Source organism: Pelobates fuscus, chromosome 3 (assembly GCF_036172605.1).
Source record: "Pelobates fuscus isolate aPelFus1 chromosome 3, aPelFus1.pri, whole genome shotgun sequence".
NCBI classification, from domain to species: domain Eukaryota; kingdom Metazoa; phylum Chordata; class Amphibia; order Anura; family Pelobatidae; genus Pelobates; species Pelobates fuscus.
Genome location: NC_086319.1, coordinates 386,765,852 through 386,837,940, shown reverse-complemented (window position 1 = coordinate 386,837,940; position 72,089 = coordinate 386,765,852).

The window sequence follows — 72,089 nt, the reverse complement described above, 5'->3', positions numbered from 1 at the left end:
GTCTACTTTGCCACTCATATCTGGTGTGACAATAGCGTGCCTTTAAAAAGAAAAAAGTTTTTCACTGTAAGCTAATAGCAGTCAGTGTACTTCAAGTGGGTGTCAGGCCTTCAGCATGTACTCTGCCAACCTCTGCCAGTCGACTTTGCCCCTCATATCTGGTGTGACAATAGCGTGCCTTTAAAAAGAAAAAACTTTTTTCCACTGTTATAGAGTGAATAGCAGTTAGTTGTCTTCATGCCAGTGTCAGACCTTCAGCGTGTACTCTGCCAACCTCTGCCAGTCCACTTTGCCACTCATATCTGGTGTGACAATAGCGTGTCTTTAAAAAGAAAAAAGTTTTTCACTGTCAGCTAATAGCAGTCAGTGTCCTTCAAGCATGTGTCAGGCCTTCAGCATGTACTCTGCCAACCTCTGCCAGTCCACTTTGCCACTCATATCAGGTGTTACAATAGCGTGCCTTTCAAAAGAAAAAAGTTTTTTCCACTGTTATAGATTGAATAGCAGTTAGTTGTCTTCAAGCGGGTGTCAGGCCTTCAGCGTGTACTCTGCCAACCTCTGCCAGTCCACTTTGCCACTCATATCTGGTGTGACAATAGCGTGCCTTTAAAAAGAAAAAAACTTTTTCACTGTAAGCTAATAGCAGTCAGTGTACTTCAAGTGGGTGTAAGGCCTTCAGCGTGTACTCTGCCAACCTCTGCCAGTCCACTTTGCCACTCAAATCTGGTGTGACAATAGCGTGCCTTTAAAAATAAAAAATGTTTTCACTGTAAGCTAATAGCAGTCAGTGTACTTCAAGTGGGTGTAAGGCCTTCAGCGTGTACTCTGCCAACCTCTGCCAGTCCACTTTGCCACTCATATCTGGTGTGACAATAGCGTGCCTTTAAAAAGAAAAAAAAGTTTTTCACTGTAAGCTAATAGCAGTCAGTGTCCTTCAAGCGAGTGTCAGACCTTCAGCGTGTACTCTGCCAACCTCTGCCAGTCGACTTTGCCCCTCATATCTGGTGTGACAATAGCGTGCCTTTAAAAAGAAAAACCTTTTTTCCACTGTTATAGAGTGAATAGCAGTTAGTTGTCTTCAAGCTAGTGTCAGACCTTCAGCGTGTACTCTGCCAATCTCTGCCAGTCCACTTTGCCACTCATATCTGGTGTGACAATAGCGTGCCTTTAAAAAGAAAAAAGGTTTTTCACTGTCAGCTAATAGCAGTCAGTGTCCTTCAAGCGAGTGTCAGGCCTTCAGCGTGAACTCTGCCAACCTCTGCCAGTCCACTTTGCCACTCAAATCTGGTGTGACAATAGCGTGCCTTTAAAAAGAAAAAAGTTTTTCCACTGTTATAGATTGAATAGCAGTTAGTTGTCTTCAAGCGGGTGTCAGGCCTGCAGCGTGTACTCTGCCAACCTCTGCCAGTCCACTTTGCCACTCATATCTGGTGTGACAATAGCGTGCCTTTAAAAAGAAAAAAAGTTTTTCACTGTCAGCTAATAGCAGTTAGTGTCCTTCAAGCGAGTGTCAGGCCTTCAGCATGTACTCTGCCAACCTCTGCCAGTCCACTTTGCCACTCATATCAGGTGTGACAATAGCGTGCCTTTAAAAAGAAAAAAGGTTTTTCCACTGTTATAGATTGAATAGCAGTTAGTTGTCTTCAAGCGGGTTTCAGGCCTTCAGCGTGTACTCTGCCAACCTCTGCCAGTCCACTTTGCCACTCATATCTGGTGTGACAATAGCGTGCCTTTAAAAAGAAAAAAAGTTTTTCCACTGTTATAGATTGAATAGCAGTTAGTTGTCTTCAAGCGGGTGTCAGGCCTTCAGCGTGTAGTCTGCCAACCTCTGCCAGTCTACTTTGCCACTCATATCTGGTGTGACAATAGCGTGCCTTTAAAAAGAAAAAAGTTTTTCACTGTAAGCTAATAGCAGTCAGTGTACTTCAAGTGGGTGTCAGGCCTTCAGCATGTACTCTGCCAACCTCTGCCAGTCGACTTTGCCCCTCATATCTGGTGTGACAATAGCGTGCCTTTAAAAAGAAAAAACTTTTTTCCACTGTTATAGAGTGAATAGCAGTTAGTTGTCTTCAAGCCAGTGTCAGACCTTCAGCGTGTACTCTGCCAACCTCTGCCAGTCCACTTTGCCACTCATATCAGGTGTTACAATAGCGTGCCTTTAAAAAGAAAAAAAAAATTCCACTGTTCTAGATTGAATAGCAGTTAGTTGTCTTCAAGCGGGTGTCAGGCCTGCAGCGTGTACTCTGCCAACCTCTGCCAGTCCACTTTGCCACTCATATCTGGTGTGACAATAGCGTGCCTTTAAAAAGAAAAAACGATTTTCACTGTCAGCTAATAGCAGTTAGTGTCCTTCAAGCGAGTGTCAGGCCTTCAGTATGTACTCTGCCAACCTCTGCCAGTCCACTTTGCCACTCATATCTGGTGTGACAATAGCGTGCCTTTAAAAAGAAAAAAACTTTTTCACTGTAAGCTAATAGCAGTCAGTGTACTTCAAGTGGGTGTAAGGCCTTCAGCGTGTACTCTGCCAACCTCTGCCAGTCCACTTTGCCACTCAAATCTGGTGTGACAATAGCGTGCCTTTAAAAAGAAAAAAACGTTTTCACTGTAAGCTAATAGCAGTCAGTGTACTTCAAGTGGGTGTCAGGCCTTCAGCGTGTACTCTGCCAACCTCTGCCAGTCCACTTTGCCACTCATATCTGGTGTGACAATAGCGTGCCTTTAAAAAGAAAAAAAGTTTTTCACTATCAGCTAATAGCAGTCAGTGTCCTTCAAGCGAGTGTCAGACCTTCAGCGTGTACTCTGCCAACCTCTGCCAGTCGACTTTGCCCCTCATATCTGGTGTGACAATAGCGTGCCTTTAAAAAGAAAAACCTTTTTTCCACTGTTATAGAGTGAATAGCAGTTAGTTGTCTTCAAGCGAGTGTCAGACCTTCAGCGTGTACTCTGCCAATCTCTGCCAGTCCACTTTGCCACTCATATCTGGTGTGACAATAGCGTGCCTTTAAAAAGAAAAAAGGTTTTTCACTGTCAGCTAATAGCAGTCAGTGTCCTTCAAGCGAGTGTCAGGCCTTCAGCGTGTACTCTGCCAACCTCTGCCAGTCCACTTTGCCACTCAAATCTGGTGTGACAATAGCGTGCCTTTAAAAAGAAAAAAGTTTTTCCACTGTTATAGATTGAATAGCAGTTAGTTGTCTTCAAGCAGGTGTCAGGCCTTCAGCGTGTACTCTGCCAACCTCTGCCAGTCCACTTTGCCACTCATATCTGGTGTGACAATAGCGTGCCTTTAAAAAGAAAAAAGAGCTTTTCACTGTAAGCTAATAGCAGCCAGTGTCCTTCAAGCGAGTGTCAGGCCTTCAGCGTGTACTCTGCCAACCTCTGCCAGTCCACTTTGCCACTCATATCTGGTGTGACAATAGCATGCCTTTAAAAAGAAAAAAGTTTTTCCACTGTTCTAGATTGAATAGCAGTTAGTTGTCTTCAAGCGGGTGTCAGGCCTGCAGCGTGTACTCTGCCAACCTCTGCCAGTACACTTTGCCACTCATATCTGGTGTGACAATAGCGTGCCTTTAAAAAGAAAAAACGATTTTCACTGTCAGCTAATAGCAGTTAGTGTCCTTCAAGCGAGTGTCAGGCCTTCAGTATGTACTCTGCCAACCTCTGCCAGTCCACTTTGCCACTCATATCAGGTGTGACAATAGAGTGCATTTAAAAAGAAAAAAGGTTCTTCCACTGTTATAGATTGAATAGCAGTTAGTTGTCTTCAAGCGGGTTTCAGGCCTTCAGCGTGTACTCTGCCAACCTCTGCCAGTCCACTTTGCCACTCATATCTGGTGTGACAATAGCGTGCCTTTAAAAAGAAAAAAAAGTTTTTCCACTGTTATAGATTGAATAGCAGTTAGTTGTCTTCAAGCGGGTGTCAGGCCTTCAGCGTGTACTCTGCCAACCTCTGCCAGTCCACTTTGCCACTCAAATCTGGTGTGACAATAGCGTGCCTTTAAAAAGAAAAAAGTTTTTCCACTGTTATAGATTGAATAGCAGTTAGTTGTCTTCAAGCGGGTGTCAGGCCTTCAGCGTGTACTCTGCCAACCTCTGCCAGTCCACTTTGCCACTCATATCTGGTGTGACAATAGCGTGCCTTTAAAAAGAAAAAAGAGTTTTTCACTGTAAGCTACTAGCAGCCAGTGTCCTTCAAGCGAGTGTCAGGCCTTCAGCGTGTACTCTGCCAACCTCTGCCAGTCCACTTTGCCACTCATATCTGGTGTGACAATAGCATGCCTTTAAAAAGAAAAAAGTTTTTCCACTGTTCTAGATTGAATAGCAGTTAGTTGTCTTCAAGCGGGTGTCAGGCCTGCAGCGTGTACTCTGCCAACCTCTGCCAGTCCACTTTGCCACTCATATCTGGTGTGACAATAGCGTGCCTTTAAAAAGAAAAAACGATTTTCACTGTCAGCTTATAGCAGTTAGTGTCCTTCAAGCGAGTGTCAGGCCTTTAGTATGTACTCTGCCAACCTCTGCCAGTCCACTTTGCCACTCATATCAGGTGTGACAATAGCGTGCCTTTAAAAAGAAAAAAGGTTCTTCCACTGTTATAGATTGAATAGCAGTTAGTTGTCTTCAAGCGGGTTTCAGGCCTTCAGCGTGTACTCTGCCAACCTCTGCCAGTCCACTTTGCCACTCATATCTGGTGTGACAATAGCGTGCCTTTAAAAAGAAAAAAGTTTTTCCACTGTTATAGATTGAATAGCAGTTAGTTGTCTTCAAGCGGGTGTCAAGCCTTCAGCGTGAACTCTGCCAACCTCTGCCAGTCCACTTTGCCACTCATATCTGGTGTGACAATAGCCTGCCTTTAAAAAGAAAAAAAGTTTTTCACTGTCAGCTAATAGCAGTCAGTGTCCTTCAAGCGAGTGTCAGGCCTTCAGTGTGTACTCTGCCAACCTCTGCCAGTCCACTTTGCCACTCATATCTGGTGTGACAATAGCGTGCCTTTAAAAAGAAATAAAAGGTTTTTCCACTGTTCTAGATTGAATAGCAGTTAGTTGTCTTCAAGCGGGTGTCAGGCCTTCAGCGTGTACTCTGCCAACCTCTGCCAGTCCACTTTGCCACTCATATCTGGTGTGAAAATAGCGTGCCTTTAAAAAGAAAAAAGAGTTTTTCACTGTAAGCCAATAGCAGTCAGTGTACTTCAAGTGGGTGTCAGGCCTTCAGCGTGTACTCTGCCAACCTCTGCCAGTCCACTTTGCCACTCATATCTGGTGTGACAATAGCGTGCCTTTAAAAAGAAAAAAGTTTTTCACTGTCAGCTAATAGCAGTCAGTGTCCTTCAAGCGAGTGTCATACCTTCAGCGTGTACTCTGCCAACCTCTGCCAGTCGACTTTGCCCCTCATATCTGGTGTGACAATAGCGTGCCTTTAAAAAGAAAAAAGTGTTTCCACTGTTATAGATTGAATAGCAGTTAGTTGTCTTCAAGCGGGTGTCAGGCCTTCAGCGTGTACTCTGCCAACCTCTGCCAGTCCACTTTGCCACTCATATCTGGTGTGACAATAGTGTGCCTTTAAAAAGAAAAAAGTTTCCCACTGTCAGCTAATAGCAGTCAGTGTCCTTCAAGCGAGTGTCAGGCCTTCAGTGTGTACTCTGCCAACCTCTGCCAGTCCACTTTGCCACTCATATCTGGTGTGACAATAGCGTGCCTTTAAAAAGAAAAAAGTTTCTCACTGTAAGCTAATAGCAGTAAGTGTCCTAAAAGTGGGTGTCAGGCCTTTAGCGTTTACTCTGCCAACCTCTGCCAGTCCACTTTTCCACTCATATCTGGTATGACAATAGCGTGCCTCTAAAAAGAAAAAAAAGTTTTTCACTGTCAGCTAATAGCAGTCAGATTTATAGATAAATCATTTAAAAGTTGTTTTCTAACTAAATGTAATCTTTTCTGATTCTAAATGCAATAAATAACAATCAAGGCCATAATGCCAGGTTTCTATAAAGTACAGAGTTGCTTTCTAAATTATAAAAGTTACTTATGGTAATATTTTACATTTGTTTCTGCTAATACTGTCAATGATAAAAGGACAGTATTAGCAGAAGTATTGCATGGACTGTTCCTTGTAGAATAAGTAAAGAAAAATAAAATAATTTTCCATTTATTTTTCAGATACCCCTAATGATACAATCATTACTGGTACAGGTACATTTCATGTTTTTTTTTTGTTATCTCTTGCTACTTTACTTAGTAGGGTGAAAAATTAAAAAAACATTTATTGAAGTTTATTAATCATTTGAATACTTATAGAATGCACTTTGGTTGTTTCCACTAGCATGAGAAATTCTGTTTGTGATATTAGCTCTAGTAAGAAATTCACTTGTGATGTGGATATATTTGTCTGGTTTCTAAAATACAGTCAGTCTTCTTACAATTGCAGAGGTGTTTTTGTGAAATAAAAGCATAACTCAATTGGTTTTCTTTTCTGGTTTGTACTCTTAGTAATAGATTGAGAAAATGGTCCTTGGTTAATTGGTATCTACTTCTCCTCTATGTCAATGAGGTCACAATTTAGACACAAGTAACAATGAAAAACAAAACATAAATGACTTTGTTTCTGCAAGGAGTATGTGCACGTGTTTCATGAGAACTTCTCTCTAACAGTTAAGATTTTAGTAGCATTAGCAATAAAACACAACCAAGTTCCACTTCATATATAGAACCCCCTCCTCCCAAAACACGTAAAACTTAAATTGGTTAAAGAAGGATATCTTTTTTTTTCTCTCACTTCTTCACTTGATTGTTTGTGGGGAGTTGCTTTGTAATTCATAAAAATATCAGAGGGATAAAATGAAACATAGCTGATGAGATATCTTGCGTAAATGAACTATCTACAAAAATCCCCATTGACTTTATTGGTGACCTCTGTTGATAAATCACTTGGAAATATTTTTTTCTGAGAGAATAGACATGATTCTAAACCTTATACAAACGTATTATTTTTCTTATTCTGACTTCTTCTAATAAGTCAGTTACACATGCAAAGACTAGACATGCTTGCTTTTCTAACAGAAAGCCAGGATTCTGACAACTATAATGTGTTTTTCTAAAATAAAAACATCATAACTCAATAGTTAGTCAGATTTTTACTCTTCTTCTTTATTTACATCTGCACTCAAAATCGATCACAACGTCTGAGATATCCCTTGATCTTATTTGTTTGAATCACAATCAGAAATTATTCAAATTTTTTTGAAAATACACTTTTTTGATATAATATATCTTAAGAAATTCCCAAATTCTTTAACCCCTTAAGGACCAAACGTCTGGAATAGAAGGGAATCATGACATGTCACACATGTCATTTGTCCTTAATGGGTTAATGGTAAAGTTTATAGATAAATCATTTAAAAGTTGTTTTCCAACTAAATGTAATAATTTATGATTCTGAATGCAATAAATAAAAATCAATGCCATAATGCCAGGTTTCTATAAAGTACTGAGTTGCTTTCTAAATTATAAAAGTTACTTATGGTAATATTTTACATTTGTTTCTGCTAATACTGTCAATGATAAAAGGACAGTATTAGCAGAAGTATTGCATGGACTGTTCCTTGTAGAATAAGTAAAGTAAAATAAAATCATTTTCCATTTATTTTTCAGATACCCCTACAGATACAATCATTACTGGTACAGGTACATTTCATGTTCTATTGTTATCTCTTGCTACTTTACTTAGTAGGGTGAAAAATAAAAAAAATAAACATTTATTGAAGTTTACTACTCATTTGAATACTTAAAAAGAAAAACCTTTTTTCCACTGTTATAGAGTGAATAGCAGTTAGTTGTCTTCAAGCGTGTGTCAGACCTTCAGCGTGTACTCTGCCAATCTCTGCCAGTCCACTTTGCCACTCATATCTGGTGTGACAATAGCGTGCCTTTAAAAAGAAAAAAGGTTTTTCACTGTCAGCTAATAGCAGTCAGTGTCCTTCAAGCGAGTGTCAGGCCTTCAGCGTGTACTCTGCCAACCTCTGCCAGTCGTCTTTGCCCCTCATATCTGGTGTGACAATAGCGTGCCTTTAAAAAGAAAAAACTTTTTTCCACTGTTATAGAGTGAATAGCAGTTAGTTGTCTTCAAGCCAGTGTCAGACCTTCAGCGTGTACTCTGCCAACCTCTGCCAGTCCACTTTGCCACTCATATCAGGTGTTACAATAGCGTGCCTTTAAAAAGAAAAAAAAAATTCCACTGTTCTAGATTGAATAGCAGTTAGTTGTCTTCAAGCGGGTGTCAGGCCTGCAGCGTGTACTCTGCCAACCTCTGCCAGTCCACTTTGCCACTCATATCTGGTGTGACAATAGCGTGCCTTTAAAAAGAAAAAAACGTTTTTCACTGTCAGCTAATAGCAGTTAGTGTCCTTCAAGCGAGTGTCAGGCCTTCAGCATGTACTCTGCCAACCTCTGCCAATCCACTTTGCCACTCATATCAGGTGTGACAATAGCGTGCCTTTAAAAAGAAAAAAAGTTTTTCCACTGTTATAGATTGAATAGCAGTTAGTTGTCTTCAAGCGGGTTTCAGGCCTTCAGCGTGTACTCTGCCAACCTCTGCCAGTCCACTTTGCCACTCTTATCTGGTGTGACAATAGCGTGCCTTTAAAAAGAAAAATGAGTTTTTCACTGTAAGCTAATAGCAGTCAGTGTCCTTCAAGCGAGTGTCAGGCCTTCAGCATGTACTCTGCCAACCTCTGCCAGTCCACTTTGCCACTCATATCAGGTGTGACAATAGCGTGCCTTTAAAAAGAAAAAAGGTTTTTCCACTGTTATAGATTGAATAGCAGTTAGTTGTCTTCAAGCGGTTTTCAGGCCTTCAGCGTGTACTCTGCCAACCTCTGCCAGTCCACTTTGCCACTCATATCTGGTGTGACAATAGCGTGCCTTTAAAAAGAAAAAAAGTTTTTCCACTGTTATAGATTGAATAGCAGTTAGTTGTCTTCAAGCGGGTGTCAGGCCTTCAGCGTGTAGTCTGCCAACCTCTGCCAGTCTACTTTGCCACTCATATCTGGTGTGACAATAGCGTGCCTTTAAAAAGAAAAAAGTTTTTCACTGTAAGCTAATAGCAGTCAGTGTACTTCAAGTGGGTGTCAGGCCTTCAGCATGTACTCTGCCAACCTCTGCCAGTCGACTTTGCCCCTCATATCTGGTGTGACAATAGCGTGCCTTTAAAAAGAAAAAACTTTTTTCCACTGTTATAGAGTGAATAGCAGTTAGTTGTCTTCATGCCAGTGTCAGACCTTCAGCGTGTACTCTGCCAACCTCTGCCAGTCCACTTTGCCACTCATATCTGGTGTGACAATAGCGTGCCTTTAAAAAGAAAAAAGTTTTTCACTGTCAGCTAATAGCAGTCAGTGTCCTTCAAGCATGTGTCAGGCCTTCAGCATGTACTCTGCCAACCTCTGCCAGTCCACTTTGCCACTCATATCAGGTGTTACAATAGCGTGCCTTTCAAAAGAAAAAAGTTTTTTCCACTGTTATAGATTGAATAGCAGTTAGTTGTCTTCAAGCGGGTGTCAGGCCTTCAGCGTGTACTCTGCCAACCTCTGCCAGTCCACTTTGCCACTCATATCTGGTGTGACAATAGCGTGCCTTTAAAAAGAAAAAAACTTTTTCACTGTAAGCTAATAGCAGTCAGTGTACTTCAAGTGGGTGTAAGGCCTTCAGCGTGTACTCTGCCAACCTCTGCCAGTCCACTTTGCCACTCAAATCTGGTGTGACAATAGCGTGCCTTTAAAAATAAAAAATGTTTTCACTGTAAGCTAATAGCAGTCAGTGTACTTCAAGTGGGTGTAAGGCCTTCAGCGTGTACTCTGCCAACCTCTGCCAGTCCACTTTGCCACTCATATCTGGTGTGACAATAGCGTGCCTTTAAAAAGAAAAAAAAGTTTTTCACTGTAAGCTAATAGCAGTCAGTGTCCTTCAAGCGAGTGTCAGACCTTCAGCGTGTACTCTGCCAACCTCTGCCAGTCGACTTTGCCCCTCATATCTGGTGTGACAATAGCGTGCCTTTAAAAAGAAAAACCTTTTTTCCACTGTTATAGAGTGAATAGCAGTTAGTTGTCTTCAAGCTAGTGTCAGACCTTCAGCGTGTACTCTGCCAATCTCTGCCAGTCCACTTTGCCACTCATATCTGGTGTGACAATAGCGTGCCTTTAAAAAGAAAAAAGGTTTTTCACTGTCAGCTAATAGCAGTCAGTGTCCTTCAAGCGAGTGTCAGGCCTTCAGCGTGAACTCTGCCAACCTCTGCCAGTCCACTTTGCCACTCAAATCTGGTGTGACAATAGCGTGCCTTTAAAAAGAAAAAAGTTTTTCCACTGTTATAGATTGAATAGCAGTTAGTTGTCTTCAAGCGGGTGTCAGGCCTGCAGCGTGTACTCTGCCAACCTCTGCCAGTCCACTTTGCCACTCATATCTGGTGTGACAATAGCGTGCCTTTAAAAAGAAAAAAAGTTTTTCACTGTCAGCTAATAGCAGTTAGTGTCCTTCAAGCGAGTGTCAGGCCTTCAGCATGTACTCTGCCAACCTCTGCCAGTCTACTTTGCCACTCATATCAGGTGTGACAATAGCGTGCCTTTAAAAAGAAAAAAGGTTTTTCCACTGTTATAGATTGAATAGCAGTTAGTTGTCTTCAAGCGGGTTTCAGGCCTTCAGCGTGTACTCTGCCAACCTCTGCCAGTCCACTTTGCCACTCATATCTGGTGTGACAATAGCGTGCCTTTAAAAAGAAAAAAAGTTTTTCCACTGTTATAGATTGAATAGCAGTTAGTTGTCTTCAAGCGGGTGTCAGGCCTTCAGCGTGTAGTCTGCCAACCTCTGCCAGTCTACTTTGCCACTCATATCTGGTGTGACAATAGCGTGCCTTTAAAAAGAAAAAAGTTTTTCACTGTAAGCTAATAGCAGTCAGTGTACTTCAAGTGGGTGTCAGGCCTTCAGCATGTACTCTGCCAACCTCTGCCAGTCGACTTTGCCCCTCATATCTGGTGTGACAATAGCGTGCCTTTAAAAAGAAAAAACTTTTTTCCACTGTTATAGAGTGAATAGCAGTTAGTTGTCTTCAAGCCAGTGTCAGACCTTCAGCGTGTACTCTGCCAACCTCTGCCAGTCCACTTTGCCACTCATATCAGGTGTTACAATAGCGTGCCTTTAAAAAGAAAAAAAAATTCCACTGTTCTAGATTGAATAGCAGTTAGTTGTCTTCAAGCGGGTGTCAGGCCTGCAGCGTGTACTCTGCCAACCTCTGCCAGTCCACTTTGCCACTCATATCTGGTGTGACAATAGCGTGCCTTTAAAAAGAAAAAACGATTTTCACTGTCAGCTAATAGCAGTTAGTGTCCTTCAAGCGAGTGTCAGGCCTTCAGTATGTACTCTGCCAACCTCTGCCAGTCCACTTTGCCACTCATATCTGGTGTGACAATAGCGTGCCTTTAAAAAGAAAAAAACTTTTTCACTGTAAGCTAATAGCAGTCAGTGTACTTCAAGTGGGTGTAAGGCCTTCAGCGTGTACTCTGCCAACCTCTGCCAGTCCACTTTGCCACTCAAATCTGGTGTGACAATAGCGTGCCTTTAAAAAGAAAAAAACGTTTTCACTGTAAGCTAATAGCAGTCAGTGTACTTCAAGTGGGTGTCAGGCCTTCAGCGTGTACTCTGCCAACCTCTGCCAGTTCACTTTGCCACTCATATCTGGTGTGACAATAGCGTGCCTTTAAAAAGAAAAAAAGTTTTTCACTATCAGCTAATAGCAGTCAGTGTCCTTCAAGCGAGTGTCAGACCTTCAGCGTGTACTCTGCCAACCTCTGCCAGTCGACTTTGCCCCTCATATCTGGTGTGACAATAGCGTGCCTTTAAAAAGAAAAACCTTTTTTCCACTGTTATAGAGTGAATAGCAGTTAGTTGTCTTCAAGCGAGTGTCAGACCTTCAGCGTGTACTCTGCCAATCTCTGCCAGTCCACTTTGCCACTCATATCTGGTGTGACAATAGCGTGCCTTTAAAAAGAAAAAAGTTTTTCCACTGTTATAGATTGAATAGCAGTTAGTTGTCTTCAAGCAGGTGTCAGGCCTTCAGCGTGTACTCTGCCAACCTCTGCCAGTCCACTTTGCCACTCATATCTGGTGTGACAATAGCGTGCCTTTAAAAAGAAAAAAGAGCTTTTCACTGTAAGCTAATAGCAGCCAGTGTCCTTCAAGCGAGTGTCAGGCCTTCAGCGTGTACTCTGCCAACCTCTGCCAGTCCACTTTGCCACTCATATCTGGTGTGACAATAGCATGCCTTTAAAAAGAAAAAAGTTTTTCCACTGTTCTAGATTGAATAGCAGTTAGTTGTCTTCAAGCGGGTGTCAGGCCTGCAGCGTGTACTCTGCCAACCTCTGCCAGTACACTTTGCCACTCATATCTGGTGTGACAATAGCGTGCCTTTAAAAAGAAAAAACGATTTTCACTGTCAGCTAATAGCAGTTAGTGTCCTTCAAGCGAGTGTCAGGCCTTCAGTATGTACTCTGCCAACCTCTGCCAGTCCACTTTGCCACTCATATCAGGTGTGACAATAGAGTGCATTTAAAAAGAAAAAAGGTTCTTCCACTGTTATAGATTGAATAGCAGTTAGTTGTCTTCAAGCGGGTTTCAGGCCTTCAGCGTGTACTCTGCCAACCTCTGCCAGTCCACTTTGCCACTCATATCTGGTGTGACAATAGCGTGCCTTTAAAAAGAAAAAAAAGTTTTTCCACTGTTATAGATTGAATAGCAGTTAGTTGTCTTCAAGCGGGTGTCAGGCCTTCAGCGTGTACTCTGCCAACCTCTGCCAGTCCACTTTGCCACTCAAATCTGGTGTGACAATAGCGTGCCTTTAAAAAGAAAAAAGTTTTTCCACTGTTATAGATTGAATAGCAGTTAGTTGTCTTCAAGCGGGTGTCAGGCCTTCAGCGTGTACTCTGCCAACCTCTGCCAGTCCACTTTGCCACTCATATCTGGTGTGACAATAGCGTGCCTTTAAAAAGAAAAAAGAGTTTTTCACTGTAAGCTACTAGCAGCCAGTGTCCTTCAAGCGAGTGTCAGGCCTTCAGCGTGTACTCTGCCAACCTCTGCCAGTCCACTTTGCCACTCATATCTGGTGTGACAATAGCATGCCTTTAAAAAGAAAAAAGTTTTTCCACTGTTCTAGATTGAATAGCAGTTAGTTGTCTTCAAGCGGGTGTCAGGCCTGCAGCGTGTACTCTGCCAACCTCTGCCAGTCCACTTTGCCACTCATATCTGGTGTGACAATAGCGTGCCTTTAAAAAGAAAAAACGATTTTCACTGTCAGCTTATAGCAGTTAGTGTCCTTCAAGCGAGTGTCAGGCCTTTAGTATGTACTCTGCCAACCTCTGCCAGTCCACTTTGCCACTCATATCAGGTGTGACAATAGCGTGCCTTTAAAAAGAAAAAAGGTTCTTCCACTGTTATAGATTGAATAGCAGTTAGTTGTCTTCAAGCGGGTTTCAGGCCTTCAGCGTGTACTCTGCCAACCTCTGCCAGTCCACTTTGCCACTCATATCTGGTGTGACAATAGCGTGCCTTTAAAAAGAAAAAAGTTTTTCCACTGTTATAGATTGAATAGCAGTTAGTTGTCTTCAAGCGGGTGTCAAGCCTTCAGCGTGAACTCTGCCAACCTCTGCCAGTCCACTTTGCCACTCATATCTGGTGTGACAATAGCCTGCCTTTAAAAAGAAAAAAAGTTTTTCACTGTCAGCTAATAGCAGTCAGTGTCCTTCAAGCGAGTGTCAGGCCTTCAGTGTGTACTCTGCCAACCTCTGCCAGTCCACTTTGCCACTCATATCTGGTGTGACAATAGCGTGCCTTTAAAAAGAAATAAAAGGTTTTTCCACTGTTCTAGATTGAATAGCAGTTAGTTGTCTTCAAGCGGGTGTCAGGCCTTCAGCGTGTACTCTGCCAACCTCTGCCAGTCCACTTTGCCACTCATATCTGGTGTGAAAATAGCGTGCCTTTAAAAAGAAAAAAGAGTTTTTCACTGTAAGCCAATAGCAGTCAGTGTACTTCAAGTGGGTGTCAGGCCTTCAGCGTGTACTCTGCCAACCTCTGCCAGTCCACTTTGCCACTCATATCTGGTGTGACAATAGCGTGCCTTTAAAAAGAAAAAAGTTTTTCACTGTCAGCTAATAGCAGTCAGTGTCCTTCAAGCGAGTGTCATACCTTCAGCGTGTACTCTGCCAACCTCTGCCAGTCGACTTTGCCCCTCATATCTGGTGTGACAATAGCGTGCCTTTAAAAAGAAAAAAGTGTTTCCACTGTTATAGATTGAATAGCAGTTAGTTGTCTTCAAGCGGGTGTCAGGCCTTCAGCGTGTACTCTGCCAACCTCTGCCAGTCCACTTTGCCACTCATATCTGGTGTGACAATAGTGTGCCTTTAAAAAGAAAAAAGTTTCCCACTGTCAGCTAATAGCAGTCAGTGTCCTTCAAGCGAGTGTCAGGCCTTCAGTGTGTACTCTGCCAACCTCTGCCAGTCCACTTTGCCACTCATATCTGGTGTGACAATAGCGTGCCTTTAAAAAGAAAAAAGTTTCTCACTGTAAGCTAATAGCAGTAAGTGTCCTAAAAGTGGGTGTCAGGCCTTTAGCGTTTACTCTGCCAACCTCTGCCAGTCCACTTTTCCACTCATATCTGGTATGACAATAGCGTGCCTCTAAAAAGAAAAAAAAGTTTTTCACTGTCAGCTAATAGCAGTCAGATTTATAGATAAATCATTTAAAAGTTGTTTTCTAACTAAATGTAATCTTTTCTGATTCTAAATGCAATAAATAACAATCAAGGCCATAATGCCAGGTTTCTATAAAGTACAGAGTTGCTTTCTAAATTATAAAAGTTACTTATGGTAATATTTTACATTTGTTTCTGCTAATACTGTCAATGATAAAAGGACAGTATTAGCAGAAGTATTGCATGGACTGTTCCTTGTAGAATAAGTAAAGAAAAATAAAATAATTTTCCATTTATTTTTCAGATACCCCTAATGATACAATCATTACTGGTACAGGTACATTTCATGTTTTTTTTTTGTTATCTCTTGCTACTTTACTTAGTAGGGTGAAAAATTAAAAAAACATTTATTGAAGTTTATTAATCATTTGAATACTTATAGAATGCACTTTGGTTGTTTCCACTAGCATGAGAAATTCTGTTTGTGATATTAGCTCTAGTAAGAAATTCACTTGTGATGTGGATATATTTGTCTGGTTTCTAAAATACAGTCAGTCTTCTTACAATTGCAGAGGTGTTTTTGTGAAATAAAAGCATAACTCAATTGGTTTTCTTTTCTGGTTTGTACTCTTAGTAATAGATTGAGAAAATGGTCCTTGGTTAATTGGTATCTACTTCTCCTCTATGTCAATGAGGTCACAATTTAGACACAAGTAACAATGAAAAACAAAACATAAATGACTTTGTTTCTGCAAGGAGTATGTGCACGTGTTTCATGAGAACTTCTCTCTAACAGTTAAGATTTTAGTAGCATTAGCAATAAAACACAACCAAGTTCCACTTCATATATAGAACCCCCTCCTCCCAAAACACGTAAAACTTAAATTGGTTAAAGAAGGATATCTTTTTTTTTCTCTCACTTCTTCACTTGATTGTTTGTGGGGAGTTGCTTTGTAATTCATAAAAATATCAGAGGGATAAAATGAAACATAGCTGATGAGATATCTTGCGTAAATGAACTATCTACAAAAATCCCCATTGACTTTATTGGTGACCTCTGTTGATAAATCACTTGGAAATATTTTTTTCTGAGAGAATAGACATGATTCTAAACCTTATACAAACGTATTATTTTTCTTATTCTGACTTCTTCTAATAAGTCAGTTACACATGCAAAGACTAGACATGCTTGCTTTTCTAACAGAAAGCCAGGATTCTGACAACTATAATGTGTTTTTCTAAAATAAAAACATCATAACTCAATAGTTAGTCAGATTTTTACTCTTCTTCTTTATTTACATCTGCACTCAAAATCGATCACAACGTCTGAGATATCCCTTGATCTTATTTGTTTGAATCACAATCAGAAATTATTCATTTTTTTTTGAAAATACACTTTTTTGATATAATATATCTTAAGAAATTCCCAAATTCTTTAACCCCTTAAGGACCAAACGTCTGGAATAGAAGGGAATCATGACATGTCACACATGTCATTTGTCCTTAATGGGTTAATGGTAAAGTTTATAGATAAATCATTTAAAAGTTGTTTTCCAACTAAATGTAATAATTTATGATTCTGAATGCAATAAATAAAAATCAATGCCATAATGCCAGGTTTCTATAAAGTACTGAGTTGCTTTCTAAATTATAAAAGTTACTTATGGTAATATTTTACATTTGTTTCTGCTAATACTGTCAATGATAAAAGGACAGTATTAGCAGAAGTATTGCATGGACTGTTCCTTGTAGAATAAGTAAAGTAAAATAAAATCATTTTCCATTTATTTTTCAGATACCCCTACAGATACAATCATTACTGGTACAGGTACATTTCATGTTCTATTGTTATCTCTTGCTACTTTACTTAGTAGGGTGAAAAATAAAAAAAATAAACATTTATTGAAGTTTACTACTCATTTGAATACTTATAGAATGCACTTTGGTTGTTTCCACTAGCATGAGAAATTCTGTTTGTGATATTATCTCTAGTAAGAAATTCACTTGTGATGTGGATATATTTGTCTGATTTCTAAAATACAGTCAGTCTTCTTACAATTGCAGAGGTGTTTTTGTGAAATAAAAGCATAACTCAATTGGTTTTCTTTTCTGGTTTGTATTCTTAGTAATAGATTGAGAAAATGGTCCTTGGTTAATTGGTATCTACTTCTCCTCAATATGTCAATGAGGTCACAATTTAGACACAAGTAAAAATGAAAAAAAAACATAAATTACTTTGTTTCTGCAAGGAGCATGTGCACGTGTTTCATGAGAACTTCTCTCTAACAGTTAAGATTTTAGTAGCATTAGCAATAAAACACAACCAAGTTCCACTTAATGCCAGGTTTCTATAAAGTACTGAGTTGCTTTCTAAATTATAAAAGTTACTTATGGTAATATTTTACATTTGTTTCTGCTAATACTGTCAATGATAAAAGGACAGTATTAGCAGAAGTATTGCATGGACTGTTCCTTGTAGAATAAGTAAAGAAAAATAAAATAATTTCCATTTATTTTTCAGATACCCCTACAGATACAATCATTACTGGTACAGTTACATTATATGTTTTTTTGTTATCTCTTGTTACTTTACTTAGTAGGGTGAAAAATTAAAAAAACATTTATTGAAGTTTATTAATCATTTGAATGCTTATAGAATGCACTTTGGTTGTTTCCACTAGCATGAAAAATTCTGTTTGTGATATTATCTCTAGTAAGAAATTCACTTGTGATGTGGATATATTTGTCTGATTTCTAAAATACAGTCAGTCTTCTTACAACTGGAGAGGTGTTTTTGTGAAATAAAAGCATAACTCAATTGGTTTTCTTTTCTGGTTTGTACTCTTAGTAGTAGATTGAGAAAATTGTCCTTGGCTAATTGGTATCTACTTATCATCAATATGTCAATGAGGTCACAATTTAGACACAAGTAACAATGAAAAACAAAACATAAATGACTTTGTTTCTGCAAGGAGCATGTGCACGTGTTTCATGAGAACTTCTCTCTAACAGTTAAGATTTTAGTAGCATTAGCAATAAAACACAATCAAGTTCCACTTCATATATAGAACCCCCTCCTCCCAAAACACCTAAAACTTAAATTGGTTAAAGAAGGGTATGTATTTTTTTCTCTCACTTCTTCACTTGATTGTTTGTGGGGAGTTGCTTTGTAATTCATAAAAAGATCAGAGGGATAAAATGAAACATAGCTGATGAGATATCTTGAGTAAATGAACTATCTACAAAAATCCCCATTGACTTTATTGGTGACCTCTGTTGATAAATCACTTGGAAATATTTTTTTCTGAGAGAATAGACATGATTCTAAACCTTATACAAACTTATTATTTTTCTTATTCTAACTTCTTCTAATAAGTCAGTTACACATGCAAAGACTAGACATGCTTGTTTTTCTAACAGAAAGCCAGGATTCTTACAACTATAATGTGTTTTTCTAAAATAAAAACATCATAACACAATAGTTAGTCAGATTTTTACTCTTCTTTATTTACATCTGCACTCAAGATCCATCACAACTTCTGAGATATCCCTTGATCTTATTTGTTTGAATCACAATCAGAAATTATAAAAACATTTTTGAAAATACACTTTTTTGATATAATATATCTTAAGAAATTCCCAAATTCTTTAACCCCTTAAGGACCAAACGTCTGGAATAGAAGGGAATCATGACATGTCACTAGTTATGTACCGAACTGTTCGCCGGCGAATAGTTCACCGCGAACATAGCATGTTCGCGTCCGCCACCGCGGGCGAACACATGCGGTGTTCGGTCCGCCCCCTATTCGTCATCATTGAGTAAACTTTGACCCTGTACCTCACAGTCAGCAGACACATTACAGCCAATCAGCAGCACACCCTCCCTAGCAGACCCTCCCACCTACTGGACAGCATCCATTTTAGATTAATTCGGAAGCTGCAACCATTTTTTATTTTTTTTTCAATTTTTTTTTTTTTAGTGCATATAAATGTTACAAGTAGATACTACCCCCAGACACTCTGTGTTACTGCAGATACTCCCTCCAGACACCCTGTGTTACTGCAGATACTCCCCCCAGACACTCTGTGTTACTGCAGATACTCCCTCCAGACACTGACACAGAGCAGAATAGGGACTGTTCCCCCTACATAGGGTCACTTGGCAGATATGGATTGACACCTATCCTAAGGATCCCTGATAAACACTGACACGGAGCCCTCCATGGGTGAAGATGGATTAATTTTTTTTTGTGCTCGGGTTTTTTATTTTATTTTTAAGTTCGACGGGTATGATGGCTTTTTATTTGGCCTTTTTTGGGGCTAAAAAAATGAAGATTTTAGAAGAAGAAGACGTTGAATAGTAAGTTGAATTTTACTTTACAGGGTAGTAATTTTATTCCCCCTTCACTATTTTTTAGGGTGAGGGGGGTAGGTAGGGGCTTTTTTATTTGGTTGTGTGACTAGGGGCTTGGGGACACACACTGCATACACACTATACACACACTGCACACACGATACACACACTACACACAATATACACACACTATACACACAATATACACACACACTGTACACACTATACACACACTGTACACACTATGCACACACACACTACACACACTGCATACACACACTACACACACTGCATACACACTGCACACACTATACACACTGCACACACTATACACACACTGCACACTCTATACACACACTATACACACACTGAATACACTATACACACTCTACACACACTGCATACACACTGCACACACTGCATACACTATACACACACTGCACTAACTATACACACACTGCACACACTATACACACACTGCATACACTATACACACACTGCATACACACTATACACACACTGCATACACACTATACACACACTGCACACACTATACACACTATACACACACTACACACACTACACACACACACACACTGTACACACTATGCACACACTGCATACACTATGCACACACTATACACACACACTACATACACACTGCACACACTGCACACATTATACACACACTACACACACACACTACATACACACTGCACACACTGCACACATTATACACACACTACACACACTATACACACAATATACACACACACTGTACACACTATGCACACACTGCACACACTGCATACACTATGCACACACTATACACACACACTACACACACTGCATACACACACTATACACACACTGCACACACTATACACACTACACACACACACTATACACACTCACTATACACACAATACACACACTGTACACACTATACACACTCACTATACACACAATATACACACACTTTACACACTATACACACACTGCATAAACATACATTTAAAAAAAATTGCAGCTGTATTTTACATTTTAATGTTGGGGAGGGGGGTGCCAAATAAAGGATCCGCCCCGGGTGCCAAATGCTCCAGGTACGCCCCTGTATAGAGGGGAGCCATGTTACTCTGTATATAGAGAGGAGCCATGTTTACACTGTATATAGAGGGGAGCCATGTTACTCTGTATATAGAGGGGAGCCATGTTACACTATATACAGTAGAAACATGGCTCCCTCTATATACAGAGTAACATGGCTCCCTCTATATACAGAGGGGAGCCATGTTTACACGATATATAGAGGGAAGCCATGTTATTCTGTATATAGAGGGAGCCATGTTTACACGGTATATAGAGGGAAGCCATGTTACTCTGTATATAGAGAGGAGCCATGTTTACACTGTATATAGAGGGAACCATGTTTACACTGTATATAGAGGGGAGCCATGTTACTCTGTATATAGAGGGGAGCCATGTTACTCTGTATATAGAGAGGAGCCATGTTTACACTGTATATAGAGGGGAGCCATGTTACTCTGTATATAGAGGGGAGCCATGTTACTCTGTATATAGAGATGAGCCATGTTTACACTGTATATAGAGGGGAGCCATGTTACTCTGTATATAGAGGGGAGCCATGTTACTCTGTATATAGAGAGGAGCCATGTTTACACTGTATATAGAGGGGAGCCATGTTACTCTGTATATAGAGGGGAGCCATGTTACTCTGTATATAGAGAGGAGCCATGTTTACACTGTATATAGAGGGGAGCCATGTTACTCTGTATATAGAGGGGAGCCATGTTACACTGTATATAGAGGGAGCCATGTTACTCTGTATATAGAGGGAGCCATGTTTACACTGTATATAGAGGGGAGCCATGTTTACACAGTATACAGAGGGAGCCATGTTACTCTTTATATAGAGGGAGCCATGTTTACTCTGTATATAGAGGACTGTTTGCGGTGCGTTAAACGGGGAGTTTGGTCTGTCACTGTGAAGCGGGCGTAACCCTTACACTACCTGATCTATACAACATCATACCTGATGTTTTAAAGCACGTTATTCCAAACAATTTAGGAATGTTAGGTGATTTATGCCCTTTATGGATTAAAACCAGACTCTGCATCAACTATGTAATTTTCCATGGGAGTTTTGCCATGGATCCCCCTCCGGCATGCCACAGTCCAGGTGTTAGTCCCCTTGAAACAACTTTTCCATCACTATTGTGGCCAGAAAGAGTCCCTGTGTGTTTTAAAATTCGCCTGTCCATTGAAGTCTATGGCGGTTCGCACGGTTCGCCCGTTCGCGAACATTTCGGGTTCGCGACAACACTACATGTCACACATGTCTATTGTCCTTAATGGGTTAATGGTAATGTTTATAGATAAATCATTTAACCCCTTAAGGACACAGCTTCAGAAGCTTGTCTTACGCTTAATGACACAAGCAATTTTTGCATTTTCTTGCTGTTTGCGTTCAACTGCAATTTGCATCTCTCTCATTTATTGCACCGGCACATATTATATACTGTTTTTTAAAGGACAGAAAGGGCTTTAATTTGATATAACATGTATATATATAAATGCTTACTTATTATAAAAAAAATACAGAAAAATGCAAAAAAAATGAAAAATATTGTATTTTTTTTACAGTTTTTGCAATCATAATGTGTGCCTAATTAGTGCAGGTTAAGGAAAGTAATTACAAATAAATTCATTTATTTGTTCTGATTAACATAATATATAATGTGTCTGGGATTTTCAGGTTTTTTTGGTAGTTACAGGTCACAAAGCACAAGGAGTAAAATAAAATTTTAATGTGGAGCAATATCAGAATTTGGTATGTTTGTCTTGTAAGCCTAATGGCCATAAAAGAAAACAAAATTGCCACACAAAAGTATATATTTATATAAAGTAGACATCACAGGCTATTTACCTAAGGTTGTTTTGACACTTTCTACGTAGCCATTTTACCGCCAACCTCTGCTAAATATTGGAGTAAAATTGTGTTTTTTGGGGGTTTTCGCACACAAACGTATAACAAAGAACTTCTCATGTGTATTTTGTAAAGTTGGTGTGTGCTATTCCTGTACAAAGTTTTATTATGTGTTCAGTTACTTCTGCTGAGTACAACGGTACCCCCATTGTATGTCTTTGGCACTATTTTGTGAAGCTACAGTGCCATATAGGAGACCTGTCCTTTTCAGTATTCACAGTAGAATTTTGAGAGAGGGATTTAATGAGCCTATGCTTCCATTTGGGGTATTATAACAGTTTGACGGTTCAAAAAAAACCCACAAAGGCCTACCATTTGTAAAAGTAGACACTCCAGGGTATATCATAAGGTGCATATTGTGCCTTAGCATGCCCCCATTTTTTCACCAATATATGCCAAAGTATGTGGTAAAAAATAATTTTGTGCATTTTTTGACATACGGATTGCATTTTTGCTGGGCATTTTGTATATTTCATATGTGCCACTAAGTTCAAAACCTCCAAATTATGCTCAGCTAAGTCTTCTGAGTAAAAAGACATCCCCAATGAATGTCTTTGGCACTATTTTGTGAAGCTACAGTGGCATATTGGAGACCAAGCCATATCAGTTTTTACAGAACTTTGAATTTTGACGCTGGGCCTATGTGCAATTTCCAAGCATCTTCGCAGGTTTTAAATTCAAACTACCCCACAAAGGCCTACCATTTCTTAAAGTAGACACCCCAGGGTATTTCAAAAGGCATATTTTGAACCTTAGCGTGGGATCATTTTTCCGCTAGCTTGTACCAGGTGTAGTGGTCATAAGCGTTTTTTCTGCCTTTTTGACACACAAAGTGAGTTTGCACAGTATATTTTGCAAACCTTATGTGTACCACCACTGTATAATACTTCATATGTTGCTCAGCTATGTCGGCTGAGTACAAAAATACCCCCGTATGTACCTTTGCCAGGTATATGTGGACATCGGAGGGGCACATTTGGGACACAGCCATTCCATTTTTTTCAAACTTTAAATTTTTACGCTGTGCCCATGTCCCATTTTAGAGTATTTTACCAGGCTATATAATCCAAATACCCCAATAAAGCCATACCATTTCCTAAAGAAGACATCCCAGGGTATTTCAAAAGGCATATTTTGAACCTTAGCGTGGGATCATTTTTCCGCTAGCTTGTACCAGGTGTAGTGGTAATAAGCGTTTTTTCTGCCTTTTTGACACACAAAGTGAGTTTGCACAGTATATTTTGCAAACCTTATGTGTACCACCACTCTATAATACTTTATATGTTGCTCAGCTATGTCGGCTGAGTACAAAAATACCCCCGTATGTACCTTTACCAAGTATATGTGGACATCGGAGGGGCACATTTGGGACACAGCCATTCCATTTTTTTCCAACTTTACATTTTTACGCTGTGCCCATGTCCCATTTTAGAGTATTTTACCAGGCTATATAATCCAAATACCCCATAAAGCCATACCATTTCTTAAAGAAGACATCCCAGGGTATTTCAAAAGGCATATTTTGAACCTTAGCGTGGGATCATTTTTCCGCTAGCTTGTACCAGGTGTAGTGGTAATAAGCGTTTTTTTCTGCCTTTTTGACACACAAAGTGAGTTTGCACAGTATATTTTGCAAACCTTATGTGTACCACCACTCTATAATACTTTATATGTTGCTCAGCTATGTCGGCTGAGTACAAAAATACCCCCGTATGTACCTTTACCAAGTATATGTGGACATCGGAGGGGCACATTTGGGACACAGCCATTCCATTTTTTTCCAACTTTACATTTTTACGCTGTGCCCATGTCCCATTTTAGAGTATTTTACCAGGCTATATAATCCAAATACCCCATAAAGCCATACCATTTCTTAAAGAAGACATCCCAGGGTATTTCAAAAGGCATATTTTGAACCTTAGCGTGGGATCATTTTTCCGCTAGCTTGTACCAGGTGTAGTGGTAATAAGCGTTTTTTTCTGCCTTTTTGACACACAAAGTGAGTTTGCACAGTATATTTTGCAAACCTTATGTGTACCACCACTCTATAATACTTTATATGTTGCTCAGCTATGTCGGCTGAGTACAAAAATACCCCCGTATGTACCTTTACCAAGTATATGTGGACATCGGAGGGGCACATTTGGGACACAGCCATTCCATTTTTTTCCAACTTTACATTTTTACGCTGTGCCCATGTCCCATTTTAGAGTATTTTACCAGGCTATATAATCCAAATACCCCATAAAGCCATACCATTTCTTAAAGAAGACATCCCAGGGTATTTCAAAAGGCATATTTTGAACCTTAGCGTGGGATCATTTTTCCGCTAGCTTGTACCAGGTGTAGTGGTAATGAGAGTTATTAAATAAATTTTTTTACTTTTTAAAACTTTTTTACTTTTGAAAACTATTTTTTAAACTTTTGTTTTGCTTATTAATTTTTTTAAAGTTTCCTAAACTTTCGTAAAACTTTTTTTTACAGATTTAACATTTTTCTAAGCTTTTTCTTTTACCGTTAACCCCTAACTAGCAGTAAGCAGCACTAACAGTAAATTCCCCATTTTCCCATAACTCCCACCCACCCCAGCTAGCAAAATATTTAATTATGCAATATTTAAATTAGTTAATTAAATAAATTTAACCCCTGAGGGTTAACAAATAAATAAAAGTTAATCGTCAGGGGTTAAAAAAAATTAGATCACAGTATAATACTGTGATCTGTATTTTGATCACTGTAGGCAGTGATAGACTGGCAGGGAAGGGGTTAATTTTTATTTGGACTGGGTAAAGGGTTTATTTTTTTAAATTTTTTACTTAAACGTTATTAAAGCTTTTTTTTAACTTAATTTTTTTACTTTTTAAAGCTTATTTTAAAACTTTTTTTAACGTTAACCCCTAGTTAGCCTAACACTAATTCCCCCAATTCCCCACTAACTTCCACCCTCCCCAGCTAGCTAAATTTATAATTTTAAAATATTTAAATTAATTAATAAAATAAATTTAACCCCTGAGGGTTAAAAAAAAAGAATTAACCCTCAGGGGTTAAAAAAAATAAGATCATATTAAAATGTAATCCCTGCCAATTGATCACTGTAGCCAGTGATCAATTGGCAGGGAAGGGGTAAATTTTTTATTAATATGGGTAAAGGGGGGTAAAGGGGGGTGGGATTTTAATTGTACTTTATTTTTTTAACACCAGGGGGCAGGATCACTGAAGATCCGTCTCCCTGCACTTCACACTGAACCCGGAAGTGCAGAGAGGCGGAGGTGAGTATGCAGAGCACATGTGCCCGCTCAGACATGCTGTCAGAGCGGGCACATGTACTGGGGCAGCCCGATCCGGTTTTCCCGGTCTGCCTCTAATACAGAGGCAGACCGGAGCACCATTAACCCCACGATCGCCGCGATTGCGGCGATCTGGGGTTAATTTTACCGCGTGACGGACGAGGTCCGTCATCCGTCGGTAAGGGTATCCACTGGATGACGGACCTCGTCCATCACCCGTCCTGAAGGGGTTAAAAGTTGTTTTCTAACCAAATGTAATACTTTCTGATTCTGAATGCAATAAATAAAAATCAAGGCCATAATGCCAGGTTTCTATAAAGTACTGAGTTGCTTTCTAAATTATAAAAGTTACTTATGGTAATATTTTACATTTGTTTCTGCTAATACTGTCAATGATAAAATGACAGTATTAGTAGAAGTATTGCATGGACTGTTCCTTGTAGAATAAGTAAAGAAAAATAAAATAATTTTCCATTTATTTTTCAGATACCCCTTCAGATACAATCATTACTGGTACAGGTACATTTCATGTTTTTGTTATCTCTTGCTACTTTACTTAGTAGGGTGAAAAATTAAAAAAACATTTATTGAAGTTTATTAATCATTTGAATGCTTATAGAATGCACTTTGGTTGTTTCCACTAGCATGAGAAATTCTGTTTGTTATATTATCTCTAGTAAGAAATTCACTTGTGATGTGGATATATTTGTCTGATTTCTAAAATACAGTCAGTCTTCTTACAATTGGAGAGGTGTTTTTTGTGAAATAAAAGCATAACTCAATTGGTTTTCTTTTCTGGTTTGTACTCTTAGTAGTAGATTGAGAAAATTGTCCTTGGGTAATTGGTATCTACTTCTCCTCAATATGTCAATGAGGTCACAATTTAGACACAAGTAAAAATGAAAAACAAAACATAAATTACTTTGTTTCTGCAAGGAGCATGTGCACGGGTTTCATGAGAACTTCTCTCTAACAGTTAAGATTTTAGTAGCATTAGTTATAAAACACAATCAAGTTTCACTTCATATATAGAACCCCCTCCTCCCAAAACACCTACAATTTTAATTGGTTAACGAAGAGTATCTATTTTTTTCTATCACTTCTTCACTTGATTGTTTGTGGGGAGTTGCTTTGTAATTCATAAAAAGATCAGAGGGATAAAATTAAATATAGCTGATGAGATTTCTTGAGTAAATGAACTATCTACAAAAATCCCCATTGACTTTATTGGTGACCTCTGTTGATAAATCACTTGGAAATATTTTTTTCTGAGAGAATAGACATGATTCTAAACCTTATACAAACTTATTCTTTTTCTTATTCTGACTTCTTCTAAAAAGTCAGTTACACATGCAAAGACTAGACATGCTTGTTTTTCTAACATAAAGCCAGGATTCTTACAACTATAATGTGTTTTTCTAAAATAAAAACATCATAACTCAATAGTTAGTCAGATTTTTACTCTTCTTCTTTATTTACATCTGCACTCAAGAGCGATCACAACGTCTGAGATATCCCTTGATCTTATTTGTTTGAATCACAATCAGAAATTATTCCAATTTTTTTGAAAATACACCTTTTTGATATAATATATCTTAAGAAATTCCCAAATTCTTTAACCCCTTAAGGACCAAACGTCTGGAATAGAAGGGAATCATGACATGTCACACATGTCATTTTCCTTAATGGGTTAATGGTAAAGTTTATAGATAAATCATTTAAAAGTTTGTTTTCTAACCAAATGTAATAATTTCTGATTCTGAATGCAATAAATAAAAATCAAGGCCATAATGCCAGGTTTCTATATAGTACAGAGTTGCTTTCTAAATTATAAAAGTTACTTATGGTAATATTTTACATTTGTTTCTGCTAATACTGTCAATGATAAAAGGACAGTATAAGCAGAAGTATTGCATGGACTGTTCCTTGTAGAATAAGTAAAGAAAAATAAAATAACTTTCCATTTATTTTTCAGATACCCCTACAGATACAATCATTACTGGTAAAGGTACATTTCATGTTTTTTTTTTGTTATCTCTTGCTACTTTACTTAGTAGGGTGAAAAATTAAAAAAAACATTTATTGAAGTTTATTAATCATTTGAATACTTATAGAATGCACTTTGGTTGTTTCCACTAGCATGAGAAATTCTGTTTGTGATATTATCTCTAGTAAGAAATTCACTTGTGATGTGGATATATTTGTCTGATTTCTAAAATACAGTCAGTCTTCTTACAATTGCAGAGGTGTTTTTGTGAAATAAAAGCATAACTCAATTGGTTTTCTTTTCTGGTTTGTACTCTTAGTAATAGATTGAGAAAATGGTCCTTGGTTAATTGGTATCTACTTCTCCTCAATATGTCAACGAGGTCACAATTTAGACACAAGTAAAAATGAAAAAAAAACCCCATAAATTACTTTGTTTCTGCAAGGAGCATGTGCACGTGTTTCATGAGAACTTCTCTCTAACAGTTAAGATTTTAGTAGCATTAGCAATAAAACACAACCAAGTTCCACTTCATATATAGAACCCCCTCCTCCCAAAACACCTAAAACTTAAATTGGTTAAAGAAGGGTATGTATTTTTTTCTCTCACTTCTTCACTTGATTGTTTGTGGGGAGTTGCTTTGTAATTCATAAAAAGATCAGAGGGATAAAATGAAACATAGCTGATGATATATCTTGAGTAAATGAACTATCTACAAAAATCCCTATTGACTTTATTGGTGACCTCTGTTGATAAATCACTTGGAAATATTTTTTTCTGAGAGAATAGACATGATTCTAAACCTTATACAAACTTATTATTTTTCTTATTCTGACCTTCTAATAAGTCAGTTACACATGCAAAGAATAGACATGCTTGTTTTTCTAACAGAAAGCCAGGATTCTGACAACTATAATGTGTTTTTCTAAAATAAAAACATCATAACTCAATAGTTAGTCAGATTTTTACTCTTCTTCTTTATTTACATCTGCACTCAAGATCGATCACAACGTCTGAGATATCCCTTGATCTTATTTGTTTGAATCACAATCAGAAATTATTCCAATTTTTTTGAAAATACACTTTTTTGTTATAATATATCTTAAGAAATTCCCAAATTCTTTAACCCCTTGAGGACCAAACGTCTGGAATAGAAGGGAATCATGACATGTCACACATGTCATTTGTTCTTAATGGGTTAATGGTAAAGTTTATAGATCAATCATTTAAAAGTTGTTTTCTAACTAAATGTAATAATTTCTGATTCTGAATGCAATAAATAAAAATCAAGGCCATAATGCCAGGTTTCTATAAAGTACAGAGTTGCTTTCTAAATTATAAAAGTTACTTATGGTAATATTTTACATTTGTTTCTGCTAATACTGTCAATGATAAAAGGACAGTATTAGCAGAAGTATTGCATGGACTGTTCCTTGTAGAATAAGTAAAGAAAAATAAAATAATTTTCCATTTATTTTTCAGATACCCCTACAGATACAATCATTACTGGTACAGGTACATTTCATGTTTTTTTTTTTTGTTATCTCTTGCTACTTTACTTAGTAGGGTGAAAAATTAAAAAAACATTTATTTAAGTTTATTAATCATTTGAATGCTTATAGAATGCACTTTGGTTGTTTCCACTAGCATGAGAAATTCTGTTTGTGATATTATCTCTAGTAAGAAATTCACTTGTGATGTGGATATATTTGTCTGATTTCTAAAATACAGTCAGTCTTCTTACAATTGGAGAGGTGTTTTTGTGAAATAAAAGCATAACTCAATTGGTTTTCTTTTCTGGTTTGTACTCTTAGTAGTAGATTGCGAAAATTGTCCTTGGGTAATTGGTATCTACTTATCCTCAATATGTCAATGAGGTCACAATTTAGACACAAGTAACAATGGAAAAACAAAACATAAATGACTTTGTTTCTGCAAGGAGCATGTGCACGTGTTTCATGAGAACTTCTCTCTAACAGTTAAGATTTTAGTAGCATTAGCAATAAAACACAACCAAGTTCCACTTCATATATAGAACCCCCTCCTCCCAAAACACCTAAAACTTAAATTGGTTAAAGAAGGATATCTTTTTTTTTTCTCTCACTTTTTCACTTGATTGTTTGTGGGGAGTTGCTTTGTAATTCATAAAAATATCAGAGGGATAAAATTAAACATAGCTGATGAGATATCTTGAGTAAATGAACTATCTACAAAAATCCCCATTGACTTTATTGGTGACCTCTGTTGATAAATCACTTGGAAATATTTTTTTCTGAGAGAATAGACATGATTCTAAACCTTATACAAACTTATTCTTTTTCTTATTCTGACTTCTTCTAAAAAGTCAGTTACACATGCAAAGACTAGACATGCTTGTTTTTCTAACAGAAAGCCAGGATTCTTACAACTATAATGTGTTTTTCTAAAATAAAAACATCATAACTCAATAGTTAGTCAGATTTTTACTCTTCTTCTTTATTTACATCTGCACTCAAGATCGATCACAACATCTGAGATATCCCTTGATCTTATTTGTTTGAATCACAATCAGAAATTATTCCAATTTTTTTGAAAATACACTTGTTTGATATAATATATCTTAAGAAATTCCCAAATTCTTTAACCCCTTGAGGACCAAACGTCTGGAATAGAAGGGAATCATGACATGTCACACATGTCATTTGTTCTTAATGGGTTAATGGTAAAGTTTATAGATAAATCATTTAAAAGTTTGTTTTCTAACCAAATGTAATAATTTCTGATTCTGAATGCAATAAATAAAAATCAAGGCCATAATGCCAGGTTTCTATAAAGTACAGAGTCGCTTTCTAAATTATAAAAGTTACTTATGGTAATATTTTACATTTGTTTCTGCTAATACTGTCAATGATAAAAGGACAGTATAAGCAGAAGTATTGCATGGACTGTTCCTTGTAGAATAAGTAAAGAAAAATAAAATAATTTTCCATTTATTTTTCAGATACCCCTACAGATACAATCATTACTGGTACAGGTACATTTCATGTTTTTTTGTTATCTCTTGCTACTTTACTTAGTAGGGTGAAAAATTAAAAAAAAAACATTTATTGAAGTTTATTAATCATTTGAATACTTATAGAATGCACTTTGGTTGTTTCCACTAGCATGAGAAATTCTGTTTGTGATATTATCTCTAGTAAGAAATTCACTTGTGATGTGGATATATTTGTCTGATTTCTAAAATACAGTCAGTCTTCTTACAATTGCAGAGGTGTTTTTGTGAAATAAAAGCATAACTCAATTGGTTTTCTTTTGTGTTTTGTACTCTTAGTAATAGATTGAGAAAATGGTCCTTGGTTAATTGGTATCTACTTCTCCTGAATATGTCAATGAGGTCACAATTTAGACACAAGTAAAAATGAAAAAAAAACATAAATTACTTTGTTTCTGCAAGGAGCATGTGCACGTGTTTCGTGAGAACTTCTCTCTAACAGTTAAGATTTTAGTAGCATTAGCAATAAAACACAACCAAGTTCCACTTCATATATAGAACCCCCTCCTTCCAAAACACCTAAAACTTAAATTGGTTAAAGAAGGGTATGTATTTTTTTCTCTCACTTCTTCACTTGATTGTTTGTGGGGAGTTGCTTTGTAATTCATAAAAAGATCAGAGGGATAAAATGAAACATAGCTGATGAGATATCTTGAGTAAATGAACTATCTACAAAAATCCCCATTTACTTTATTGGTGACCTCTGTTGATAAATCACTTGGAAATATTTTTTTCTGAGAGAATAGACATGATTCTAAACCTTATACAAACTTATTCTTTTTCTTATTCTGACTTCTTCTAAAAAGTCAGTTACACATGCAAAGACTAGACATGCTTGTTTTTCTAACATAAAGCCAGGATTCTTACAACTATAATGTGTTTTTCTAAAATAAAAACATCATAACTCAATACTTAGTCAGATTTTTACTCTTCTTCTTTATTTACATCTGCACTCAAGATCGATCACAACGTTTGAGATATCCCTTGATCTTATTTGTTTGAATCACAATCAGAAATTATTCCAATTTTTTTGAAAATACACTTTTTTGATATAATATATCTTAAGAAATTCCCAAATTCTTTAACCCCTTAAGGACCAAACATCTGGAATAGAAGGGAATCATGACATGTCACACATGTCATTTGTCCTTATTGGGTTAAATGTAAAGTTTATAGATAAATCATTTAAAAGTTGTTTTCTAACTAAATGTAATAATTTCTGATTCTGAAGGCAATAAATAAAAATCAGTGCCATAATGCCAGGTTTCTATATAGTACAGAGTTGCTTTCTAAATTATAAAAGTTACTTATGGTAATATTTTACATTTGTTTCTGCTAATACTGTCAATGATAAAAGGACAGTATTAGCAGAAGTATTGCATGGACTGTTCCTTGTAGAATAAGTAAAGAAAAATAAAATAATTTTCATTTATTTTTCAGATACCCCTACAGATACAATCATTACTGGTAAAGGTACATTTCATGTTTTTTTTTGTTATCTCTTGCTACTTTACTTAGTAGGGTGAAAAATTAAAAAAACATTTATTGAAGTTTATTAATCATTTGAATGCTTATAGAATGCACTTTGGTTGTTTCGACTAGCATGAGAAATTCTGTTTGTGATATTATCTCTAGTAAGAAATTCACTTGTGATGTGGATATATTTGTCTGATTTCTGAAATACAGTCAGTCTTCTTACAATTGGAGAGGTGTTTTTGTGAAATAAAAGCATAACTCAATTGGTTTTCTTTTCTGGTTTGTCCTCTTAGTAGTAGATTGCGAAAATTGTCCTTGGGTAATTGGTATCTACTTATCCTCAATATGTCAATGAGGTCACAATTTAGACACAAGTAACAATGGAAAAACAAAACATAAATGACTTTGTTTCTGCAAGGAGCATGTGCACATGTTTCATGAGAACTTCTCTCTAACAGTTAAGATTTTAGTAGCATTAGCAATAAAACACAACCAAGTTCCACTTCATATATAGAACCCCCTCCTCCCAAAACACCTAAAACTTAAATTGGTTAAAGAAGGATATCTTTTTTTTTTCTCTCACTTCTTCACTTAATTGTTTGTGGGGAGTTGCTTTGTAATTCATAAAAATATCAGAGGGATAAAATTAAACATAGCTGATGAGATATCTTGAGTAAATGAACTATCTACAAAAATCCCCATTGACTTTATTGGTGACCTCTGTTGATAAATCACTTGGAAATATTTTTTTCTGAGAGAAAAGACATGATTCTAAACCTTATACAAACTTATTCTTTTTCTTATTCTGACTTCTTCTAAAAAGTCAGTTACACATGCAAAGACTAGACATGCTTGTTTTTCTAACATAAAGCCAGGATTCTTACAACTATAATGTGTTTTTCTAAAATAAAAACATCATAACTCAATACTTAGTCAGATTTTTACTCTTCTTCTTTATTTACATCTGCACTCAAGATCGATCACAACGTTTGAGATATCCCTTGATCTTATTTGTTTGAATCACAATCAGAAATTATTCCAATTTTTTTGAAAATACACTTTTTTGATATAATATATCTTAAGAAATTCCCAAATTCTTTAACCCCTTAAGGACCAAACATCTGGAATAGAAGGGAATCATGACATGTCACACATGTCATTTGTCCTTAATGGGTTAAATGTAAAGTTTATAGATAAATCATTTAAAAGTTGTTTTCTAACTAAATGTAATAATTTCTGATTCTGAATGCAATAAATAAAAATCAGTGCCATAATGCCAGGTTTCTATATAGTACAGAGTTGCTTTCTAAATTATAAAAGTTACTTATGGTAATATTTTACATTTGTTTCTGCTAATACTGTCAATGATAAAAGGACAGTATAAGCAGAAGTATTGCATGGACTGTTCCTTGTAGAATAAGTAAAGAAAAATAAAATAATTTTCCATGTATTTTTCAGATACCCCTTCAGATACAATCATTACTGGTACAGGTACATTTCATGTTTTTGTTATCTCTTGCTACTTTACTTAGTAGGGTGAAAAATTAAAAAAACATTTATTGAAGTTTATTAATCATTTGAATACTTATAGAATGCACTTTGGTTGTTTCCACTAGCATGAGAAATTCTGTTTGTGATATTATCTCTAGTAAGAAATTCACTTGTGATGTGGATATATTTGTCTGATTTCTAAAATACAGTCAGTCTTCTTACAATTGGAGAGGTGTTTTTGTGAAATAAAAGCATAACTCAATTGGTTTTCTTTTCTGGTTTGTACTCTTAGTAGTAGATTGCGAAAATTGTCCTTGGGTAATTGGTATCTACTTATCCTCAATATGTCAATGAGGTCACAATTTAGACACAAGTAACAATGGAAAAACAAAACATAAATTACTTTGTTTCTGCAAGGAGCATGTGCACGTGTTTCATGAGAACTTCTCTCTAACAGTTAAGATTTTAGTAGCATTAGCAATAAAACACAACCAAGTTCCACTTTATATATAGAACCCCCTCCTCCCAAAACACCTAAAACTTAAATTGGTTAAAGAAGGGTATGTATTTTTTTCTCTCACTTCTTCACTTGATTGTTTGTGGGGAGTTGCTTTGTAATTCATAAAAAGATCAGAGGGATAAAATGAAACATAGCTGATGATATATCTTGAGTAAATGAACTATCTACAAAAATCCCTATTGACTTTATTGGTGACCTCTGTTGATAAATCACTTGGAAATATTTTTTTCTGAGAGAATAGACATGATTCTAAACCTTATACAAACTTATTATTTTTCTTATTCTGACCTTCTAATAAGTCAGTTACACATGCAAAGAATAGACATGCTTGTTTTTCTAACAGAAAGCCAGGATTCTGACAACTATAATGTGTTTTTCTAAAATAAAAACATCATAACTCAATAGTTAGTCAGATTTTTACTCTTCTTCTTTATTTACATCTGCACTCAAGATCGATCACAACGTCTGAGATATCCCTTGATCTTATTTGTTTGAATCACAATCAGAAATTATTCCATTTTTTTTGAAAATACACTTTTTTGTTATAATATATCTTAAGAAATTCCCAAATTCTTTAACCCCTTGAGGACCAAACGTCTGGAATAGAAGGGAATCATGACATGTCACACATGTCATTTGTTCTTAATGGGTTAATGGTAAAGTTTATAGATCAATCATTTAAAAGTTGTTTTCTAACTAAATGTAATAATTTCTGATTCTGAATGCAATAAATAAAAATCAAGGCCATAATGCCAGGTTTCTATAAAGTACAGAGTTGCTTTCTAAATTATAAAAGTTACTTATGGTAATATTTTACATTTGTTTCTGCTAATACTGTCAATGATAAAAGGACAGTATTAGCAGAAGTATTGCATGGACTGTTCCTTGTAGAATAAGTAAAGAAAAATAAAATAATTTTCCATTTATTTTTCAGATACCCCTACAGATACAATCATTACTGGTACAGGTACATTTCATGTTTTTTTTTTGTTATCTCTTGCTACTTTACTTAGTAGGGTGAAAAATTAAAAAAACATTTATTTAAGTTTATTAATCATTTGAATGCTTATAGAATGCACTTTGGTTGTTTCCACTAGCATGAGAAATTCTGTTTGTGATATTATCTCTAGTAAGAAATTCACTTGTGATGTGGATATATTTGTCTGATTTCTAAAATACAGTCAGTCTTCTTACAATTGGAGAGGTGTTTTTGTGAAATAAAAGCATAACTCAATTGGTTTTCTTTTCTGGTTTGTACTCTTAGTAGTAGATTGCGAAAATTGTCCTTGGGTAATTGGTATCTACTTATCCTCAATATGTCAATGAGGTCACAATTTAGACACAAGTAACAATGGAAAAACAAAACATAAATGACTTTGTTTCTGCAAGGAGCATGTGCACGTGTTTCATGAGAACTTCTCTCTAACAGTTAAGATTTTAGTAGCATTAGCAATAAAACACAACCAAGTTCCACTTCATATATAGAACCCCCTCCTCCCAAAACACCTAAAACTTAAATTGGTTAAAGAAGGATATCTTTTTTTTTTCTCTCACTTTTTCACTTGATTGTTTGTGGGGAGTTGCTTTGTAATTCATAAAAATATCAGAGGGATAAAATTAAACATAGCTGATGAGATATCTTGAGTAAATGAACTATCTACAAAAATCCCCATTGACTTTATTGGTGACCTCTGTTGATAAATCACTTGGAAATATTTTTTTCTGAGAGAATAGACATGATTCTAAACCTTATACAAACTTATTCTTTTTCTTATTCTGACTTCTTCTAAAAAGTCAGTTACACATGCAAAGACTAGACATGCTTGTTTTTCTAACAGAAAGCCAGGATTCTTACAACTATAATGTGTTTTTCTAAAATAAAAACATCATAACTCAATAGTTAGTCAGATTTTTACTCTTCTTCTTTATTTACATCTGCACTCAAGATCGATCACAACATCTGAGATATCCCTTGATCTTATTTGTTTGAATCACAATCAGAAATTATTCCAATTTTTTTGAAAATACACTTGTTTGATATAATATATCTTAAGAAATTCCCAAATTCTTTAACCCCTTGAGGACCAAACGTCTGGAATAGAAGGGAATCATGACATGTCACACATGTCATTTGTTCTTAATGGGTTAATGGTAAAGTTTATAGATAAATCATTTAAAAGTTTGTTTTCTAACCAAATGTAATAATTTCTGATTCTGAATGCAATAAATAAAAATCAAGGCCATAATGCCAGGTCTCTATAAAGTACAGAGTTGCTTTCTAAATTATAAAAGTTACTTATGGTAATATTTTACATTTGTTTCTGCTAATACTGTCAATGATAAAAGGACAGTATAAGCAGAAGTATTGCATGGACTGTTCCTTGTAGAATAAGTAAAGAAAAATAAAATAATTTTCCATTTATTTTTCAGATACCCCTACAGATACAATCATTACTGGTACAGGTACATTTCATGTTTTTTTGTTATCTCTTGCTACTTTACTTAGTAGGGTGAAAAATTAAAAAAAAACATTTATTGAAGTTTATTAATCATTTGAATACTTATAGAATGCACTTTGGTTGTTTCCACTAGCATGAGAAATTCTGTTTGTGATATTATCTCTAGTAAGAAATTCACTTGTGATGTGGATATATTTGTCTGATTTCTAAAATACAGTCAGTCTTCTTACAATTGCAGAGGTGTTTTTGTGAAATAAAAGCATAACTCAATTGGTTTTCTTTTGTGGTTTGTACTCTTAGTAATAGATTGAGAAAATGGTCCTTGGTTAATTGGTATCTACTTCTTCTGAATATGTCAATGAGGTCACAATTTAGACACAAGTAAAAATGAAAAAAAAAACATAAATTACTTTGTTTCTGCAAGGAGCATGTGCACGTGTTTCGTGAGAACTTCTCTCTAACAGTTACGATTTTAGTAGCATTAGCAATAAAACACAACCAAGTTCCACTTCATATGTAGAACCCCCTCCTTCCAAAACACCTAAAACTTAAATTGGTTAAAGAAGGGTATGTATTTTTTTCTCTCACTTCTTCACTTGATTGTTTGTGGGGAGTTGCTTTGTAATTCATAAAAAGATCAGAGGGATAAAATGAAACATAGCTGATGAGATATCTTGAGTAAATGAACTATCTACAAAAATCCCCATTTACTTTATTGGTGACCTCTGTTGATAAATCACTTGGAAATATTTTTTTCTGAGAGAATAGACATGATTCTAAACCTTATACAAACTTATTCTTTTTCTTATTCTGACTTCTTCTAAAAAGTCAGTTACACATGCAAAGACTAGACATGCTTGTTTTTCTAACATAAAGCCAGGATTCTTACAACTATAATGTGTTTTTCTAAAATAAAAACATCATAACTCAATACTTAGTCAGATTTTTACTCTTCTTCTTTATTTACATCTGCACTCAAGATCGATCACAACGTTTGAGATATCCCTTGATCTTATTTGTTTGAATCACAATCAGAAATTATTCCAATTTTTTTGAAAATACACTTTTTTGATATAATATATCTTAAGAAATTCCCAAATTCTTTAACCCCTTAAGGACCAAACATCTGGAATAGAAGGGAATCATGACATGTCACACATGTCATTTGTCCTTATTGGGTTAAATGTAAAGTTTATAGATAAATCATTTAAAAGTTGTTTTCTAACTAAATGTAATAATTTCTGATTCTGAAGGCAATAAATAAAAATCAGTGCCATAATGCCAGGTTTCTATATAGTACAGAGTTGCTTTCTAAATTATAAAAGTTACTTATGGTAATATTTTACATTTGTTTATGCTAATACTGTCAATGATAAAAGGACAGTATAAGCAGAAGTATTGCATGGACTGTTCCTTGTAGAATAAGTAAAGAAAAATAAAATAATTTTCCATTTATTTTTCAGATACCCCTTCAGATACAATCATTACTGGTACAGGTACATTTCATGTTTTTGTTATCTCTTGCTAATTTACTTAGTAGGGTGAAAAATTAAAAATACATTTATTGAAGTTTATTAATCATTTGAATACTTATAGAATGCACTTTGGTTGTTTCCACTAGCATGAGAAATTCTGTTTGTGATATTATCTGTAGTAAGAAATTCACTTGTGATGTGGAAATATTGTCTGATTTCTAAAATACAGTCAGTCTTCTTACAATTGGAGAGGTGTTTTTGTGAAATAAAAGCATAACTCAATTGGTTTTCTTTTCTGGTTTGTACTCTTAGTAGTAGATTGCGAAAATTGTCCTTGGGTAATTGGTATCTACTTATCCTCAATATGTCAATGAGGTCACAATTTAGACACAAGTAACAATGGAAAAACAAAACATAAATGACTTTGTTTCTGCAAGGAGCATGTGCACGTGTTTCATGAGAACTTCTCTCTAACAGTTAAGATTTTAGTAGCATTAGCAATGAAACACAACCAAGTTCCACTTCATATATAGAACCCCCTCCTCCCAAAACACCTAAAACTTAAATTGGTTAAAGAAGGATATCTTTTTTTCTTCTCTCACTTTTTCACTTGATTGTTTGTGGGGAGTTGCTTTGTAATTCATAAAAATATCAGAGGGATAAAATTAAACATAGCTGATGAGATATATTGAGTAAATGAACTATCTACAAAAATCCCCATTGACTTTATTGGTGACCTCTGTTGATAAATCACTTGCAAATATTTTTTTCTGAGAGAATAGACATGATTCTAAACCTTATACAAACTTATTCTTTTTCTTATTCTGACTTCTTCTAAAAAGTCAGTTACACATGCAAAGACTAGACATGCTTGTTTTTCAAACAGAAAGCCAGGATTCTTACAACTATAATGTGTTTTTCTAAAATAAAAACATCATAACTCAATAGTTAGTCAGATTTTTAATCTTCTTCTTTATTTACATCTGCACTCAAGATCGATCACAACGTCTGAGATATCCCTTGATCTTATTTGTTTGAATCACAATCAGAAATTATTCCAATTTTTTTGAAAATACACTTGTTTGATATAATATATCTTAAGAAATTCCCAAATTCTTTAACCCCTTGAGGACCAAACGTCTGGAATAGAAGGGAATCATGACATGTCACACATGTCATTTGTTCTTAATGGGTTAATGGTAAAGTTTATAGCTCAATCATTTAAAAGATGTTTTCTAACTAAATGTAATAATTTCTGATTTTGAATGCAATAAATAAAAATCAAGGCCATAATGCCAGGTTTCTATAAAGTACAGAGTTGCTTTCTAAATTATAAAAGTTACTTATGGTAATATTTTACATTTGTTTCTGCTAATACTGTCAATGATAAAAGGACAGTATAAGCAGAAGTATTGCATGGACTGTTCCTTGTAGAATAAGTAAAGAAAAATAAAATAATTTTCCATTTATTTTTCAGATACCCCTACAGATACAATCATTACTGGTACAGGTACATTTCATGTTTTTTGTTATCTCTTGCTACTTTACTTAGTAGGGTGAAAAATTAAAAAAAAACATTTATTGAAGTTTATTAATCATTTGAATACTTATAGAATGCACTTTGGTTGTTTCCACTAGCATGAGAAATTCTGTTTGTGATATTATCTCTAGTAAGAAATTCACTTGTGATGTGGATATATTTGTCTGATTTCTAAAATACAGTCAGTCTTCTTACAATTGCAGAGGTGTTTTTGTGAAATAAAAGCATAACTCAATTGGTTTTCTTTTGTGGTTTGTACTCTTAGTAATAGATTGAGAAAATGGTCCTTGGTTAATTGGTATCTACTTCTCCTGAATATGTCAATGAGGTCACAATTTAGACACAAGTAAAAATGAAAAAAAAACATAAATTACTTTGTTTCTGCAAGGAGCATGTGCACGTGTTTCATGAGAACTTCTCTCTAACAGTTAAGATTTTAGTAGCATTAGCAATAAAACACAACCAAGTTCCACTTCATATGTAGAACCCCCTCCTTCCAAAACACCTAAAACTTAAATTGGTTAAAGAAGGGTATGTATTTTTTTCTCTCACTTCTTCACTTGATTGTTTGTGGGGAGTTGCTTTGTAATTCATAAAAAGATCAGAGGGATAAAATGAAACATAGCTGATGAGATATTTTGAGTAAATGAACTATCTACAAAAATCCCCATTTACTTTATTGGTGACCTCTGTTGATAAATCACTTGGAAATATTTTTTTCTGAGAGAATAGACATGATTCTAAACCTTATACAAACTTATTCTTTTTCTTATTCTGACTTCTTCTAAAAAGTCAGTTACACATGCAAAGACTAGACATGCTTGTTTTTCTAACATAAAGCCAGGATTCTTACAACTATAATGTGTTTTTCTAAAATAAAAACATCATAACTCAATACTTAGTCAGATTTTTACTCTTCTTCTTTATTTACATCTGCACTCAAGATCGATCACAACGTTTGAGATATCCCTTGATCTTATTTGTTTGAATCACAATCAGAAATTATTCCAATTTTTTTGAAAATACACTTTTTTGATATAATATATCTTAAGAAATTCCCAAATTCTTTAACCCCTTAAGGACCAAACATCTGGAATAGAAGGGAATCATGACATGTCACACATGTCATTTGTCCTTATTGGGTTAAATGTAAAGTTTATAGATAAATCATTTAAAAGTTGTTTTCTAACTAAATGTAATAATTTCTGATTCTGAAGGCAATAAATAAAAATCAGTGCCATAATGCCAGGTTTCTATATAGTACAGAGTTGCTTTCTAAATTATAAAAGTTACTTATGGTAATATTTTACATTTGTTTCTGCTAATACTGTCAATGATAAAAGGACAGTATAAGCAGAAGTATTGCATGGACTGTTCCTTGTAGAATAAGTAAAGAAAAATAAAATAATTTTCCATTTATTTTTCAGATACCCCTTCAGATACAATCATTACTGGTACAGGTACATTTCATGTTTTTGTTATCTCTTGCTACTTTACTTAGTAGGGTGAAAAATTAAAAATACATTTATTGAAGTTTATTAATCATTTGAATACTTATAGAATGCACTTTGGTTGTTTCCACTAGCATGAGAAATTCTGTTTGTGATATTATCTCTAGTAAGAAATTCACTTGTGATGTGGATATATTTGTCTGATTTCTAAAATACAGTCAGTCTTCTTACAATTGGAGAGGTGTTTTTGTGAAATAAAAGCATAACTCAATTGGTTTTCTTTTCTGGTTTGTACTCTTAGTAGTAGATTGCGAAAATTGTCCTTGGGTAATTGGTATCTACTTATCCTCAATATGTCAATGAGGTCACAATTTAGACACAAGTAACAATGGAAAAACAAAACATAAATGACTTTGTTTCTGCAAGGAGCATGTGCACGTGTTTCATGAGAACTTCTCTCTAACAGTTAAGATTTTAGTAGCATTAGCAATGAAACACAACCAAGTTCCACTTCATATATAGAACCCCCTCCTCCCAAAACACCTAAAACTTAAATTGGTTAAAGAAGGATATCTTTTTTTCTTCTCTCACTTTTTCACTTGATTGTTTGTGGGGAGTTGCTTTGTAATTCATAAAAATATCAGAGGGATAAAATTAAACATAGCTGATGAGATATATTGAGTAAATGAACTATCTACAAAAATCCCCATTGACTTTATTGGTGACCTCTGTTGATAAATCACTTGCAAATATTTTTTTCTGAGAGAATAGACATGATTCTAAACCTTATACAAACTTATTCTTTTTCTTATTCTGACTTCTTCTAAAAAGTCAGTTACACATGCAAAGACTAGACATGCTTGTTTTTCAAACAGAAAGCCAGGATTCTTACAACTATAATGTGTTTTTCTAAAATAAAAACATCATAACTCAATAGTTAGTCAGATTTTTAATCTTCTTCTTTATTTACATCTGCACTCAAGATCGATCACAACGTCTGAGATATCCCTTGATCTTATTTGTTTGAATCACAATCAGAAATTATTCCAATTTTTTTGAAAATACACTTGTTTGATATAATATATCTTAAGAAATTCCCAAATTCTTTAACCCCTTGAGGACCAAACGTCTGGAATAGAAGGGAATCATGACATGTCACACATGTCATTTGTTCTTAATGGGTTAATGGTAAAGTTTATAGCTCAATCATTTAAAAGATGTTTTCTAACTAAATGTAATAATTTCTGATTTTGAATGCAATAAATAAAAATCAAGGCCATAATGCCAGGTTTCTATAAAGTACAGAGTTGCTTTCTAAATTATAAAAGTTACTTATGGTAATATTTTACATTTGTTTCTGCTAATACTGTCAATGATAAAATGACAGTATTAGCAGAAGTATTGCATGGACTGTTCCTTGTAGAATAAGTAAAGAAAAATAAAATAATTTTCATTTATTTTTCAGATACCCCTACAGATACAATCATTACTGGTACAGGTACATTTCATGTTTTTTTTTGTTATCTCTTGCTACTTTACTTAGTAGGGTGAAAAATTAAAAAAACATTTATTGAAGTTTATTAATCATTTGTATACTTATAGAATGCACTTTGGTTGTTTCCACTAGCATGAGAAATTCTGTTTGTGATATTATCTCTAGTAAGAAATTCACTTGTGATGTGGATATATTTGTCTGATTTCTAAAATACAGTCAGTCTTCTTACAATTGCAGAGGTGTTTTTGTGAAATAAAAGCATAACTCAATTGGTTTTCTTTTGTGGTTTGTACTCTTAGTAATAGATTGAGAAAATGGTCCTTGGTTAATTGGTATCTACTTCTCCTGAATATGTCAATGAGGTCACAATTTAGACACAAGTAAAAATGAAAAAAAAACATAAATTACTTTGTTTCTGCAAGGAGCATGTGCACGTGTTTCATGAGAACTTCTCTCTAACAGTTAAGATTTTAGTAGCATTAGCAATAAAACACAACCAAGTTCCACTTCATATATATAACCCCCTCCTCCCAAAACACCTAAAACTTAAATTGGTTAAAGAAGGGTATGTATTTTTTTCTCTCACTTCTTCACTTGATTGTTTGTGGGGAGTTGTTTTGTAATTCATAAAAAGATCAGAGGGATAAAATGAAACATAGCTGATGAGATATCTTGAGTAAATGAACTATCTACAAAAATCCCCATTGACTTTATTGGTGACCTCTGTTGATAAATCACTTGGAAATATTTTTTTCTGAGAGAATAGACATGATTCTAAACCTTATACAAACTTATTATTTTTCTTATTCTGACTTCTTCTAATAAGTCAGTTACACATGCAAAGACTAGACATGCTTGTTTTTCTAACAGAAAGCCAGGATTCTTACAACTATAATGTGTTTTTATAAAATAAAAACATCATAACTCAATAGTTAGTCAGATTTTTACTCTTCTTCTTTATTTACATCTGCACTCAAGATCCATCACAACTTCTGAGATATCCCTTGATCTTATTTGTTTGAATCACAATCAGAAATTATTCCAATTTTTTTGAAAATACACTTTTTTGATATAATATATCTTAAGAAATTCCCAAATTCTTTAACCCCTTGAGGACCAAACGTCTGGAATAGAAGGGAATCATGACATGTCACACATGTCATTTGTTCTTAATGGGTTAATGGTAAAGTTTATAGATCAATCATTTAAAAGTTGTTTTCTAACTAAATGTAATAATTTCTGATTCTGAATGCAATAAATAAAAATCAAGGCCATAATGCCAGGTTTCTATAAAGTACAGAGTTGCTTTCTAAATTATAAAAGTTATTTATGGTAATATTTTACATTTGTTTCTGCTAATACTGTCAATGATAAAAGGACAGTATTAGCAGAAGTATTGCATGGACTGTTCCTTGTAGAATAAGTAAAGAAAAATAAAATAATTTTCATTTATTTTTCAGATACCCCTACAGATACAATCATTACTGGTAAAGGTACATTTCATGTTTTTTTTGTTATCTCTTGCTACTTTACTTAGTAGGGTGAAAAATTAAAAAAACATTTATTGAAGTTTATTAATCATTTGAATGCTTATAGAATGCACTTTGGTTGTTTCGACTAGCATGAGAAATTCTGTTTGTGATATTATCTCTAGTAAGAAATTCACTTGTGATGTGGATATATTTGTCTGATTTCTGAAATACAGTCAGTCTTCTTACAATTGGAGAGGTGTTTTTGTGAAATAAAAGCATAACTCAATTGGTTTTCTTTTCTGGTTTGTCCTCTTAGTAGTAGATTGCGAAAATTGTCCTTGGTTAATTGGTATCTACTTATCCTCAATATGTCAATGAGGTCACAATTTAGACACAAGTAACAATGGAAAAACAAAACATAAATGACTTTGTTTCTGCAAGGAGCATGTGCACATGTTTCATGAGAACTTCTCTCTAACAGTTAAGATTTTAGTAGCATTAGCAATAAAACACAACCAAGTTCCACTTCATATATAGAACCCCCTCCTCCCAAAACACCTAAAACTTAAATTGGTTAAAGAAGGATATCTTTTTTTTTTCTCTCACTTCTTCACTTAATTGTTTGTGGGGAGTTGCTTTGTAATTCATAAAAATATCAGAGGGATAAAATTAAACATAGCTGATGAGATATCTTGAGTAAATGAACTATCTACAAAAATCCCCATTGACTTTATTGGTGACCTCTGTTGATAAATCACTTGGAAATATTTTTTTCTGAGAGAAAAGACATGATTCTAAACCTTATACAAACTTATTCTTTTTCTTATTTTGACTTCTTCTAAAAAGTCAGTTACACATGCAAAGACTAGACATGCTTGTTTTTCTAACATAAAGCCAGGATTCTTACAACTATAATGTGTTTTTCTAAAATAAAAACATCATAACTCAATACTTAGTCAGATTTTTACTCTTCTTCTTTATTTACATCTGCACTCAAGATCGATCACAACGTTTGAGATATCCCTTGATCTTATTTGTTTGAATCACAATCAGAAATTATTCAAATTTTTTTGAAAATACACTTTTTTGATATAATATATCTTAAGAAATTCCCAAATTCTTTAACCCCTTAAGGACCAAACATCTGGAATAGAAGGGAATCATGACATGTCACACATGTCATTTGTCCTTAATGGGTTAAATGTAAAGTTTATAGATAAATCATTTAAAAGTTGTTTTCTAACTAAATGTAATAATTTCTGATTCTGAATGCAATAAATAAAAATCAGTGCCATAATGCCAGGTTTCTATATAGTACAGAGTTGCTTTCTAAATTATAAAAGTTACTTATGGTAGTATTTTACATTTGTTTCTGCTAATACTGTCAATGATAAAAGGACAGTATAAGCAGAAGTATTGCATGGACTGTTCCTTGTAGAATAAGTAAAGAAAAATAAAATAATTTTCCATTTATTTTTCAGATACCCCTTCAGATACAATCATTACTGGTACAGGTACATTTCATGTTTTTGTTATCTCTTGCTACTTTACTTAGTAGGGTGAAAAATTAAAAAAACATTTATTGAAGTTTATTAATCATTTGAATACTTATAGAATGCACTTTGGTTGTTTCCACTAGCATGAGAAATTCTGTTTGTGATATTATCTCTAGTAAGAAATTCACTTGTGATGTGGATATATTTGTCTGATTTCTAAAATACAGTCAGTCTTCTTACAATTGCAGAGGTGTTTTTGTGAAATAAAAGCATAACTCAATTGGTTTTCTTTTGTGGTTTGTACTCTTAGTAATAGATTGAGAAAATGGTCCTTGGTTAATTGGTATCTACTTCTCCTGAATATGTCAATGAGGTCACAATTTAGACACAAGTAAAAATGAAAAAAACACATAAATTACTTTGTTTCTGCAAGGAGCATGTGCACGTGTTTCGTGAGAACTTCTCTCTAACAGTTAAGATTTTAGTAGCATTAGCAATAAAACACAACCAAGTTCCACTTCATATATATAACCCCCTCCTCCCAAAACACCTAAAACTTAAATTGGTTAAAGAAGGGTATGTATTTTTTTCTCTCACTTCTTCACTTGATTGTTTGTGGGGAGTTGTTTTGTAATTCATAAAAAGATCAGAGGGATAAAATGAAACATAGCTGATGAGATATCTTGAGTAAATGAACTATCTACAAAAATCCCCATTGACTTTATTGGTGACCTCTGTTGATAAATCACTTGGAAATATTTTTTTCTGAGAGAATAGACATGATTCTAAACCTTATACAAACTTATTATTTTTCTTATTCTGACTTCTTCTAATAAGTCAGTTACACATGCAAAGACTAGACATGCTTGTTTTTCTAACAGAAAGCCAGGATTCTTACAACTATAATGTGTTTTTCTAAAATAAAAACATCATAACACAATAGTTAGTCAGATTTTTACTCTTCTTTATTTACATCTGCACTCAAGATCCATCACAACTTCTGAGATATCCCTTGATCTTATTTGTTTGAATCACAATCAGAAATTATTCCATTTTTTTTGAAAATACACTTGTTTGATATAATATATCTTAAGAAATTCCCAAATTCTTTAACCCCTTGAGGACCAAACGTCTGGAATAGAAGGGAATCATGACATGTAACACATGTCATTTGTTCTTAATGGGTTAATGGTAAAGTTTATAGATCAATCATTTAAAAGTTGTTTTCTAACTAAATGTAATAATTTCTGATTCTGAATGCAATAAATAAAAATCAAGGCCATAATGCCAGGTTTCTATAAAGTACAGAGTTGCTTTCTAAATTATAAAAGTTACTTATGGTAATATTTTACATTTGTTTCTGCTAATACTGTCAATGATAAAAGGACAGTATTAGCAGAAGTATTGCATGGACTGTTCCTTGTAGAATAAGTAAAGAAAAATAAAATAATTTTCATTTATTTTTCAGATACCCCTACAGATACAATCATTACTGGTAAAGGTACATTTCATGTTTTTTTTTGTTATCTCTTGCTACTTTACTTAGTAGGGTGAAAAATTAAAAAAACATTTATTGAAGTTTATTAATCATTTGAATGCTTATAGAATGCACTTTGGTTGTTTCGACTAGCATGAGAAATTCTGTTTGTGATATTATCTCTAGTAAGAAATTCACTTGTGATGTGGATATATTTGTCTGATTTCTGAAATACAGTCAGTCTTCTTACAATTGGAGAGGTGTTTTTGTGAAATCAAAGCATAACTCAATTGGTTTTCTTTTCTGGTTTGTCCTCTTAGTAGTAGATTGCGAAAATTGTCCTTGGGTAATTGGTATCTACTTATCCTCAATATGTCAATGAGGTCACAATTTAGACACAAGTAACAATGGAAAAACAAAACATAAATGACTTTGTTTCTGCAAGGAGCATGTGCACATGTTTCATGAGAACTTCTCTCTAACAGTTAAGATTTTAGTAGCATTAGCAATAAAACACAACCAAGTTCCACTTCATATATAGAACCCCCTCCTCCCAAAACACCTAAAACTTAAATTGGTTAAAGAAGGATATCTTTTTTTTTCTCTCACTTCTTCACTTAATTGTTTGTGGGGAGTTGCTTTGTAATTCATAAAAATATCAGAGGGATAAAATTAAACATAGCTGATGAGATATCTTGAGTAAATGAACTATCTACAAAAATCCCCATTGACTTTATTGGTGACCTCTGTTGATAAATCACTTGGAAATATTTTTTTCTGAGAGAAAAGACATGATTCTAAACCTTATACAAACTTATTCTTTTTCTTATTCTGACTTCTTCTAAAAAGTCAGTTACACATGCAAAGACTAGACATGCTTGTTTTTCTAACATAAAGCCAGGATTCTTACAACTATAATGTGTTTTTCTAAAATAAAAACATCATAACTCAATACTTAGTCAGATTTTTACTCTTCTTCTTTATTTACATCTGCACTCAAGATCGATCACAACGTTTGAGATATCCCTTGATCTTATTTGTTTGAATCACAATCAGAAATTATTCAAATTTTTTTGAAAATACACTTTTTTGATATAATATATCTTAAGAAATTCCCAAATTCTTTAACCCCTTAAGGACCAAACATCTGGAATAGAAGGGAATCATGACATGTCACACATGTCATTTGTCCTTAATGGGTTAAATGTAAAGTTTATAGATAAATCATTTAAAAGTTGTTTTCTAACTAAATGTAATAATTTCTGATTCTGAATGCAATAAATAAAAATCAGTGCCATAATGCCAGGTTTCTATATAGTACAGAGTTGCTTTCTAAATTATAAAAGTTACTTATGGTAATATTTTACATTTGTTTCTGCTAATACTGTCAATGATAAAAGGACAGTATAAGCAGAAGTATTGCATGGACTGTTCCTTGTAGAATAAGTAAAGAAAAATAAAATAATTTTCCATTTATTTTTCAGATACCCCTTCAGATACAATCATTACTGGTACAGGTACATTTCATGTTTTTGTTATCTCTTGCTACTTTACTTAGTAGGGTGAAAAATTAAAAAAACATTTATTGAAGTTTATTAATCATTTGAATACTTATAGAATGCACTTTGGTTGTTTCCACTAGCATGAGAAATTCTGTTTGTGATATTATCTCTAGTAAGAAATTCACTTGTGATGTGGATATATTTGTCTGATTTCTAAAATACAGTCAGTCTTCTTACAATTGCAGAGGTGTTTTTGTGAAATAAAAGCATAACTCAATTGGTTTTCTTTTGTGGTTTGTACTCTTAGTAATAGATTGAGAAAATGGTCCTTGGTTAATTGGTATCTACTTCTCCTGAATATGTCAATGAGGTCACAATTTAGACACAAGTAAAAATGAAAAAAACACATAAATTACTTTGTTTCTGCAAGGAGCATGTGCACGTGTTTCGTGAGAACTTCTCTCTAACAGTTAAGATTTTAGTAGCATTAGCAATAAAACACAACCAAGTTCCACTTCATATATATAACCCCCTCCTCCCAAAACACCTAAAACTTAAATTGGTTAAAGAAGGGTATGTATTTTTTTCTCTCACTTCTTCACTTGATTGTTTGTGGGGAGTTGTTTTGTAATTCATAAAAAGATCAGAGGGATAAAATGAAACATAGCTGATGAGATATCTTGAGTAAATGAACTATCTACAAAAATCCCCATTGACTTTATTGGTGACCTCTGTTGATAAATCACTTGGAAATATTTTTTTCTGAGAGAATAGACATGATTCTAAACCTTATACAAACTTATTATTTTTCTTATTCTGACTTCTTCTAATAAGTCAGTTACACATGCAAAGACTAGACATGCTTGTTTTTCTAACAGAAAGCCAGGATTCTTACAACTATAATGTGTTTTTCTAAAATAAAAACATCATAACACAATAGTTAGTCAGATTTTTACTCTTCTTTATTTACATCTGCACTCAAGATCCATCACAACTTCTGAGATATCCCTTGATCTTATTTGTTTGAATCACAATCAGAAATTATTCCATTTTTTTTGAAAATACACTTGTTTGATATAATATATCTTAAGAAATTCCCAAATTCTTTAACCCCTTGAGGACCAAACGTCTGGAATAGAAGGGAATCATGACATGTCACACATGTCATTTGTTCTTAATGGGTTAATGGTAAAGTTTATAGATCAATCATTTAAAAGTTGTTTTCTAACTAAATGTAATAATTTCTGATTCTGAATGCAATAAATAAAAATCAAGGCCATAATGCCAGGTTTCTATAAAGTACAGAGTTGCTTTCTAAATTATAAAAGTTACTTATGGTAATATTTTACATTTGTTTCTGCTAATACTGTCAATGATAAAAGGACAGTATTAGCAGAAGTATTGCATGGACTGTTCCTTGTAGAATAAGTAAAGAAAAATAAAATAATTTTCCATTTATTTTTCAGATACCCCTACAGATACAATCATTACTGGTACAGGTACATTTCATGTTTTTTTTTTTTGTTATCTCTTGCTACTTTACTTAGTAGGGTGAAAAATTAAAAAAACATTTATTTAAGTTTATTAATCATTTGAATGCTTATAGAATGCACTTTGGTTGTTTCGACTAGCATGAGAAATTCTGTTTGTGATATTATCTCTAGTAAGAAACTCACTTGTGATGTGGATATATTTGTCTGATTTCTGAAATACAGTCAGTCTTCTTACAATTGGAGAGGTGTTTTTGTGAAATCAAAGCATAACTCAATTGGTTTTCTTTTCTGGTTTGTCCTCTTAGTAGTAGATTGCGAAAATTGTCCTTGGGTAATTGGTATCTACTTATCCTCAATATGTCAATGAGGTCACAATTTAGACACAAGTAACAATGGAAAAACAAAACATAAATGACTTTGTTTCTGCAAGGAGCATGTGCACATGTTTCATGAGAACTTCTCTCTAACAGTTAAGATTTTAGTAGCATTAGCAATAAAACACAACCAAGTTCCACTTCATATATAGAACCCCCTCCTCCCAAAACACCTAAAACTTAAATTGGTTAAAGAAGGATATCTTTTTTTTTCTCTCACTTCTTCACTTAATTGTTTGTGGGGAGTTGCTTTGTAATTCATAAAAATATCAGAGGGATAAAATTAAACATAGCTGATGAGATATCTTGAGTAAATGAACTATCTACAAAAATCCCCATTGACTTTATTGGTGACCTCTGTTGATAAATCACTTGGAAATATTTTTTTTCTGAGAGAAAAGACATGATTCTAAACCTTATACAAACTTATTCTTTTTCTTATTCTGACTTCTTCTAAAAAGTCAGTTACACATGCAAAGACTAGACATGCTTGTTTTTCTAACATAAAGCCAGGATTCTTACAACTATAATGTGTTTTTCTAAAATAAAAACATCATAACTCAATACTTAGTCAGATTTTTACTCTTCTTCTTTATTTACATCTGCACTCAAGATCGATCACAACGTTTGAGATATCCCTTGATCTTATTTGTTTGAATCACAATCAGAAATTATTCAAATTTTTTTGAAAATACACTTTTTTGATATAATATATCTTAAGAAATTCCCAAATTCTTTAACCCCTTAAGGACCAAACATCTGGAATAGAAGGGAATCATGACATGTCACACATGTCATTTGTCCTTAATGGGTTAAATGTAAAGTTTATAGATAAATCATTTAAAAGTTGTTTTCTAACTAAATGTAATAATTTCTGATTCTGAATGCAATAAATAAAAATCAGTGCCATAATGCCAGGTTTCTATATAGTACAGAGTTGCTTTCTAAATTATAAAAGTTACTTATGGTAATATTTTACATTTGTTTCTGCTAATACTGTCAATGATAAAAGGACAGTATAAGCAGAAGTATTGCATGGACTGTTCCTTGTAGAATAAGTAAAGAAAAATAAAATAATTTTCCATTTATTTTTCAGATACCCCTTCAGATACAATCATTACTGGTACAGGTACATTTCATGTTTTTGTTATCTCTTGCTACTTTACTTAGTAGGGTGAAAAATTAAAAAAACATTTATTGAAGTTTATTAATCATTTGAATACTTATAGAATGCACTTTGGTTGTTTCCACTAGCATGAGAAATTCTGTTTGTGATATTATCTCTAGTAAGAAATTCACTTGTGATGTGGATATATTTGTCTGATTTCTAAAATACAGTCAGTCTTCTTACAATTGCAGAGGTGTTTTTGTGAAATAAAAGCATAACTCAATTGGTTTTCTTTTGTGGTTTGTACTCTTAGTAATAGATTGAGAAAATGGTCCTTGGTTAATTGGTATCTACTTCTCCTGAATATGTCAATGAGGTCACAATTTAGACACAAGTAAAAATGAAAAAAACACATAAATTACTTTGTTTCTGCAAGGAGCATGTGCACGTGTTTCGTGAGAACTTCTCTCTAACAGTTAAGATTTTAGTAGCATTAGCAATAAAACACAACCAAGTTCCACTTCATATATATAACCCCCTCCTCCCAAAACACCTAAAACTTAAATTGGTTAAAGAAGGGTATGTATTTTTTTCTCTCACTTCTTCACTTGATTGTTTGTGGGGAGTTGTTTTGTAATTCATAAAAAGATCAGAGGGATAAAATGAAACATAGCTGATGAGATATCTTGAGTAAATGAACTATCTACAAAAATCCCCATTGACTTTATTGGTGACCTCTGTTGATAAATCACTTGGAAATATTTTTTTCTGAGAGAATAGACATGATTCTAAACCTTATACAAACTTATTATTTTTCTTATTCTGACTTCTTCTAATAAGTCAGTTACACATGCAAAGACTAGACATGCTTGTTTTTCTAACAGAAAGCCAGGATTCTTACAACTATAATGTGTTTTTCTAAAATAAAAACATCATAACACAATAGTTAGTCAGATTTTTACTCTTCTTTATTTACATCTGCACTCAAGATCCATCACAACTTCTGAGATATCCCTTGATCTTATTTGTTTGAATCACAATCAGAAATTATTCCATTTTTTTTGAAAATACACTTGTTTGATATAATATATCTTAAGAAATTCCCAAATTCTTTAACCCCTTGAGGACCAAACGTCTGGAATAGAAGGGAATCATGACATGTCACACATGTCATTTGTTCTTAATGGGTTAATGGTAAAGTTTATAGATCAATCATTTAAAAGTTGTTTTCTAACTAAATGTAATAATTTCTGATTCTGAATGCAATAAATAAAAATCAAGGCCATAATGCCAGGTTTCTATAAAGTACAGAGTTGCTTTCTAAATTATAAAAGTTACTTATGGTAATATTTTACATTTGTTTCTGCTAATACTGTCAATGATAAAAGGACAGTATTAGCAGAAGTATTGCATGGACTGTTCCTTGTAGAATAAGTAAAGAAAAATAAAATAATTTTCATTTATTTTTCAGATACCCCTACAGATACAATCATTACTGGTAAAGGTACATTTTATGTTTTTTTTTGTTATCTCTTGCTACTTTACTTAGTAGGGTGAAAAATTAAAAAAAACATTTATTGAAGTTTATTAATCATTTGAATGCTTATAGAATGCACTTTGGTTGTTTCGACTAGCATGAGAAATTCTGTTTGTGATATTATCTCTAGTAAGAAATTCACTTGTGATGTGGATATATTTGTCTGATTTCTGAAATACAGTCAGTCTTCTTACAATTGGAGAGGTGTTTTTGTGAAATCAAAGCATAACTCAATTGGTTTTCTTTTCTGGTTTGTCCTCTTAGTAGTAGATTGCGAAAATTGTCCTTGGGTAATTGGTATCTACTTATCCTCAATATGTCAATGAGGTCACAATTTAGACACAAGTAACAATGGAAAAACAAAACATAAATGACTTTGTTTCTGCAAGGAGCATGTGCACATGTTTCATGAGAACTTCTCTCTAACAGTTAAGATTTTAGTAGCATTAGCAATAAAACACAACCAAGTTCCACTTCATATATAGAACCCCCTCCTCCCAAAACACCTAAAACTTAAATTGGTTAAAGAAGGATATCTTTTTTTTTCTCTCACTTCTTCACTTAATTGTTTGTGGGGAGTTGCTTTGTAATTCATAAAAATATCAGAGGGATAAAATTAAACATAGCTGATGAGATATCTTGAGTAAATGAACTATCTACAAAAATCCCCATTGACTTTATTGGTGACCTCTGTTGATAAATCACTTGGAAATATTTTTTTCTGAGAGAAAAGACATGATTCTAAACTTTATACAAACTTATTCTTTTTCTTATTCTGACTTCTTCTAAAAAGTCAGTTACACATGCAAAGACTAGACATGCTTGTTTTTCTAACATAAAGCCAGGATTCTTACAACTATAATGTGTTTTTCTAAAATAAAAACATCATAACTCAATACTTAGTCAGATTTTTACTCTTCTTCTTTATTTACATCTGCACTCAAGATCGATCACAACGTTTGAGATATCCCTTGATCTTATTTGTTTGAATCACAATCAGAAATTATTCCAATTTTTTTGAAAATACACTTTTTTGATATAATATATCTTAAGAAATTCCCAAATTCTTTAACCCCTTAAGGACCAAACATCTGGAATAGAAGGGAATTATGACATGTCACACATGTCATTTGTCCTTAATGGGTTAAATGTAAAGTTTATAGATAAATCATTTAAAAGTTGTTTTCTAACTAAATGTAATAATTTCTGATTCTGAATGCAATAAATAAAAATCAGTGCCATAATGCCAGGTTTCTATATAGTACAGAGTTGCTTTCTAAATTATAAAAGTTACTTATGGTAATATTTTACATTTGTTTCTGCTAATACTGTCAATGATAAAAGGACAGTATAAGCAGAAGTATTGCATGGACTGTTCCTTGTAGAATAAGTAAAGAAAAATAAAATAATTTTCCATTTATTTTTCAGATACCCCTTCAGATACAATCATTACTGGTACAGGTACATTTCATGTTTTTGTTATCTCTTGCTACTTTACTTAGTAGGGTGAAAAATTAAAAAAACATTTATTGAAGTTTATTAATCATTTGAATACTTATAGAATGCACTTTGGTTGTTTCCACTAGCATGAGAAATTCTGTTTGTGATATTATCTCTAGTAAGAAATTCACTTGTGATGTGGATATATTTGTCTGATTTCTAAAATACAGTCAGTCTTCTTACAATTGCAGAGGTGTTTTTGTGAAATAAAAGCATAACTCAATTGGTTTTCTTTTGTGGTTTGTACTCTTAGTAATAGATTGAGAAAATGGTCCTTGGTTAATTGGTATCTACTTCTCCTGAATATGTCAATGAGGTCACAATTTAGACACAAGTAAAAATGAAAAAAACACATAAATTACTTTGTTTCTGCAAGGAGCATGTGCACGTGTTTCGTGAGAACTTCTCTCTAACAGTTAAGATTTTAGTAGCATTAGCAATAAAACACAACCAAGTTCCACTTCATATATATAACCCCCTCCTCCCAAAACACCTAAAACTTAAATTGGTTAAAGAAGGGTATGTATTTTTTTCTCTCACTTCTTCACTTGATTGTTTGTGGGGAGTTGTTTTGTAATTCATAAAAAGATCAGAGGGATAAAATGAAACATAGCTGATGAGATATCTTGAGTAAATGAACTATCTACAAAAATCCCCATTGACTTTATTGGTGACCTCTGTTGATAAATCACTTGGAAATATTTTTTTCTGAGAGAATAGACATGATTCTAAACCTTATACAAACTTATTATTTTTCTTATTCTGACTTCTTCTAATAAGTCAGTTACACATGCAAAGACTAGACATGCTTGTTTTTCTAACAGAAAGCCAGGATTCTTACAACTATAATGTGTTTTTCTAAAATAAAAACATCATAACACAATAGTTAGTCAGATTTTTACTCTTCTTTATTTACATCTGCACTCAAGATCCATCACAACTTCTGAGATATCCCTTGATCTTATTTGTTTGAATCACAATCAGAAATTATTCCATTTTTTTTGAAAATACACTTGTTTGATATAATATATCTTAAGAAATTCTCAAATTCTTTAACCCCTTGAGGACCAAACGTCTGGAATAGAAGGGAATCATGACATGTCACACATGTCATTTGTTCTTAATGGGTTAATGGTAAAGTTTATAGATCAATCATTTAAAAGTTGTTTTCTAACTAAATGTAATAATTTCTGATTCTGAATGCAATAAATAAAAATCAAGGCCATAATGCCAGGTTTCTATAAAGTACAGAGTTGCTTTCTAAATTATAAAAGTTACTTATGGTAATATTTTACATTTGTTTCTGCTAATACTGTCAATGATAAAAGGACAGTATTAGCAGAAGTATTGCATGGACTGTTCCTTGTAGAATAAGTAAAGAAAAATAAAATAATTTTCATTTATTTTTCAGATACCCCTACAGATACAATCATTACTGGTAAAGGTACATTTTATGTTTTTTTTTGTTATCTCTTGCTACTTTACTTAGTAGGGTGAAAAATTAAAAAAAACATTTATTGAAGTTTATTAATCATTTGAATGCTTATAGAATGCACTTTGGTTGTTTCGACTAGCATGAGAAATTCTGTTTGTGATATTATCTCTAGTAAGAAATTCACTTGTGATGTGGATATATTTGTCTGATTTCTGAAATACAGTCAGTCTTCTTACAATTGGAGAGGTGTTTTTGTGAAATAAAAGCATAACTCAATTGGTTTTCTTTTCTGGTTTGTCCTCTTAGTAGAAGATTGCGAAAATTGTCCTTGGGTAATTGGTATCTACTTATCCTCAATATGTCAATGAGGTCACAATTTAGACACAAGTAACAATGGAAAAACAAAACATAAATGACTTTGTTTCTGCAAGGAGCATGTGCACATGTTTCATGAGAACTTCTCTCTAACAGTTAAGATTTTAGTAGCATTAGCAATAAAACACAACCAAGTTCCACTTCATATATAGAACCCCCTCCTCCCAAAACACCTAAAACTTAAATTGGTTAAAGAAGGATATCTTTTTTTTTCTCTCACTTCTTCACTTAATTGTTTGTGGGGAGTTGCTTTGTAATTCATAAAAATATCAGAGGGATAAAATTAAACATAGCTGATGAGATATCTTGAGTAAATGAACTATCTACAAAAATCCCCATTGACTTTATTGGTGACCTCTGTTGATAAATCACTTGGAAATATTTTTTTCTGAGAGAAAAGACATGATTCTAAACCTTATACAAACTTATTCTTTTTCTTATTCTGACTTCTTCTAAAAAGTCAGTTACACATGCAAAGACTAGACATGCTTGTTTTTCTAACATAAAGCCAGGATTCTTACAACTATAATGTGTTTTTCTAAAATAAAAACATCATAACTCAATACTTAGTCAGATTTTTACTCTTCTTCTTTATTTACATCTGCACTCAAGATCGATCACAACGTTTGAGATATCCCTTGATCTTATTTGTTTGAATCACAATCAGAAATTATTCAAATTTTTTTGAAAATACACTTTTTTGATATAATATATCTTAAGAAATTCCCAAATTCTTTAACCCCTTAAGGACCAAACATCTGGAATAGAAGGGAATCATGACATGTCACACATGTCATTTGTCCTTAATGGGTTAAATGTAAAGTTTATAGATAAATCATTTAAAAGTTGTTTTCTAACTAAATGTAATAATTTCTGATTCTGAATGCAATAAATAAAAATCAGTGCCATAATGCCAGGTTTCTATATAGTACAGAGTTGCTTTCTAAATTATAAAAGTTACTTATGGTAATATTTTACATTTGTTTCTGCTAATACTGTCAATGATAAAAGGACAGTATAAGCAGAAGTATTGCATGGACTGTTCCTTGTAGAATAAGTAAAGAAAAATAAAATAATTTTCCATTTATTTTTCAGATACCCCTTCAGATACAATCATTACTGGTACAGGTACATTTCATGTTTTTGTTATCTCTTGCTACTTTACTTAGTAGGGTGAAAAATTAAAAAAACATTTATTGAAGTTTATTAATCATTTGAATACTTATAGAATGCACTTTGGTTGTTTCCACTAGCATGAGAAATTCTGTTTGTGATATTATCTCTAGTAAGAAATTCACTTGTGATGTGGATATATTTGTCTGATTTCTAAAATACAGTCAGTCTTCTTACAATTGCAGAGGTGTTTTTGTGAAATAAAAGCATAACTCAATTGGTTTTCTTTTGTGGTTTGTACTCTTAGTAATAGATTGAGAAAATGGTCCTTGGTTAATTGGTATCTACTTCTCCTGAATATGTCAATGAGGTCACAATTTAGACACAAGTAAAAATGAAAAAAACACATAAATTACTTTGTTTCTGCAAGGAGCATGTGCACGTGTTTCGTGAGAACTTCTCTCTAACAGTTAAGATTTTAGTAGCATTAGCAATAAAACACAACCAAGTTCCACTTCATATATATAACCCCCTCCTCCCAAAACACCTAAAACTTAAATTGGTTAAAGAAGGGTATGTATTTTTTTCTCTCACTTCTTCACTTGATTGTTTGTGGGGAGTTGTTTTGTAATTCATAAAAAGATCAGAGGGATAAAATGAAACATAGCTGATGAGATATCTTGAGTAAATGAACTATCTACAAAAATCCCCATTGACTTTATTGGTGACCTCTGTTGATAAATCACTTGGAAATATTTTTTTCTGAGAGAATAGACATGATTCTAAACCTTATACAAACTTATTATTTTTCTTATTCTGACTTCTTCTAATAAGTCAGTTACACATGCAAAGACTAGACATGCTTGTTTTTCTAACAGAAAGCCAGGATTCTTACAACTATAATGTGTTTTTCTAAAATAAAAACATCATAACACAATAGTTAGTCAGATTTTTACTCTTCTTTATTTACATCTGCACTCAAGATCCATCACAACTTCTGAGATATCCCTTGATCTTATTTGTTTGAATCACAATCAGAAATTATTCCATTTTTTTTGAAAATACACTTGTTTGATATAATATATCTTAAGAAATTCCCAAATTCTTTAACCCCTTGAGGACCAAACGTCTGGAATAGAAGGGAATCATGACATGTCACACATGTCATTTGTTCTTAATGGGTTAATGGTAAAGTTTATAGATCAATCATTTAAAAGTTGTTTTCTAACTAAATGTAATAATTTCTGATTCTGAATGCAATAAATAAAAATCAAGGCCATAATGCCAGGTTTCTATAAAGTACAGAGTTGCTTTCTAAATTATAAAAGTTACTTATGGTAATATTTTACATTTGTTTCTGCTAATACTGTCAATGATAAAAGGACAGTATTAGCAGAAGTATTGCATGGACTGTTCCTTGTAGAATAAGTAAAGAAAAATAAAATAATTTTCCATTTATTTTTCAGATACCCCTACAGATACAATCATTACTGGTACAGGTACATTTCATGTTTTTTTTTTTTGTTATCTCTTGCTACTTTACTTAGTAGGGTGAAAAATTAAAAAAACATTTATTTAAGTTTATTAATCATTTGAATGCTTATAGAATGCACTTTGGTTGTTTCGACTAGCATGAGAAATTCTGTTTGTGATATTATCTCTAGTAAGAAATTCACTTGTGATGTGGATATATTTGTCTGATTTCTGAAATACAGTCAGTCTTCTTACAATTGGAGAGGTGTTTTTGTGAAATCAAAGCATAACTCAATTGGTTTTCTTTTCTGGTTTGTCCTCTTAGTAGTAGATTGCGAAAATTGTCCTTGGGTAATTGGTATCTACTTATCCTCAATATGTCAATGAGGTCACAATTTAGACACAAGTAACAATGGAAAAACAAAACATAAATGACTTTGTTTCTGCAAGGAGCATGTGCACATGTTTCATGAGAACTTCTCTCTAACAGTTAAGATTTTAGTAGCATTAGCAATAAAACACAACCAAGTTCCACTTCATATATAGAACCCCCTCCTCCCAAAACACCTAAAACTTAAATTGGTTAAAGAAGGATATCTTTTTTTTTCTCTCACTTCTTCACTTAATTGTTTGTGGGGAGTTGCTTTGTAATTCATAAAAATATCAGAGGGATAAAATTAAACATAGCTGATGAGATATCTTGAGTAAATGAACTATCTACAAAAATCCCCATTGACTTTATTGGTGACCTCTGTTGATAAATCACTTGGAAATATTTTTTTCTGAGAGAAAAGACATGATTCTAAACCTTATACAAACTTATTCTTTTTCTTATTCTGACTTCTTCTAAAAAGTCAGTTACACATGCAAAGACTAGACATGCTTGTTTTTCTAACATAAAGCCAGGATTCTTACAACTATAATGTGTTTTTCTAAAATAAAAACATCATAACTCAATACTTAGTCAGATTTTTACTCTTCTTCTTTATTTACATCTGCACTCAAGATCGATCACAACGTTTGAGATATCCCTTGATCTTATTTGTTTGAATCACAATCAGAAATTATTCAAATTTTTTTGAAAATACACTTTTTTGATATAATATATCTTAAGAAATTCCCAAATTCTTTAACCCCTTAAGGACCAAACATCTGGAATAGAAGGGAATCATGACATGTCACACATGTCATTTGTCCTTAATGGGTTAAATGTAAAGTTTATAGATAAATCATTTAAAAGTTGTTTTCTAACTAAATGTAATAATTTCTGATTCTGAATGCAATAAATAAAAATCAGTGCCATAATGCCAGGTTTCTATATAGTACAGAGTTGCTTTCTAAATTATAAAAGTTACTTATGGTAATATTTTACATTTGTTTCTGCTAATACTGTCAATGATAAAAGGACAGTATAAGCAGAAGTATTGCATGGACTGTTCCTTGTAGAATAAGTAAAGAAAAATAAAATAATTTTCCATTTATTTTTCAGATACCCCTTCAGATACAATCATTACTGGTACAGGTACATTTCATGTTTTTGTTATCTCTTGCTACTTTACTTAGTAGGGTGAAAAATTAAAAAAACATTTATTGAAGTTTATTAATCATTTGAATACTTATAGAATGCACTTTGGTTGTTTCCACTAGCATGAGAAATTCTGTTTGTGATATTATCTCTAGTAAGAAATTCACTTGTGATGTGGATATATTTGTCTGATTTCTAAAATACAGTCAGTCTTCTTACAATTGCAGAGGTGTTTTTGTGAAATAAAAGCATAACTCAATTGGTTTTCTTTTGTGGTTTGTACTCTTAGTAATAGATTGAGAAAATGGTCCTTGGTTAATTGGTATCTACTTCTCCTGAATATGTCAATGAGGTCACAATTTAGACACAAGTAAAAATGAAAAAAACACATAAATTACTTTGTTTCTGCAAGGAGCATGTGCACGTGTTTCGTGAGAACTTCTCTCTAACAGTTAAGATTTTAGTAGCATTAGCAATAAAACACAACCAAGTTCCACTTCATATATATAACCCCCTCCTCCCAAAACACCTAAAACTTAAATTGGTTAAAGAAGGGTATGTATTTTTTTCTCTCACTTCTTCACTTGATTGTTTGTGGGGAGTTGTTTTGTAATTCATAAAAAGATCAGAGGGATAAAAATGAAACATAGCTGATGAGATATCTTGAGTAAATGAACTATCTACAAAAATCCCCATTGACTTTATTGGTGACCTCTGTTGATAAATCACTTGGAAATATTTTTTTCTGAGAGAATAGACATGATTCTAAACCTTATACAAACTTATTATTTTTCTTATTCTGACTTCTTCTAATAAGTCAGTTACACATGCAAAGACTAGACATGCTTGTTTTTCTAACAGAAAGCCAGGATTCTTACAACTATAATGTGTTTTTCTAAAATAAAAACATCATAACACAATAGTTAGTCAGATTTTTACTCTTCTTTATTTACATCTGCACTCAAGATCCATCACAACTTCTGAGATATCCCTTGATCTTATTTGTTTGAATCACAATCAGAAATTATTCCATTTTTTTTGAAAATACACTTGTTTGATATAATATATCTTAAGAAATTCCCAAATTCTTTAACCCCTTGAGGACCAAACGTCTGGAATAGAAGGGAATCATGACATGTCACACATGTCATTTGTTCTTAATGGGTTAATGGTAAAGTTTATAGATCAATCATTTAAAAGTTGTTTTCTAACTAAATGTAATAATTTCTGATTCTGAATGCAATAAATAAAAATCAAGGCCATAATGCCAGGTTTCTATAAAGTACAGAGTTGCTTTCTAAATTATAAAAGTTACTTATGGTAATATTTTACATTTGTTTCTGCTAATACTGTCAATGATAAAAGGACAGTATTAGCAGAAGTATTGCATGGACTGTTCCTTGTAGAATAAGTAAAGAAAAATAAAATAATTTTCATTTATTTTTCAGATACCCCTACAGATACAATCATTACTGGTAAAGGTACATTTTATGTTTTTTTTTGTTATCTCTTGCTACTTTACTTAGTAGGGTGAAAAATTAAAAAAAACATTTATTGAAGTTTATTAATCATTTGAATGCTTATAGAATGCACTTTGGTTGTTTCGACTAGCATGAGAAATTCTGTTTGTGATATTATCTCTAGTAAGAAATTCACTTGTGATGTGGATATATTTGTCTGATTTCTGAAATACAGTCAGTCTTCTTACAATTGGAGAGGTGTTTTTGTGAAATCAAAGCATAACTCAATTGGTTTTCTTTTCTGGTTTGTCCTCTTAGTAGTAGATTGCGAAAATTGTCCTTGGGTAATTGGTATCTACTTATCCTCAATATGTCAATGAGGTCACAATTTAGACACAAGTAACAATGGAAAAACAAAACATAAATGACTTTGTTTCTGCAAGGAGCATGTGCACATGTTTCATGAGAACTTCTCTCTAACAGTTAAGATTTTAGTAGCATTAGCAATAAAACACAACCAAGTTCCACTTCATATATAGAACCCCCTCCTCCCAAAACACCTAAAACTTAAATTGGTTAAAGAAGGATATCTTTTTTTTTCTCTCACTTCTTCACTTAATTGTTTGTGGGGAGTTGCTTTGTAATTCATAAAAATATCAGAGGGATAAAATTAAACATAGCTGATGAGATATCTTGAGTAAATGAACTATCTACAAAAATCCCCATTGACTTTATTGGTGACCTCTGTTGATAAATCACTTGGAAATATTTTTTTCTGAGAGAAAAGACATGATTCTAAACTTTATACAAACTTATTCTTTTTCTTATTCTGACTTCTTCTAAAAAGTCAGTTACACATGCAAAGACTAGACATGCTTGTTTTTCTAACATAAAGCCAGGATTCTTACAACTATAATGTGTTTTTCTAAAATAAAAACATCATAACTCAATACTTAGTCAGATTTTTACTCTTCTTCTTTATTTACATCTGCACTCAAGATCGATCACAACGTTTGAGATATCCCTTGATCTTATTTGTTTGAATCACAATCAGAAATTATTCCAATTTTTTTGAAAATACACTTTTTTGATATAATATATCTTAAGAAATTCCCAAATTCTTTAACCCCTTAAGGACCAAACATCTGGAATAGAAGGGAATTATGACATGTCACACATGTCATTTGTCCTTAATGGGTTAAATGTAAAGTTTATAGATAAATCATTTAAAAGTTGTTTTCTAACTAAATGTAATAATTTCTGATTCTGAATGCAATAAATAAAAATCAGTGCCATAATGCCAGGTTTCTATATAGTACAGAGTTGCTTTCTAAATTATAAAAGTTACTTATGGTAATATTTTACATTTGTTTCTGCTAATACTGTCAATGATAAAAGGACAGTATAAGCAGAAGTATTGCATGGACTGTTCCTTGTAGAATAAGTAAAGAAAAATAAAATAATTTTCCATTTATTTTTCAGATACCCCTTCAGATACAATCATTACTGGTACAGGTACATTTCATGTTTTTGTTATCTCTTGCTACTTTACTTAGTAGGGTGAAAAATTAAAAAAACATTTATTGAAGTTTATTAATCATTTGAATACTTATAGAATGCACTTTGGTTGTTTCCACTAGCATGAGAAATTCTGTTTGTGATATTATCTCTAGTAAGAAATTCACTTGTGATGTGGATATATTTGTCTGATTTCTAAAATACAGTCAGTCTTCTTACAATTGCAGAGGTGTTTTTGTGAAATAAAAGCATAACTCAATTGGTTTTCTTTTGTGGTTTGTACTCTTAGTAATAGATTGAGAAAATGGTCCTTGGTTAATTGGTATCTACTTCTCCTGAATATGTCAATGAGGTCACAATTTAGACACAAGTAAAAATGAAAAAAACACATAAATTACTTTGTTTCTGCAAGGAGCATGTGCACGTGTTTCGTGAGAACTTCTCTCTAACAGTTAAGATTTTAGTAGCATTAGCAATAAAACACAACCAAGTTCCACTTCATATATATAACCCCCTCCTCCCAAAACACCTAAAACTTAAATTGGTTAAAGAAGGGTATGTATTTTTTTCTCTCACTTCTTCACTTGATTGTTTGTGGGGAGTTGTTTTGTAATTCATAAAAAGATCAGAGGGATAAAATGAAACATAGCTGATGAGATATCTTGAGTAAATGAACTATCTACAAAAATCCCCATTGACTTTATTGGTGACCTCTGTTGATAAATCACTTGGAAATATTTTTTTCTGAGAGAATAGACATGATTCTAAACCTTATACAAACTTATTATTTTTCTTATTCTGACTTCTTCTAATAAGTCAGTTACACATGCAAAGACTAGACATGCTTGTTTTTCTAACAGAAAGCCAGGATTCTTACAACTATAATGTGTTTTTCTAAAATAAAAACATCATAACACAATAGTTAGTCAGATTTTTACTCTTCTTTATTTACATCTGCACTCAAGATCCATCACAACTTCTGAGATATCCCTTGATCTTATTTGTTTGAATCACAATCAGAAATTATTCCATTTTTTTTGAAAATACACTTGTTTGATATAATATATCTTAAGAAATTCTCAAATTCTTTAACCCCTTGAGGACCAAACGTCTGGAATAGAAGGGAATCATGACATGTCACACATGTCATTTGTTCTTAATGGGTTAATGGTAAAGTTTATAGATCAATCATTTAAAAGTTGTTTTCTAACTAAATGTAATAATTTCTGATTCTGAATGCAATAAATAAAAATCAAGGCCATAATGCCAGGTTTCTATAAAGTACAGAGTTGCTTTCTAAATTATAAAAGTTACTTATGGTAATATTTTACATTTGTTTCTGCTAATACTGTCAATGATAAAAGGACAGTATTAGCAGAAGTATTGCATGGACTGTTCCTTGTAGAATAAGTAAAGAAAAATAAAATAATTTTCATTTATTTTTCAGATACCCCTACAGATACAATCATTACTGGTAAAGGTACATTTTATGTTTTTTTTTGTTATCTCTTGCTACTTTACTTAGTAGGGTGAAAAATTAAAAAAAACATTTATTGAAGTTTATTAATCATTTGAATGCTTATAGAATGCACTTTGGTTGTTTCGACTAGCATGAGAAATTCTGTTTGTGATATTATCTCTAGTAAGAAATTCACTTGTGATGTGGATATATTTGTCTGATTTCTGAAATACAGTCAGTCTTCTTACAATTGGAGAGGTGTTTTTGTGAAATAAAAGCATAACTCAATTGGTTTTCTTTTCTGGTTTGTCCTCTTAGTAGAAGATTGCGAAAATTGTCCTTGGGTAATTGGTATCTACTTATCCTCAATATGTCAATGAGGTCACAATTTAGACACAAGTAACAATGGAAAAACAAAACATAAATGACTTTGTTTCTGCAAGGAGCATGTGCACATGTTTCATGAGAACTTCTCTCTAACAGTTAAGATTTTAGTAGCATTAGCAATAAAACACAACCAAGTTCCACTTCATATATAGAACCCCCTCCTCCCAAAACACCTAAAACTTAAATTGGTTAAAGAAGGATATCTTTTTTTTTTCTCTCACTTCTTCACTTAATTGTTTGTGGGGAGTTGCTTTGTAATTCATAAAAATATCAGAGGGATAAAATTAAACATAGCTGATGAGATATCTTGAGTAAATGAACTATCTACAAAAATCCCCATTGACTTTATTGGTGACCTCTGTTGATAAATCACTTGGAAATATTTTTTTCTGAGAGAAAATACATGATTCTAAACCTTATACAAACTTATTCTTTTTCTTATTCTGACTTCTTCTAAAAAGTCAGTTACACATGCAAAGACTAGACATGCTTGTTTTCTAACATAAAGCCAGGATTCTTACAACTATAATGTGTTTTTCTAAAATAAAAACATCATAACTCAATACTTAGTCAGATTTTTACTCTTCTTCTTTATTTACATCTGCACTCAAGATCGATCACAACGTTTGAGATATCCCTTGATCTTATTTGTTTGAATCACAATCAGAAATTATTCCAATTTTTTTGAAAATACACTTTTTTGATATAATATATCTTAAGAAATTCCCAAATTCTTTAACCCCTTAAGGACCAAACATCTGGAATAGAAGGGAATCATGACATGCCACACATGTCATTTGTCCTTAATGGGTTAAATGTAAAGTTTATAGATAAATCATTTAAAAGTTGTTTTCTAACTAAATGTAATAATTTCTGATTCTGAATGCAATAAATAAAAATCAGTGCCATAATGCCAGGTTTCTATATAGTACAGAGTTGCTTTCTAAATTATAAAAGTTACTTATGGTAATATTTTACATTTGTTTCTGCTAATACTGTCAATGATAAAAGGACAGTATAAGCAGAAGTATTGCATGGACTGTTCCTTGTAGAATAAGTAAAGACAAATAAAATAATTTTCCATTTATTTTTCAGATACCCCTTCAGATACAATCATTACTGGTACAGGTACATTTCATGTTTTTGTTATCTCTTGCTACTTTACTTAGTAGGGTGAAAAATTAAAAAAACATTTATTGAAGTTTATTAATCATTTGAATACTTATAGAATGCACTTTGGTTCTTTCCACTAGCATGAGAAATTCTGTTTGTGATATTATCTCTAGTAAGAAATTCACTTGTGATGTGGATATATTTGTCTGATTTCTAAAATACAGTCAGTCTTCTTACAATTGCAGAGGTGTTTTTGTGAAATAAAAGCATAACTCAATTGGTTTTCTTTTGTGGTTTGTACTCTTAGTAATAGATTGAGAAAATGGTCCTTGGTTAATTGGTATCTACTTCTCCTGAATATGTCAATGAGGTCACAATTTAGACACAAGTAAAAATGAAAAAAACACATAAATTACTTTGTTTCTGCAAGGAGCATGTGCACGTGTTTCGTGAGAACTTCTCTCTAACAGTTAAGATTTTAGTAGCATTAGCAATAAAACACAACCAAGTTCCACTTCATATATATAACCCCCTCCTCCCAAAACACCTAAAACTTAAATTGGTTAAAGAAGGGTATGTATTTTTTTCTCTCACTTCTTCACTTGATTGTTTGTGGGGAGTTGTTTTGTAATTCATAAAAAGATCAGAGGGATAAAATGAAACATAGCTGATGAGATATCTTGAGTAAATGAACTATCTACAAAAATCCCCATTGACTTTATTGGTGACCTCTGTTGATAAATCACTTGGAAATATTTTTTTCTGAGAGAATAGACATGATTCTAAACCTTATACAAACTTATTATTTTTCTTATTCTGACTTCTTCTAATAAGTCAGTTACACATGCAAAGACTAGACATGCTTGTTTTTCTAACAGAAAGCCAGCATTCTTACAACTATAATGTGTTTTTCTAAAATAAAAACATCATAACACAATAGTTAGTCAGATTTTTACTCTTCTTTATTTACATCTGCACTCAAGATCCATCACAACTTCTGAGATATCCCTTGATCTTATTTGTTTGAATCACAATCAGAAATTATTCCAATTTTTTTGAAAATACACTTGTTTGATATAATATATCTTAAGAAATTCCCAAATTCTTTAACCCCTTGAGGACCAAACGTCTGGAATAGAAGGGAATCATGACATGTCACACATGTCATTTGTTCTTAATGGGTTAATGGTAAAGTTTATAGATCAATCATTTAAAAGTTGTTTTCTAACTAAATGTAATAATTTCTGATTCTGAATGCAATAAATAAAAATCAAGGCCATAATGCCAGGTTTCTATAAAGTACAGAGTTGCTTTCTAAATTATAAAAGTTACTTATGGTAATATTTTACATTTGTTTCTGCTAATACTGTCAATGATAAAAGGACAGTATTAGCAGAAGTATTGCATGGACTGTTCCTTGTAGAATAAGTAAAGAAAAATAAAATAATTTTCATTTATTTTTCAGATACCCCTACAGATACAATCATTACTGGTAAAGGTACATTTTATGTTTTTTTTTGTTATCTCTTGCTACTTTACTTAGTAGGGTGAAAAATTAAAAAAAACATTTATTGAAGTTTATTAATCATTTGAATGCTTATAGAATGCACTTTGGTTGTTTCGACTAGCATGAGAAATTCTGTTTGTGATATTATCTCTAGTAAGAAATTCACTTGTGATGTGGATATATTTGTCTGATTTCTGAAATACAGTCAGTCTTCTTACAATTGGAGAGGTGTTTTTGTGAAATAAAAGCATAACTCAATTGGTTTTCTTTTCTGGTTTGTCCTCTTAGTAGAAGATTGCGAAAATTGTCCTTGGGTAATTGGTATCTACTTATCCTCAATATGTCAATGAGGTCACAATTTAGACACAAGTAACAATGGAAAAACAAAACATAAATGACTTTGTTTCTGCAAGGAGCATGTGCACATGTTTCATGAGAACTTCTCTCTAACAGTTAAGATTTTAGTAGCATTAGCAATAAAACACAACCAAGTTCCACTTCATATATAGAACCCCCTCCTCCCAAAACACCTAAAACTTAAATTGGTTAAAGAAGGATATCTTTTTTTTTTCTCTCACTTCTTCACTTAATTGTTTGTGGGGAGTTGCTTTGTAATTCATAAAAATATCAGAGGGATAAAATTAAACATAGCTGATGAGATATCTTGAGTAAATGAACTATCTACAAAAATCCCCATTGACTTTATTGGTGACCTCTGTTGATAAATCACTTGGAAATATTTTTTTTCTGAGAGAAAATACATGATTCTAAACCTTATACAAACTTATTCTTTTTCTTATTCTGACTTCTTCTAAAAAGTCAGTTACACATGCAAAGACTAGACATGCTTGTTTTTCTAACATAAAGCCAGGATTCTTACAACTATAATGTGTTTTTCTAAAATAAAAACATCATAACTCAATACTTAGTCAGATTTTTACTCTTCTTCTTTATTTACATCTGCACTCAAGATCGATCACAACGTTTGAGATATCCCTTGATCTTATTTGTTTGAATCACAATCAGAAATTATTCCAATTTTTTTGAAAATACACTTTTTTGATATAATATATCTTAAGAAATTCCCAAATTCTTTAACCCCTTAAGGACCAAACATCTGGAATAGAAGGGAATCATGACATGTCACACATGTCATTTGTCCTTAATGGGTTAAATGTAAAGTTTATAGATAAATCATTTAAAAGTTGTTTTCTAACTAAATGTAATAATTTCTGATTCTGAATGCAATAAATAAAAATCAGTGCCATAATGCCAGGTTTCTATATAGTACAGAGTTGCTTTCTAAATTATAAAAGTTACTTATGGTAATATTTTACATTTGTTTCTGCTAATATTGTCAATGATAAAAGGACAGTATAAGCAGAAGTATTGCATGGACTGTTCCTTGTAGAATAAGTAAAGACAAATAAAATAATTTTCCATTTATTTTTCAGATACCCCTTCAGATACAATCATTACTGGTACAGGTACATTTCATGTTTTTGTTAACTCTTGCTACTTTACTTAGTAGGGTGAAAAATTAAAAAAACATTTATTGAAGTTTATTAATCATTTGAATACTTATAGAATGCACTTTGGTTCTTTCCACTAGCATGAGAAATTCTGTTTGTGATATTATCTCTAGTAAGAAATTCACTTGTGATGTGGATATATTTGTCTGATTTCTAAAATACAGCCAGTCTTCTTACAATTGCAGAGGTGTTTTTGTGAAATAAAAGCATAACTCAATTGGTTTTCTTTTCTGGTTTGTACTCTTAGTAATAGATTGAGAAAATGGTCCTTGGTTAATTGGTATCTACTTCTCCTCAATATGTCAATGAGGTCACAATTTAGACACAAGTAAAAATGAAAAAAAACATAAATTACTTTGTTTCTGCAAGGAGCATGTGCACGTGTTTCGTGAGAACTTCTCTCTAACAGTTAAGATTTTAGTAGCATTAGCAATAAAACACAACCAAGTTCCACTTCATATATATAACCCCCTCCTCCCAAAACACCTAAAACTTAAATTGGTTAAAGAAGGGTATGTATTTTTTTCTCTCACTTCTTCACTTGATTGTTTGTGGGGAGTTGTTTTGTAATTCATAAAAAGATCAGAGGGATAAAATGAAACATAGCTGATGAGATATCTTGAGTAAATGAACTATCTACAAAAATCCCCATTGACTTTATTGGTGACCTCTGTTGATAAATCACTTGGAAATATTTTTTTCTGAGAGAATAGACATGATTCTAAACCTTATACAAACTTATTATTTTTCTTATTCTGACTTCTTCTAATAAGTCAGTTACACATGCAAAGACTAGACATGCTTGTTTTTCTAACAGAAAGCCAGGATTCTTACAACTATAATGTGTTTTTCTAAAATAAAAACATCATAACACAATAGTTAGTCAGATTTTTACTCTTCTTTATTTACATCTGCACTCAAGATCCATCACAACTTCTGAGATATCCCTTGATCTTATTTGTTTGAATCACAATCAGAAATTATTCCATTTTTTTTGAAAATACACTTGTTTGATATAATATATCTTAAGAAATTCCCAAATTCTTTAACCCCTTGAGGACCAAACGTCTGGAATAGAAGGGAATCATGACATGTCACACATGTCATTTGTTCTTAATGGGTTAATGGTAAAGTTTATAGATCAATCATTTAAAAGTTGTTTTCTAACTAAATGTAATAATTTCTGATTCTGAATGCAATAAATAAAAATCAAGGCCATAATGCCAGGTTTCTATAAAGTACAGAGTTGCTTTCTAAATTATAAAAGTTACTTATGGTAATATTTTACATTTGTTTCTGCTAATACTGTCAATGATAAAAGGACAGTATTAGCAGAAGTATTGCATGGACTGTTCCTTGTAGAATAAGTAAAGAAAAATAAAATAATTTTCATTTATTTTTCAGATACCCCTACAGATACAATCATTACTGGTAAAGGTACATTTCATGTTTTTTTTTGTTATCTCTTGCTACTTTACTTAGTAGGGTGAAAAATTAAAAAAACATTTATTGAAGTTTATTAATCATTTGAATGCTTATAGAATGCACTTTGGTTGTTTCGACTAGCATGAGAAATTCTGTTTGTGATATTATCTCTAGTAAGAAATTCACTTGTGATGTGGATATATTTGTCTGATTTCTGAAATACAGTCAGTCTTCTTACAATTGGAGAGGTGTTTTTGTGAAATAAAAGCATAACTCAATTGGTTTTCTTTTCTGGTTTGTACTCTTAGTAATAGATTGAGAAAATGGTCCTTGGTTAATTGGTATCTACTTATCCTCAATATGTCAATGAGGTCACAATTTAGACACAAGTAACAATGGAAAAACAAAACATGAATGACTTTGTTTCTGCAAGGAGCATGTGCACGTGTTTCGTGAGAACTTCTCTCTAACAGTTAAGATTTTAGTAGCATTAGCAATAAAACACAACCAAGTTCCACTTCATATATAGAACCCCCTCCTCCCAAAACACCTAAAACTTAAATTGGTTAAAGAAGGGTATGTATTTTTTTCTCTCACTTCTTCACTTGATTGTTTGTGGGGAGTTGCTTTGTAATTCATAAAAAGATCAGAGGGATAAAATTAAACATAGCTGATGAGATATCTTGAGTAAATGAACTATCTACAAAAATCCCCATTGACTTTATTGGTGACCTCTGTTGATAAATCACTTGGAAATATTTTTTTCTGAGAGAATAGACATGATTCTAAACCTTATACAAACTTATTCTTTTTCTTATTCTGACTTCTTCTAAAAAGTCAGTTACACATGCAAAGACTAGACATGCTTGTTTTTCTAACAGAAAGCCAGGATTCTTACAACTATAATGTGTTTTTCTAAAATAAAAACATCATAACACAATAGTTAGTCAGATTTTTACTCTTCTTTATTTACATCTGCACTCAAGATCCATCACAACTTCTGAGATATCCCTTGATCTTATTTGTTTGAATCACAATCAGAAATTATTCCATTTTTTTTGAAAATACACTTGTTTGATATAATATATCTTAAGAAATTCCCAAATTCTTTAACCCCTTGAGGACCAAACGTCTGGAATAGAAGGGAATCATGACATGTCACACATGTCATTTGTTCTTAATGGGTTAATGGTAAAGTTTATAGATCAATCATTTAAAAGTTGTTTTCTAACTAAATGTAATAATTTCTGATTCTGAATGCAATAAATAAAAATCAAGGCCATAATGCCAGGTTTCTATAAAGTACAGAGTTGCTTTCTAAATTATAAAAGTTACTTATGGTAATATTTTACATTTGTTTCTGCTAATACTGTCAATGATAAAAGGACAGTATTAGCAGAAGTATTGCATGGACTGTTCCTTGTAGAATAAGTAAAGAAAAATAAAATAATTTTCATTTATTTTTCAGATACCCCTACAGATACAATCATTACTGGTAAAGGTACATTTCATGTTTTTTTTTT